At 43.7% G+C, this 71,466-nt stretch overlaps 3 protein-coding genes across 4 annotated transcripts; 1 reads left to right on the forward strand and 2 right to left on the reverse strand.

Annotated features, from left to right (window-relative positions):
• Positions 1–2,354: 2,354 nt before the first annotated feature.
• On the reverse strand, positions 2,355–25,899 carry DNAJB14 (DnaJ heat shock protein family (Hsp40) member B14). 2 transcript variants are annotated; one of them, XM_063135938.1, is made up of 8 exons: positions 25,461–25,899; positions 17,805–17,979; positions 14,220–14,365; positions 11,665–11,847; positions 9,645–9,739; positions 8,542–8,651; positions 7,105–7,277; positions 2,355–4,823 (listed from the first exon to the last, which is right to left on the reverse strand). In XM_063135938.1, the coding sequence occupies exons 1-8, from the start codon at positions 25,591–25,593 to the stop codon at positions 4,699–4,701; spliced, it is 1,140 nt and encodes a 379-aa protein (XP_062992008.1). In that variant the 5' UTR covers positions 25,594–25,899; the 3' UTR covers positions 2,355–4,698. The 2 variants fall into 2 exon arrangements, with proteins under 2 accessions (XP_062992008.1, XP_062992009.1); XM_063135939.1 differs by lacking the exon at positions 17,805–17,979 and having other exon boundaries at positions 25,461–25,564.
• Positions 25,900–28,255: 2,356 nt separating this feature from the next.
• LOC134405125 (histone H2A.Z) lies at positions 28,256–32,230 on the reverse strand. Its single transcript, XM_063136272.1, has 5 exons — positions 32,068–32,230; positions 30,988–31,065; positions 29,839–29,952; positions 28,795–28,924; positions 28,256–28,710 (listed from the first exon to the last, which is right to left on the reverse strand). The coding sequence occupies exons 1-5, from the start codon at positions 32,068–32,070 to the stop codon at positions 28,649–28,651; spliced, it is 387 nt and encodes a 128-aa protein (XP_062992342.1). The 5' UTR covers positions 32,071–32,230; the 3' UTR covers positions 28,256–28,648.
• Positions 32,231–40,945: 8,715 nt separating this feature from the next.
• Positions 40,946–52,483, forward strand: LOC134404909 (sel1-repeat-containing protein YbeT-like). Its single transcript, XM_063135885.1, has 5 exons — positions 40,946–41,108; positions 45,681–45,822; positions 47,283–47,328; positions 50,416–50,502; positions 51,881–52,483. The coding sequence occupies exons 1-5, from the start codon at positions 40,983–40,985 to the stop codon at positions 51,972–51,974; spliced, it is 495 nt and encodes a 164-aa protein (XP_062991955.1). The 5' UTR covers positions 40,946–40,982; the 3' UTR covers positions 51,975–52,483.
• Positions 52,484–71,466: the final 18,983 nt, after the last annotated feature.

Below are 71,466 nucleotides of genomic sequence, written 5' to 3' on the forward strand. Positions count from 1 at the left end.
CCTTAGGGCTACTTTCAAGTAAATCTAAAGACATCAAGGGATCAGCTCGTAGCTCTGAGAATCCGTAGTGTGAGAGGGTAGTATTACAATTAGCGTACTTTAATCATGAAGAGGAGCTATTAACTATATCATCACAAACTCATGACTACAATTTTAGGAAAAGCATATGCTATGAAGACTGCTCATGTTTTCAGTTAGTATTGTTTGCTTTTCACTTACAGGTCTTAGAGCAAAATACCCCCAAAGGGTGTTTCCTAAAAGTTTAAGGGAAACTTACATGTAAACATAATAAAAGAAAGAATGATACCTCAACTCTAGAAACAGATCTCTCAAAGAGGACTTTACAATGCAAGCAATACGTACAACCTTCCAACCCTCATTTTCATTATAAGAATATAGTATTTAGTATACCAAGCCCCTGCTCATACAGAGGAATTAACCAATTAAACTAATATTGCAAATTTAAAAGTTTATATTTCATTGGTATAAACATTCTACAAGTTTTCTGCACACAAATTCAGTTTTCATAGAGACAACTAGCATCTTTAAGTTCATATATGGACTTCTAAACTTTATACATGGAGAACATGTTCCACAAATGTCAATGGGCCTTACTTCAACATTATGGCTTGGACTGAAAGAGGCACATTTGGATTCCATTTGTACAACAGGAATTTCCTACCACTCCTTCTCCACTACAGCCTCCTCCACTCAGCCACTCCTGAAGGTTGGGGGACCTTCTCAAAAAGTCTGAGTCATTGCTGAGTGAGCTGCAGCAGGAGAGGCTATCATCTTATATAAGTCTTTTTCTAGTGCAAGAGCATCTTTGGATCCAAGCCTGTGGTTTTACAATGGCAGTATTAGCTGCTGAAGTTGAGCCTTTTCTATGTGAAATAGTTTTGAGTATTGCTATTGCCCACAGAATGACCTTTTTACCTACGCTCAGTGAATATAGGTTAAACCGCAGTTTTTCAAAGCTACCTTTCCTTGGCATTGCTAGGGTGACCTTCACTTTATTCCCGTGAAGACTATTGTGCCTGGTCAGAGCCCCACTGAAACACAGAGCATGCCTATGCCATGCCCAACATTCCCAGGGTAGCTGCGTATGGCAGGGGGGAACAGTGTTACTAGACAAGCTTGTTCTCCAACATCTGTTCTCACTGTGAAATCTACAGTTTCCAAAGAACCATATTCGAGGGCCAGGAATGTATTTTTACTTTGGGTCACCAATGGATTTTTCAGAGTTTGCTAAATAATTTGTGGAACATGGTTCTGCTAACTCAGGAAAAGCCTTTTACGGGAACCCATCCCTATGGCCAGGATCCTGTGCAGTTCCACTAAAAACAATAAGTAATTATGGATTCAATGAAACATCAAGTCCAACCAAGGTATCCTGCCCACCCACCCCAAAGTTATGGTTTATTCTGATAATGTACTTGAGCTTTTCCTATATACTATTTACTAGGAAAAGCTGAACACAGTGCAACGTGTTTACTTGGAACTAAATACAGGATCATCTTTAATTTGTTAAGCTATTCAAATTAGCATTTCTGAGATCCACGCAAGTCCCAAGCTTTTGAAAAACTGTACCTATAATGTTTGCATGGCTAGATAGTCAAAAGGCATCTCAGCTCCACATTTGAGTCACCAACCCTGGAAATGTCTGTCTCTACTTTGGTCCCATAAGAAAATGAGGCAAATTAAGGAGGGAGATTTCAGAGTATCTAAAATAAAAACACACACATTGATTTTGCAATTCTAGGCACAGTTGCACCGCCAGGGTTGTGGGGCATGTGACCCTCAAGCCCTCGGGGGCCTCCCTTACCCACACTCGTGGGCACTCCACCCATTCCCTGCCTGTGCTTTCTCTTTATGCTCTTTCTCCTAGCTGCATGCTTTCTCTCCCACCACTCTTGCCATGCTCTCTTCCCATGCACAGCACTCTCTTTCTTCACTCTTGCCCTTTCGCCCTGCCTTAGTGCTCTCTCTCTCTCTTTTCCTTTCCCTCCCCAGTGCTTGCTTTCTTCCCCTCACCATTAGCAACGGCACCTTTTCTTTCCTTTAAGTTTTAGAAAAGGTCAGGTGTGCTGCAAAGGAAGCTACAGCCATGGTTAGTATCCTCGGTTGCTGAATACCCCCAGACCCAGTAGGGGCCACCTACAGTTTCTCTTGAGAATGAAAATGCTAGGTGTAGTGTGCCTGATTTCTTCTATGGAGAAGTAAAGAACCCGAGGACTGCCAGGCAAAGGGAGGAAAGTGAACATCTGGGACAGGGAGGAGGAAGAGCAAGGAAAAGAATGGAGAGGGCACGCTGGTTTCGGGATCTTGCCTGGTTTTTTTAATTTTTTTTAAAAAAAGACCATCACCAACATGTGTAGTGACTGCATTTGGAGGCCCTCAAGGACCCTGGACCAATGCCTGGTAGTCTGGCGCTAGTGGTGCCTCTGTCTAAGATTGGGTCATCTTCAAAATAAACTAAACTCATGGGGTTCACCTGTATGAATCAGAAAATGCAGAGTATAGGAAACTGGTGTTGGTTATTACTTAGCATGTTAATATAGCTAAAACAGACAGATGGAATCTCGCATGCATAGATGCTCAGGTTCTGCTGCATGACTCCTCTTTGAAGGGGAGAATGCAAGAAAAACAAATACTGAATTCAATTTCCAACTTTTCTTTTCTTTGAAACTCATCTTTGAACTTGACTTTAAAACAGATTATGAAGACCTAGGGAAACACCCTCCCCACTAATACTACTTGTGCAACGCAGAAGCCAGTCTTGTTCTAGAATTCTTTCTAACCTGCAACACATTACAGAAATATTTTACAAATGTTTACTGAAAAACAGAGCAGCAGTTATGAAAAGGCCCTCATGTGCTTGCAGGAACCCTACATAGGCTTTGTTCCGTATCAATCAGCAATGCTCTAAGTTCATGTGGTGCTCTGAACCAAGGCCAATGAATTTAAGAACCACTTACTCAACATTTAAGCCATTTCTAAAACTGAACACTATATGCATCAGACCACCGTGAATTTCTTCACTAAACCACTCCACCCATCCACCCACCCAAACTGCTGTGATACTGTATGTCAGTTAATAGTGGCATTTTAATGATACAAGCTGAAATAATTTGCAGATTCGTCTAAAAGTATTTTCTAAGATAAACCACACTGGCTCCCCTTAAAGAGAATGTATGGAACATCAAAAAGAAACATTTTTTCTGTTGCAGTATTAGATGTGCAGCAGCTTACAAACATTTGCTAAAGCCAGAACAAGCATTCATTTCTCAGGTACCGCCTCCTGTTTAGTTTCTCTGAAACTGCATATAAAATTTACATTAGCAAAAGTGACTTTATGCATTTTTCATATATGATCTCTTAGAATTAGATCACTTCTATTTCATCATACTCAAGGCTCCTCTTTACAAAATCTACCCTGCACACATCTGGATTGAAACGTCGCTCTGTGACTTCTTAGCTCATGTTGCTGGGCAAAACCACACAGCTCCAAACACAGCTGTTAGCAGCAATTTACAGACAAGCTAAACTTAAAAGGGTTCAAAGGCACAAGGATGAACTTTAGGAGCAACTTTCTTGATCAACTTCTGATACCCACATGTGAATCAGCATTGTAAATTAACAAAACAGCGAGGTTCCCAAGTAATTATTTCTTAAAAATTAATTACTACTCTGCGTCTCTGTCAGCGACTATGAATGGATATTAAGCATGCTTGTGGATCAGGACATAAATCAAGGAATTCCACACTTCCATTTCTAAAGGATGTGTGTGAGAGTCCAACCCATGGTGAACCAAATTTTTAAAATAATTGAGAAGGGAGTTGTACAGCAGCAGCACTTGCTTACTTACACCTTGCTTTCTTCCAAAATACCAGAACTGCAGAAAGTTATTCAGCAACCCATGTACTAAATGGCTTATCTGTACATTTCCCTCTCATTTTTTAGGCCATATTTTCACTCAGCATGAAACTGTCTTGTACAGGTCTCAGTTTTCTCACCGCTTAGAAATGGAGTCATAAGACTACAACACGAAGGCTGATACTCTGGCATCAGACTGCTTTATCCAAGCATTTCATCATAAATTAACATGGCCAATAACTTATAAAAAAATACCAAGTTTCTTCAAGCTAGAAGATTTTATGCAAAGAGATAAGATGTTTACTTTTTTCTTTCAATTCCACATACTTGACATGAAAAAGGAACGATGTAGTCATTATTACTACTTACTCCATCCATGAGACTAAAAGTTTTAATGCATCTATATGCCTTTGAGATTTCCTTAACATTTTTATATACACAGAAGTGTTCTTTTTCCACACATATTTACATGGCAAGGATTTTTGAAGGCGAACCACTATGTCTACATCTCTACAAGTACTGCTAGCTCATCTGAGCTGCTTCTTCCTTGTAGAAAATTTCACAGAAGCTTTGGGAATAAAATTTAAAGGACAATTCAATGATGGAAACCAACTGTGTCATATATTTCAGACTAAGTAAAGAGGCTATTAAACGATATTGGAACTTCAGGGTATGGTTTTTGGGAACGGCTACACAGTAGAGTTTTACATCCCTCTTTCTTTTCAGCTGTCATGACAGAATAGTATTTTCTCAGTTTACAGATTTTTTCTTTTTATACATATAGAGAGCATGTACTTCAGGCTGTACATGTCAAAATCGAGCTCATCCTCCTCGATAGATACTGGTCAATCGTTCTAGTTCTTTACAGTTGTCCATGGGGATGGCTTCTGCTTTCCTTCGAAGACGGTCATCCCGGTAAACTTTTGCTGCATATAGTAAATCCGTTTCTTTAAAAACAAGAATCAAGAATCAGAAAGGCAGAGCTGGCAATAGCTAACAAATGTCATCTCATTTTTCTATATTATATCAAAACTAAAACAAAATCATTTAGATCCAAATTTACATTAGCAAAACATTTAAGTCCCCTTCTTCCCCTGGAGGAACGTACTTTCCATTAAAGGAAGGGAAACTTTGGAACCAACCCAATATCCTTGTGTTTTCTTCTGTTGGATCTCCACTAAAATAGCAAAAGGCACCAATCCAAAATCATGGAGCATGGCGTCTTTGCTTCCACCCCAACCTTTTACACACTGCTTCCATGGTGCCCAACCATTTATCCACACAGATATACTCTTCTCTCAGGCATTCAAGAGAATGTGTGAGGGCTTGAAGTATGTACTGGCATGCTGGCCACACACCACACTCAGTTCAGACCTTGCTGAGCTCAACTAGCATGGTCTGAACAGGAGTTCACGTTTGCTTGAATTTGAGTAGAACTCTCATGCAAACACACATCTTTGTCAGGGTTGCTGGGTGTCATCCACACACTGGTAACACCGCGCTCCAAATCCTCAATGACTTCACTCAACAGTTTAATGCCAATATTAAACAGCATGGGGAAGGGGGGAAAGATAGCACCCTGCAGGTCCATAAAGCAGAAATTCCCCAGCACCACCTTCTGGAAATTGCTGTCCTGGTATGAATGGAAACACTGAAGAGTAGTGCTGCCCACATACAATTCAGACGGCTTATCCAGAATGAAATCATGGCCAATCATACTGAAAGCAACTGAGAAGTCCAGGAGAATCAAGAGTCATACTCTCCTGTTATCCCACAAGGCAAACAAGTCCATTTTGGTGCCAAACAAAGGCCTAAACCCCAACTGAAATGGATCTAGAAAACCAGTTTCATCCCAAAGTGCCTGGAGTTGTCCCAGCAACCACATGGTCAGACACCTTGCTCAGGAAGGGGATATTAGCCACTGGCCTTAGTTGCTGAAATCTTCTGGGTCCAAAAAAGATTTCCCTCCCCCAGCCCCAGGAATGACAGCACTACTACCTCCTTTAAGGAGGCTGGGGCTGTCCTCTATTTGCAAGAAATTTACTACCTGGTCATCCTTTCCCTATTAGGTCTAATAAGCCAAAAGGTGCACGCCTCCAAGTGGTTGGTTGAACTTAGCCAAGCACCATGTCCATAGGTCCTAAAACCTGGAATCCAAGTCATGGCATAAATGAGCATATGCAAGCAATTTTGTCCTCAAGATGTCTTGTGCACTACTGAGGGTTCCACTAAATCTCCCACTGTCCAGAATGCAGAAGTTCTTGAACCACTCGGAAGAGCTCCTCCAGTTGACATGGTTAGGATGCAATGGTGGGGAGAAAAATGGCTTCTTTATCACTATCACTATTACAGAGTAGGCTCAATTATGAGCACTTATCTTAATGACTTGTCAAGACATTTCCTTTATTTGCATTCTAGTTGTTTCCCAACCTGCTTCATCCCCTCCCCCCTCAGTTGTATACCAAGGAGCCAAACTGCCTCTGCTCAGCTGCAGAGGATCACTGGAAGGTATGTCAGCCACCTGAGTCATGTCTGCATACAACAGAGCAGCCAGGGATTAGCCCTCTGGAATCCATCAGAGTCCATTAGCCTCTGGGGGCGATCCATTCTAAGAGGTCCTCCACCCTTGCAAAGTCACTGCACGTCTAAATTCTGTTATGCCATTTACAGACTACAATATCATTTCTATAACAGATTTCAAGGATCCAAAACATTTTGCCAGCATTACCTTAGTAACCCTATATGGTAGGCCGATATTATTATTCCTATGCAAGAAATGAGGGAGGGGGAGGCAGAGTGAGGCTAGGAGTAAAATGGCTTGCCTACAGCCACAAACAGTTGAGATCAGATTTAACTGGGAACTTTGCAGGTCACATTATTATTGGTTACACCAGTTCTCACTGCGTTAAATGATATTGGTAGAAATACTGGCATAGGGGAGTGATGGAGGAAGCAAGAATTGCTCCAAATAAGAAAACCTCCATGCAAATTTGGACAAATTTTGCCCCTCCACGTCCCCCTCCCCTGAAGCAACCCAATCCTCCAGAGAGGCTTTTAAAGGGATGAGGGTGGCTGCTGGTGGGTGGGGAACAGCGAACTTTCTTTCTGTAAACTTCCTTAAGTTAACTTATCTTAGGATCCAAGCCAGTATTTCTTCTATCTGGAGTAATGCACTATTTCAGTTGTTACACCTATATTTGAACACTATTAAACACCAGTTCAACTTACTCTGCTGTCTTTCCTTCCAACAGTTATTTCGAATGTTCGACACATAGTCCTCTTCCACACTCTTTTCAATCTTCTGCAAATTTGCACCTTTGTATTCATTTTTAAAGTCCTTGTTGACATAGTAAGCAACATCCAAGTTTTCTGTCCGCATCTGAATGGTCTGCCCTGACGCCCTGCAAAGAGATTACATATGGATTGTCAGACTGGGTGAATATCCCAAATTCTACCATTAGTAAAGAAAAGTAACAAGGGTTTCAAATTTGTTTCAATATAAATAAAATGTCCTGGGAAAGGCTCTATGTGAGTATTAATTTAAGAGATGGTATACAGCTGTAACAAAACAACAACAACAAACCTTTACAGCTCTGGTTGCTGTAAATATTTTTTTGTTCTCCTTTCCCAAATCCAGTTTCCTTTAAACATTTGCTTTAAAATGTTTTACCCTTAAGAGTGCCGTAAAATAACCTTAAATACATAAAAATTAAATTTAAAAAGTAGCTATACTTTAACTAAAAAACACCTCTGCAGGGCTAGACAGAAACCACAAACTGAACTGTACTCAAGAAAGCTTCTCAAGCCATTTAAAAAGCTAATAGCCTTCTCCTTGCAGCACTGGTGCTTGATTTTCTGTAAATCCTTTACCTTCCATGTAGCTGGGTTTGCTAAAACCTGTTTGGAACTTGTCATAATGAAATGCTAAGCATTCTGTTAAATTGAATTGTCCCTGTTAAATAGGAGGCCCCATCTTGAATATTCTGGTTACCGTTTAAGTAATATTCTTGCCAACAATGGAGAGTTATAGACTAAAGTAGTTCTTAACCATTTATTCACTATTTCATCTTCTAAGCAAAACTTTAGTAGTTGCGAACCAAGCTGATTCATCACTCCTGCAGATCCAGTGATCCACAATTACAGTCTCAAGTTATTTCATGCCTTGAGGCCAACTAAACTGTCATGAGCTGCCACACAATCACAACATACAACTGGAATCTAGCTATTATTGTGGCAACATCTGGCAATTATTACTATGTACCATACTCTAATACATACTCTACATGCAGGGCAATGTTGGGGGTTGTAGGACTTTTTCCTGTCTAAACGTTCATAGGATTGCACCTTAATAAAAGTAACTACTAGGAGGAAAGCCATTTCCTTGAAATGATCCAAACATGCTTAAACAAAACTTTGTTTCTCTACTTTCATCACCCAGATTTCCACCTACAAAAAAATCAAACTGTGAATCACTTCCTTTGTTTTGCATTCTTTCCTGTTCACAAACCTGGATGGTTTACAGACACAGGATGGACAATTATATTATCTCCAACTTGATACAAACAAGAAGAAAATCTTTATAATTTGCAAGTGTTGAAAAAAATGCAGAATCAGCAGACCCATTTTAAAATGTCCCATGTTCATTAGACAAATATCACTACTTACGTTCTTGGATATAAAGAATAAGGAGGATTAGACACCATCAACTGGCTCAGCAAAGATACAAGGATCAGCACAATAATTGGCATCAACTGAATAAACATAGAGAAACCACCCTGCAAAATGAAAGATCAATCAGACAGAAAAATCAGGGAGAACTTGGTTTTTTAAGCTGAATTTCGTCCACCAGGCAAGGAAAAATTGCACCAAAACCACCTCTAGCAGATTCCTGTCCAGTCATTTCTTAAAAGCTTCTGAAGGAGATTGTGCAACTTAACCAGGGTGTTGCATAATTGTGCCTGGCACACACCGTAGCTCACCATGGTTTAAATAACCCATGTGTCATGTGAACCAGGTCAAACCCTGGGTAGGGCAACAAACCCATGGTTATTTAAACTATGTCTTAGTGTTACATGCGAACTAGGTTTATGAATACAGCTGCCATCTCTTCAACTTTACAGCAATTATCCTTAGATCACTATGCATGTGAAATAGAATCTTACCCATTGACTGGGGTGAGGGGATTGTTAAGACATGTAACTTTAAGAGTTACAGTGTTTTTCAAAATCAGTTGGTCCGATCAGAAATTTCAAAGCTTGAAACTGACCCCAAATACTGCTCTTTGGAAACATGCCCCAAGCATAGACAAGTACAAGAGTTTCACTACTATATCCTAATTCATATGGCCCATACTCAGGCTGCAATGCCATTAGGGTAGCCAGGAGCAAAAGAGGGCAGGGCTCTGTAGAAGAGGGAATTTCAGCAGGTGTAGCTCGGCATACAATCTACTTATGCCAAAATTTTCTCTTTTACACAACTATTAAAAGTGCAGAACCCCAGTCCTCTTTTGCATCTGGCCACCCTAAACGCTATGCATATTTAAATGGAAGTAAGCCACAATGGATACAGTTGGGCTTACCTCTGGAAAAAAAACATGCACAGGATAGAACTATTAAGAGTATTAGCAACAAATAGTGTTAGTATTTTAACTGTTATTCTTTGTTTTGATTTACTATACAGGACAAAACCCAACCTTTTTACTTTTACGCTAAAGAAAAATATTTCATAAAAGATAATCCTGCATAAAAATCTGCTGAGGACAAACATACATCACCCCTCTCCTCTTCTCTTTCATGTCCACTATGACGATGCTGATTATGGTGACTGTAGCCAGACCGTCCATTAGAAAAGGAATGTACACTACCTACAGTGGGAGGAAGTATTCAAAAGACCATATTGAGGGGTGGGGAAAATGCAAGATGAAAGTAGTGAAGTGCTCAGCTGTTCTCATATCGAGGCAGCATCACAGACAATGCAAACAAAATGGTTCCCTTCCATGAACAGCACATAACACTTGGAGGCAACTTTTAGTGGACCACTGGTTGTTTGTGGGCAAGATAAGCTTTCAAATTTATTTATTACATTTATATACTGCCCCATAGCTGAAGCTCTCTGGGTGGTTTACAAAAGTTAAAAACAGTAAACATTAAAAATATACAAAATGTTAAACCATCAAAAACAACAGTATAAAAACAATAGTATCCATTTAAAATTTCACAAGCCTGTTCTTTCAGATCTGTGAAAGGCAAATGAAGTTCCAAAGGACGCAAAAGGCTGCATTAAATAGTTCATGGAAATTATGCTCTCATCCTATTGGAGCCTTATCATTACTATCCTATGTTGGTAAGCAATTACTACAGCGTTTATCTGGTGTCAAGCCTGCTAGGTTCTATTCTCATCATCATCAATCAACATCATCTTCAATTTTATTTCTATACCACCCAATAGCTGCAGCTCTCTAGATGGTTCACAACAATTCACAAAAAATACCAACAAAAATACAAATACAACTACTTTGGGACAAGGATCCAGAAGAGATTTGGGACTGGCAAGTGAATGGCAGAGATAATATTGAGAAGCGGTTTCCAATCTGGTGCCTGCCAGTTGTATGAGATTACAACTCCCATCACCCATGACTAATAGCAATGCTGGCTGGGGGTTATGTGAGTTGTAGTCCAAAACATCTGAAAGTCACCTGTTGGGGAAGGCAGATTTATTTATTTATAATATTTATATACCGCTCCCCATTGAAAAATTTCAGAGCGGTGTACAAGATCAAATGAAAATAAAAACAGAATAAAAGTTAAAACAAAATTTAAAAGACGCAAAAACAGATTCAAGGCTGCATATTAAGGAAAGGCTTCTTGGAATAAAGATGTTTTCAGGAGGCGCCGAAAGGAGTACAAGGTTGGCGCCTGCCTGACCTCCAGAGGCAGGGAATTCCACAGGAGGGGCGCCACCACGCTGAAGGCTCTTCCCCTGGTGGATTCCAATCGGAGAATGGATCTAGGTGGAACCACCAGGAGCAGACCCTCGGATGACCTCAGTGACCTGGCAGGTTGGTAAGGGAGAAGGCATCCTCTCAGGTATCCTGGTCCCAAGTTGTTTAGGGCTTTGTATACAAGTACAAGAACCTTAAACCTGGCCCGACAGCGAATAGGCAGCCAGTGCAGTTCCCTCAGCAGATGAGTTACATGCTGGAAAGGGGCAGCTCCAGACAACAGCCGAGCTGCGGCATTCTGCACTAGCTCCAGCTTCCGGAGCAGCCCCACATAGAGCGCGTTGCAGTAATCCAATATTGAGGTTACCAATGCCTGTACCACCGTGGCCAAGCTTTCCCTGTCCAGGAGAGGCCGTAGTTGGCGAACCAACCGAAGATGGTAAAAGGCACTCCGAGCCGTGGCGGCTACTTGAGCCTCCAATGACAGAAATGGGTCTAAGAGTACCCCCAAACTACAAACCTATTCTTTCAGAGGCAGTGCAACCCCATCCAGAACAGGCAATGAGCCTGTCTCAACAACTCGGGAACCACTCACCCACAGGGCTTCCGTCTTGCCAGGATTCAGTCTGTTTATTGGCCCTCATCCAGCCCATTACTGAGTCTAGGCACTGGTCCAGGACCTGCACAGCCTCACCTGATTCAGTTGTCACAGGGAGATAGAGCTGCGTGTCATCAGCATATTGATGGCATTTAGCTCCAAATCCCCTAATGACCGCTCCAAATGGCTGTCAGATGGGAGTGATGAATTGAGGCTCAGTGAAGAACACCTTGTTTCAGTGGGTAAATACCTGTTGGAAACGCCCCTCCAAAGAACATGTTGAAGAGGTCTTCTGGAGTAATATCTGCTTCACACCCCCTGTGGAAGTTAAATCTACCATTGCCAGGATGACTGCATGGCTCTTCACTGCCTGTGAGATCATACTGCTTTCGCTTTTCTGGATTGCTTAACACAGCATATGCGTTTCCAATCTCTGAAAAGCAGAGGGGAAAAATTATCTTAGACATCTATTGAAGCAGCAAGTGTGAAGTGCATGACATGCCACACTTACAGTAATTCACAGGTCAGAGATGCATCCATACTGCATGACCTGCATTGCACTTTTCTATACAACACAGAGACATCACCAGACCTGGAATCAACAATGGTGTATAGTGGATGTTGCATGCTACATTTTTAAAAGGGACCATTTTGTTTTCCTCCATTTCTGCCCTTCAACAACATCTGGGAACAAATTAGACATTGCTATGGTAACAAGGTCAACTGGTATCACAACACAGTGAATATTCAGTAACATACAAACTCATTAGTTGATCTAATTGGTGTCTTGCCTCGGCTGATTTATAAAAAACAGTTAATTTTAATAGTAGATCCTCCTGCCATATCACAAACTGCTGTTTGAAGCTACTTTAGAAACAGCACGCAGGGCTGTTATTCACGGTTCATAAGCCTGAAGTCCCCTGGGGACCCACTAGCATGCCAGGGTCAGAAAGTCTGTGACCTTGGCAATGATCAGGGAGGGAGCAGGTATGTTAGACTGTAAGGAAAATCAGCAGTAGATTTTTGGGAAAATGTCTGCATTCTCTAACTACGAACGGCAACAGCAAGGGTTTCTTCCATTTCCCTTCCTGGTAATCCAACTGGTGAGATGTGGCTGCACCATTTTAGTCTATGTGTGCAAAGCTGATTCCCCTATGCAGTCTCTTTCATTCCCTGTCCGAGTAATGTTCTGCTCCTGGAACTCAGTAGAATCAGCTTAGAACCATTGGAACTCCATCCTTCACCCTGAAAAGACATTTTTTCTAAATACTTCCCAGTCAACAAGCTCCAGCGCAGCTTCATTCCAAATGGGAGAAGAATTTTTTTTAAAGTTTGCTTTGTAAATTAGCTCACTGAGCAGGCCATGTCAACGCCTCCTTTTACTTCCCTCAGCTATTTGGTATAGCTGAAGATTCACTCTGTATCTTCACCTCTGCAGTCTTTCTCCATTCCCTAGATCCAGTTGTAACTGCCTTCTCCCTCTCATTCCCACTTTCCACACCCAGAAGAGGACACACACACCCGGCATTTTGCACCCACTCTTTTTCGTTGCCCCCTAAGGCTGATTACAAAACAATTATTATTATTATTATTATTATTATTATTATTATTATTATTATTATTATTTTATATAGCACCATCAATGTACATGGTGCTGTACAGAGTAAAACAGTAAATAGCAAGACCCTGCCGCGTAGGCTTACATTCTAATAAAATCATAATAAAACAATAAGGAGGGGAAGAGAATGCAAACAGGCACAGGGTAGGGTAAACAGGCACAGGGTAGGGTAAAACTAACAGTATAAAGTCAGAACAAAATCAAGTTTTAAAAGCTTTAGGAAAAAGAAAAGTTTTTAGCTGAGCTTTAAAAGCTGCGGTTGAACAAAACAAACAAAAATGGGTTGTGAAGGAGAGCTGCGGCAGGGGATGAAAACACACACCACACGAAGTGGATTTCTTTGGGAGCGAGGATTTGAAAAGAGACGCTTGCTGTGCTGGGGCTTGCAAGGGAAGTGGGGGGGGAGTTTAATTTTCAATCAGAGACTTGCAGAAGACTCAGGCTTATAGGAAACAATGCCATTTGCAATGTTAGCACTTCTTGATTCCGTGGCAGCCTTCACTTATTTGATGGAACAGCACTTTGCATGTGTTTAGAGGCACATTTCCAATATTTCTTGCTGGCTAATGGAAATGAGTTTTGGCTACAAGCACAGACATAATTTGTAGATCCCTGGGCATGTGGCTCTACAGTGGGTTTCCAGGCCATGTTTTTCAGTGGCATAGGAAGTATTGAAATCACTGTACAAGAAACTGGTAAGACCCTGTTGATAGCTACATGTACGGTTTCTTTCAGAAATTTAACTCTTTTTTTAAAAAGATAAATAATATCTAGCTTATGGTTTGTTTTTGCATGCCAAGGAAGGCTTTCCAACTTATGTGCAAGGATCTGAGTGCACTGTGCTGGAACCAAACTGTTATGACTGGAAGGCAAACAGCCACCAGTACTACTTTGTGCAAGTGCTACTGAATGAGCTTGTGCAGTGCTAGAACAGGTAGGTTCTACAGCAATTCTTTTGCTTCTGTTTGCACAAGTGGAAGAACATAGATAAATGTAATTACATTTTTTTCACATGGTGTAGAATAGCTCTTTGGAGAGAAGACACCATTAGAAGGCAAAAGGGCAACTTTCGATCCAACCCACTGTTGAAAAGATGTGCATTATTAACACAACCACTTGGGCAGCAGGGATACACCACTGTTGCCCTGAGACATTTTTCTCCTCTAGAGTGACATATAAAATATTACTTTTAAAAGCATCTGTTGCTCCTGGTGCATGGTTTTTGTCTGGATGAAACTTCAGAGCAAGCTTTCGATAAGCTTTCTTCAAGTCTTCTTCACCAGCATCTTTGGACACTCCAAGGACTTCATAGTAATTTTTACATTTTTTTATACTGCAGAAAAGCAAGAGGTAATTGGTCAAACGCAGAACTTTGATGTAATGCAAAACAATCAAACCTCAGAACAACTTGAAAAGCACGTTAATTTTACATGATTTTCAAGCTTACAAATAGCTTATGTAATTTTCAAGTTACATCTTACACTGCTTCAGCACAGCAGTCTCAGTCTGTGCTGTATTTCAGTCTTCATGCTTATTTTACATGTTATGTTACTGTATATACACACGAAAGAGAGACTTCTCTTATGTTAGCAGAACTCTTAACAAAATCTGTATTACTGAAATGTGAGTGACAGTACATAAAATATTCATTTACTTTTTAAGACTAGAATTTATTTAGAGAGCAGTAGTGGAGAAAATGATGACTATTCCCCATGTTTCTTTTGCAAGAACTGAAAAAGTATGTCTATGTTGATCATTTATTTTTTTTGTAGAAAAAATGAAAACTATGGAATTCCAAAAATAATATTAGTTACTTGAAATGCTTAAGTGGACAGCATTCTGATCCTTTGTCCTGTTAGCATTTCCATGTTCACAGTGGCAAAGGTCAATATTAGGTCAATGATGTAAGAAGGAAGAAAGAGGTGGCTTCAAACTCCAGGGACTACAACGGGAAAACTCCAGGAACAGAAAGCACAATTGTACTTCACAAGAATGGACCAGAAAAAGTTGGTAGTTCACAAGCAATGCTCTCATGTCTTCTTCCCAAATCAAAGGGCACTTCTGATCTTATTGCAATATAATCTAAGAAGTTTTTGGCTGACTCATGGAAGGATTCTTTATTTAGAATTACCTAGCAGCAGATGTTAGTTATTACAACAAATTAAATCACGGAGCTCTCCTCAACCAAGGCACTTAATTATTCTTTGAGTGATGTGTATTAATAAGAGGCAAACTATTTACATGAACTGTTGCCTAAATGAATTACAGATACACATCATTCTAAGAAGCAATAACCGAAAAACCTCTGTTAGGTAAATTGCAAGGCTAAGAAAACTAATCCAATGGATCCAAAAATGTGTAACATTTCAAACCAAGTCTGATTTTTTTGTAACACCACCAGCAAGGAGCTGTATGATACCTGCTAGGCTAACAGATTTATAGACTGGGTTCATACAACATGATAACCCATGATGGTTTATTGTCCAGAACAACTAATGATGGGTTAGCATGTTGGCTGTGGGATGTCTTCCCAGCCTCACTTTAGCTCCCTCTTTGAAGGCAAATTGAGAGACCTTTTGGAGGAACAGGTTAATCGGAACCAGCACAATACTAACACAGGAAGGTAGTGTAGTAGTCCTACCTCACATTGACAGCCATGAAAGTGATCAAGCCACCATTTTCTTTCTATTTAAGGGGCAAAATCCAACTAATCCCCTCCACCAATAGATGGCATCAGTCAGCAGAACAGGGAGGATGTGATTTTTCAGTGATTCTCCCTCCCTCATTTAGCTACCCCCATCCACAACTGCTCCAGAGGGTTTGAAGGACTCTCCAGAGCAGGATGTGCATGGGTAGGGGGAAAGGGGGAATTACTGGAAATTGAACCCCTTCCCATTTTGCTGATTGAAACCTTTCATTGGCAGAGGGAAGTAGGTGGATTCTACCCATGAGCTTAAGTGCAATTGTAGATATTCCTGGGATACCACTATTACAGCAAGACAGAGATATCCCTTTCACTTATAAGCAGCTATTGCTAGTTGGGTTGCAAATTAAGTTTAGCTCACGCGAGAAGACAATCTTCTCACCAGATGTTTTTTGCTCAACAAAATTAGCAGCCTTCTGCTCAGCTTCTTTTGCTGTACCTGCAGTTTCACCCAACACTTATGCAATCAGTAAAGAGTTATTGCATGTTGCACTGGTCCCAGTTGAGCCAAACTGTCACTGAGCAACACTGTGTTGAAGAGCTACAATAATCTGCTGGTGAGCACTCTCTCGTGTATAGGATAGGGAAGGGAAAAAACACCAGACAAGGGCGCTTGTTTATATTTCTGCCTATCAAAACATATTATTAGACTCTATCCTGGCAATAATATGCTAAATCGAGCCACTTGACAATTTGATCTGCTCCACAATTACCTCTATGTTTTTTAACACTTGTTCAGACATTCAGGGTAAAGATGTACATGCAATCTAAGTGTTGCGGAAGTTGCTTTGATACACATTTGTTGCCCTGAAAACAAATGAGAGCCAGTGTGGTGCAGTGCTTAGAGTGTCAAGACTAGAATGGTGGAAATCAAGGTTAAAATTCCCATTCGGCCATGAAGCTCACCGGGAGACTGTGCCATATAACCTACCCCACAGAGTTGTTGTAAAGTTAAATGGGAATGAAGAAAACCCTTAGGAACATAGGCAGTTGCCTTATACTGAGTCAGCCCATGGGTCCCCAGGGTTTCAGGCAGGAGTTTTTTTCTGCCCTACCTGGAGATGCTGGGGATTGAACCTGAGACCCTCTGCATGCAAAGCAGATGCTCTACCACTGGCCCCTCCCTTTTCCACCTCTGAACGCAGCAAGCATGTGACTAGGCCATTTCCAAGCCTCCCTCCCAACCTGGCAACTCTCATCAGCCCCAGCCAACAGGGCCAAAGGTCAGCAATGCAGCTGAAAGTTGTAGTCCAAAGCCATTGGTGGGCAGCAGTTTGGGAAAGGCACCTTTAGAATGTCTATCCTGATCCATACAGAAATTTCAGGACATTCTAGGGTGCTAATGCAGTATATTTTTAATTACCTTTTTTAAAATGTAAAGGGACTCCAAGGCTAGTCAGAATCAATAAGACCGATGCTTCAGATTAGGCTATATTTTCCTATTCTATAAACAATTATAATGTCATAATCTAATTGCAGGAAAGACATACTGAGCTGATTGTGAAAGGAATAGAAGTTAAGCATATATTAGTATGCATAAAATCAAAAGAAGTAGAACAGAATATTTTCAGACGCAATATTATAATAGAATATGAAAAACTCTTCAACGTGTGGCTATTTCAACAGATTAACACCTGGTTCGCATGTAATGGCAACCCATCAATGCACGTGCCTACAGAGTGCCCACCTCTTCCGTGTTTACTCAGTAAGCCATGATCGGCTCCTGCTGAGCACAATGTCCTAACCCAAACCACTGGATTATTTAGGCCCTAAACAATCCAGCAGTCTGTGTTTGGACGTCACACTCAGCACGAGTTGATTGTGGGTGGCTGAGCTGCCCATGGGTTATGGAGTAAAAGCAGACGAGACAGGCACTGCTCATCCCCTACAACTCATCAGTTTGTAGGTGCCAAACCCTATTGCAAGGAGCGGCACAATGTTCTCAGTTAGAACAGCATTCTCAAGTACAGAATCACACTGGTCACACTTGAATGGGTACTTCTTCAACTAGACTCCTGGGCTGTATTATCAATACTATCAAAGAAGTGATCAGTTTATAAAGCAATACCTTTGTACTCCTTCCACTTGATCTTTGGTGTAGGGTTTCCCACTTTCACCAGTAGCAGATGCACTGCTGTCCTTCATGCTATTAGGTTTACTTTGATCACTGCCACTTGCTTGCTTTCGACAGTAAGTGCCACTCCCCGCAGTACTCCCATTCTTCATAATAGCTTCGAGTAACACTACAGAGAAAAAGGGTATAAGCTATATAAGCAAAGATATTGTGGATAAAACAGAAGTATGACAGATAGGCTCCAACATTGTAATCCAAATCTTTAGACTGTTCTAGGTACACCATTTTTAAGGGGCACTTGACTCATGTCAATTTCCCAACATACCTCAGGAAACAAAATTTAGTTTTAGATTCTCCCATCATGACAAAAATAAATATCTAGAGTTTCCAACCCCCCTCTCCACACACCCCACATTCACAGAGATTACAGGTCTAGCTAGAAAGCGCATCAGATATGAAACTGACCATGTTCCCAGACACATAGTACCACCATGCTTCTGGGTGATCCAGATATTGAATTATTGTTTGACCAAGTTATTTGTTTTTATCCCATATCCCAAGAAAAGCCTAAACAGTTACAAGGCTTTAAAAAAATGAAATTGAACACAGAGTATCTATTCTCACTCCTACATTTGCCGTTAGTTGATGCCATGATGCAACTAAAAAAAAAACCCAGGCTAACACCTACACAAGCGCCTTTCTTCCTGGTTTGACAAAGTATTTGACAGTATTTGAGCAACCAACTGGCTGGTGTCCCAACCTTAAAATTCCCAACTAATGTAATTGTGAACCTATATAATTAACATAAATTGATATTCAATTAAAACTTAAATTAGTAAAAAAAAGAGAAAGATTACGGATGTAATATTAAACACAATTATTATGGAACAAGCCTGACTGAAGTCAGTGGGTTTAATTTCTTAGTAAATATGCTTAGGATTACTGTAATTCTCTTTTGATCAAAGCAAGGAATCCCACACATTTCTATCCTCTGCTTTGGTACAGAAGAGTAAATCATCAGTATTGGCATGCAATAATAATTTTTTAAAAATCAGTAATTATTTTTAATCACTTTATTTATTCTTTTAGCCCTTAACAAAACGGGGCAGAACATTTCAGGAATACTGCTAAGAAAGATGTCAGAAAAATGATGCATACAAGATGCAAATACACTTACTCAGTTGGAACTGGCTACATCAGAAAGGAAAGAATACAGTCTTTGATGGATTAAGATCAATCCATTTTATGACATTTCATTACTAATCAATACCTGTAGGAACATCATACTTATTGATATTTGTCCAAGACACTGAAGAACTGCAAAACTAGGGTAGTTTTTAATTAGGCCAACATTAACTGTTAAAATAATGCTCACTTTTGGAACTCATAGGGCTTCAAACAATATAAGGTGAGTGAAGATAGAAGGAGCATCACATATACTGCAGGCAGAACCTGGGGTTACCAACTTTTGTTTCTTTATTAGCTATTTCTATCAAACAGTAGTTTGATTAAGAAAATCAAGCTATAGTGCTTCTCATTAAACTATGAAAAGGTTTACCTACTGATTTCTACACATAAAACTGCTTTTAAACTTACAAGCTGGGCTTTTTTCTGGTCTGTTTGCAATCCTAATAGGAAGAAGTATTAGGAATTTAATTCCAACATGGCAACATATAAGAATGGCGAAGAACAGCTCAGAAACAAAACAAGGCAACAAATTCACTACAGGATTCAAATCATAGTTAGCAAAAACCTTTTCATATTTCCGGTAATGATCTAAAAGTCAAAACATCCAGTAGTGGTGGCCACCAATTTGGATGGCTTTAAAAGGAGGTTGGAGTTGGCCACTGTGTGAACAGAGCACTTTACTAGATGGACCCTAGGTCCGATCCAGCATGGCTCTTATGTTCTTAATAAATTTTTATTAATTCCACCATGAGATATATATTATTTACATGTATATAAAGCACATAGATTAGTTTCAATACTGTCTTTAATATACCTTAGTAATACAGACATATCCATCACTGTGTTAAAGAACTGGAACAACTAGTTACAATGGCACAGTAAAGTACAATAGTCTTTCTGTAATGAATTCAAATCTATAAGTGGACAACTTGATAAAGATAAATTTTACTCTTGTAAAATCATTGAAATATAAAGTCTTTGAAATGCTTCTATAATCAAGAGCTTATTACATTGCACACTGCTGGTCGATCTACTCTCTAGCTTGCATGTAATTGCTATCATATTATAGAACAATTTTATGACTTTGCTAAAACAGGCCCTCTCAAATTATGCCACCAGACATGTCTATATTATTTATTTATTTATTTATTATTTATTTATATAGCACCATCAATGTACAATGTATATAAGAGCCTATACAGTTCTATGTTCCTGGCTTGGAACTATCATGTAAATACACTGAATATATCTATCCTCAAAATGTCTAGATAAACAGAATGCTTGATGTGACATTATTATTATTATTATTATTATTATTTATTTATTTATATAGCACCATCAACGTACATGGTGCATAATTCCACAATGACCACTTCTGTGTCCAACAAGTGAGGCAGGGGTGGGACGACACATAGCACAATTACAACTTCTCACGTGTGTAAAACCAATTCAAATTCAGAACTAAAAAATAAAAGTTTGTTTAAAAGCCTGGAAAATAAAAGTCTTCACCTAACCACAGAAACATGTTTTGGATGACAACTTCTATCATCCTTAACCACTGGCTATATCATCTGATGCTGATAGGCGCTGCAGTCCCAAACATCTGGAGGTCACCACACTAGAGAAGGCAGATAGAGAAGGCTCCACTGGACCTTGATCTCTCCTTCTTCTTTTGATGCACCTGCTCTGGCAGGAGAACTTAATATTTGTATCTAAATACTTGGTATTTATTTTTATCTAACACTTGGAGAAGCCCAAGGCCTAATGTGGCTATTGCCCTTTCTACACCTAAAGATTATCCCAGGAAAATGCAGGGATTGTCCCCGCCTGCTCCCGGGATCCCCTGTGTGTCATTTGCGTGTCATTGGCATGCATAAGGATGATCCAGGGACGATGGGGTGGGTGGGAGGAAAGGCAGGTGTAGAAACAGTCTATATGTGCTCTTGAATTTAAAGAGGTGGATGGCTCTAATCAATAGATTCAAGATACAAGATAGTTCCTGTAAAAGGAAAACAGATAGACTGCGCTGAGCAGAAGACCAATGGGTTATGTAGTTAGCCTGATATCAGCGAATACAAAATCTGAATGTCAAAGAACCTTGGCTGGCCACCTGGAGGCCAAGGGAGGGGTGAAACTAAGGTCAGAAGGATAATCCTGTATAGCATTGATATGCACCAAGTCTGCATCACAAAGGTCCTGGCCGAGCCACCTGGAGGGGGAGGAAGGGCAGACAGTGGTTAAAAAAAAAAAGTGGCAAACCTTGGTGCCAATAAGAAAGGGGGGGGGGGGCAAATGAAAGGCAGGAAAACATATTTATAACTGAGAACCCGCCCCAACCCTCCAGTTCTGATCTTTTGGAGAAAGGATGCGGAGTATGCTATGCCTGTTTCAAGTTACTCTTCATTGTTTTCCCCATGTATTTACCCTATCCTTAATCTTAATAAAGCCTTCCGCATTTTACAATTTGTATGTCCTCTTTGTCGGCTCACAGAAAATCGTGCTCAGTCTTACAGTTCCAAGCTGGGAACCTGGGACTGTAGGCTCTTGAAATCAGCGGATTCTGTGGACTTATCTGCAAAGCTAAAATGCTGTCCCATTTACCCCAGCACTATTATCAGCACGATGTCATCTAGCAACTAAAGAAAGGCTTAAAAGTGAAGTCTTTATTGACACTTGGATTTTAATCTGCAGCAGTGCTGTGATCATGTTCCACATGTATCACAAAGACCCAGTTCCAGGGCCTACTGCTACTTGCACTACTGCTGCTAAATCCACTGAAGTAAACAGTAGCTTGAACAAGAGCAATTCCCTACAGACTAAAATAATTGAGTAGCATAAAGCCTTTTGGTTGGCTTAAAATAGATGCTTTCAAAAGAAAACATAAATATACACACTGTTCATTTATATTCTTTAGGTAAATCCCAACCGAGAAATTTAAAACCTAACCTGCTTCTTCTCAGGTTTTTAGTAATAGAGCCCAATTTAAACTTGATACCAGGTGAATGAGAAGAACTTACCCATGTGGCATTCATGACCAGCATCTTGTTTAAACTGGACCTTCTGCTGTTATGTGTGCCATGTTCACACAAATAGCAGTGCCCGCTTGGAGTTTTAGCATTCTGACACTGCACATGCCGGTGAAGTGACCTGGTTTATATGAAGTACTGGAAACAAGGAATGCCACAGGGTTTATTTTTCCTAAATGTTTAAATCAGACCTTACTAGCATCTATGAATAATTCAGAGCTTTGCTGGGTACACCTTCAATTATGGATTAAACTGAAGAAATTTTTCAGCTAAACATTACTTGTGACTTTTAAATATTTTCATCTTTATTAATAATAAAAAGTCTGGAACAGCTGCAGGTCTGGCTATACTGCTATTCACAAGGGACTTAATTTAACAGGCCATCCATAGGTATTACTGGAGCCTCAAGGAGAACATTTGCAGAACAATTTTTAAGTAGCAAGATGTACTAGCCCAGAGCAATCAAGGTACATGTTCCTTGGAGAACTTAATACCCACATAAACTTTAGAAACATGTTGCATTCACAATGGATTTCTAGGGTGAATACGGTGGTCAGGAATATGACTAGCTATTTGATATGACATATATCTGGCTTAGCAGATAAAAGACAGCTGTTTGTGCCTTCAGAGCAAGTGGACCAAGCACGATAGTATTTCTTCACGTATCAGCCTTGACTAGGCTGAAGTGAGTCTGTAAACTGAGTGTTCCAAGGACCGGCTGATGTTAAGAAATATTTTTTTAAGTAAATAAATGTTTAAAGCTAAAAGGGTAAGAGACTAAAGTGATGGGAATGAGAAAAATTCAAAACGCTGGCTAATAGGTGGAAGGATGGCAGATGAACTATCCTGCTCTGTGGTGGTGGATTAGAGAGCCCTTTGCTTTGCCTGAATTATGTGTTGCTTGTGGGTCCCCCCTCCACACACACATTTGCACTTCAGACATGCCGGCAACACCCCACAGTCCAAACAGACTTCCTACCTTCTGCGAACATTTCAAGAAGTAGTTTGAAACCGGCTTGAAGAAAAGGGAAATTGTGCAGAGCATACAGAGAGGAAATAATTAGGGGAATAGTGAAGCAAGGAAATGGAAAATGGGAGAGGCATTCAGCACAGCAGATTAAGTACTGTGTGCATTTCCACATCATAGTATGGAATTTGATGCTGGGCTGATTCAGCATTCAGAGAATTTAATTGTAACATTAAAAGAAGTAATCCTCCAGTCCTTAAGAATGGAAAAGTATGCTTAATGTATGAGGGCAAGGGGTGAGGTGGAGGCTAGGCAGAATTTCCAGTGCCCACAGCATCACAGGAAAGAGCCATGTACAGACTGGTTGATAAAAGTAAAATAAACAGTTATCTTCTGGGCAAAATCTAGATGAGGCTTTCCCAATCTGGTGCCCTTCAGATGCTTTGGACTTCAGTTCCTATCAGCCCCAGTCACCATGGCCAATGGTCAGGAATGCTGCGAGCTGTAGTCCAAAACATCTGAAGGTCATCAGGTTGGAGAAGGTTGATCTAGACTATACTCTGGCAATTTAAACAAAAAACAACAACACCCACACCTCCCAAAACATAGAGCATGCACACCTTAAGTTCATGGATATTTTGAAAACCTAGTGCCTAACTATTGCAACTAAACTGTTCTCTCTCCAGCAAACCACAAACTCATGAACAAAGTGGAAATCTCTTAACATTTCTCTTTGCCTCATGGCCCAATAATTACAGAAGTTATGGCAGCTGAAACAAACTAAGGCTGCAAAACTATGCACACCTACTTTGGAGTAAGTTCCACTGAACTCTCTGTATAACTAGTTTGTTTCCTGTGTAGATAAGATCAAGTTTAAACAATTTCAACAGGTATAACTCACACATTTCAAGTGTTCCTTTAAGAAGACTGCAAATTTTGGGGAGTTTGTAAATAACAATGCAGGAGAGGGTGCCAAACACTGGAGAACCAGTCTGGTGTAGTGGGCAAAGGGTGGGACAGGGTTCAAATCCCCACTCAGCTGTGAAGCTCACTAGGTGACTTTGGGCCACTCTGTAAATCTTAACCTAATCTACATCACAGGGCTGTTGTGAGGATAAAAAGGAAAGAAGGAGGTTCATGTGCATCACCTTGGGCTCCCTGAAGGAAAAAGCTTATAAATGTAATGAATAAATAAATAGTTCCCTGAATATGCTCCACAGTTAGCTCAGCCACTATGTTGAACAGGAAAGAAAGGGAAGGTTGTTACAACAGTAATGCATTTTACACTCCTAAAGAGTGTAAACCCTAAACATGTTTATATTGAAGCAAGTCCAACTAAGTGCAATGGAAGCTGCTCCCCAGTAAATCTAGTAAGTGTGGTTAGAATTACACCACTACTAGTTATCCTACAGATGTTATGAAACATGATGACAGAGTTTCAGTTCAAATGTTGCTTTTATCGTGAACTCACTATCAGCTTTAGGCAAGTGACTCTGAGCCTAGCTCCCCTTGCAACAGAGGAATAAAAATAGTGGCCTTCCTTATAGAATTGTTGTAACTGAAGTAATGCTTGTGTTGAATTTTGAAAATTAACTATATAAATAAATACTATCACCATCAGGGATCCCATCCCCCCCGCCCATTAGCTTAATTCTCTCCAGTGTGTCAGAAGCGAGGATAAGAGGCAGAGGTGATATTCTGCACAATCTCTGTGGATGCCGTGGTGGGGAGACAGGGTCCTGTGATGCTATCAAATAGTGCCAGTTTCAGCTTCTACTTATTTCTTAGCCCTATCACTTTGGGGCAGCCTTCTAGAGCTTCAACTATATATAAATGCAGCATATAAATGAAATAAATAATAATAATACCCCAACCTAGTATCATCTAAAGCTCAATTGAAAACTTTTCTTTTTTCTACAACTTTTAGAACTTGACTTTGTTCTTTGTTCTTACTTTCACACTGTTAGTTTTATTGTCCCCTGTGCCTATCTGGTGCATTCTCTTCCCTTTCTTATTGTTTTATTATGATTTTATTAGAATGTAAGCCTATGTGGCAGGGTGTTGCTGTTTTGATTCTTTTACTCTGTACAGCACCCTGTACATTGATGGTTTTATATAAATATATAAATAACCACCATCTAGATGAGTTGGACTACAACTCCCACAATCCCACAGCAAGTACCTAGCTGTGGAATTATGGCAGTCGTAGTCCAATACCTGGCGTTGCTCTAGGGGCAATTCACCCTACTACCAGCCAGAGAGAGAGTATGAGTACACTCGCACTGGGACCCTCTGATACTGACCCCAATTACTGTTACTATTTTAAGACCTCCGTTGTCCAGTGCGAAGGGAGGCCATGATATCCTAGGGACGTGATGCTCTGAAAGGAAAGGGGCCCCGCCGAAACAGAAAGGAGCTCGGCGGCCCCCGCGCATTCCTCGACCCCCTCCGGCAGCCTGCCGTGCTCACCTTTGGCGGTCTCGGTCGGGTAGAGCTTCTGGGCCTTGTTGAGGAAGCGCAGCGCCCGCTCTCGGTTGCCCGCCTCCAGGGCCTCCCGGGCGATTTCGATGCATTTCTCCGCCTCGTCGCGGTTGCCTTCCATGGGCTTCTCCTTCCGCCGCCTCCGCCCGCCGCAGCGCAGAGAAAAAGGGCCTGACGGGGCCAGAGCGGCGGGGCCAGCCGGACGGGCGCTGAGGAGAGCGGGCGCGGGCTGCGGCTGGATGAGCGGGAGGGCGCCGGCTTCGCTTGCGCGGGCTGTGGCTCACTCCGTGCCGGACAGGCCGCTGCCAGCGGCGACCCTTCGCTGCATCGTCCTCCCCTTCTCCAGTTAGCGACGCTAGGCTGGAGCCGCTGCTTGAGACACGGAGCCGGCCGGGCCTAAGACCGGCTACGCCGCCGCCGCCGCCGCTCCTCCTCCCGCTTCCGGGGACAGCCTGTGCAACCGGTCGCGGGGCTCGCTTTGCGCACGCGCCCTGCCAAAACGAGCACTTGCCTCAAAATGGCACGGCATGGCCGGCTGCTGGCTTCCCGATTTCACAGCCCAGCCGCCTCCACCACATTTTATCCGCAGCAGCATAACTCCCTTTTGCCAGCTTGTAAAGATTATTCTATTCTGCTGGGCATTTTGCTCAAACGATACATTTCAATTAAGCGTGCTATCGCCTATAGCCCTATACGGTTTCATGGTGCAATTTTATTTTAAACTGATTTGCAAGCCGCCTTTAACCAAAGTACTTTGGATTGTACTAGTAATTGGCCGCTGGACCCAATTCCCGCCACACACTGACTGCAGGTGAGCTTAAAGATGAGGTGGCTACGTCTGTTTGTGTGCCATTTCTAGGCAGCCCAGCTGGGAAGATTTAGCAAGCAGTGGGTAGGAGGTAGTGGTGCTTCTAAATGTATACCTGCATGCCTTCTCCATATAGCGTAATGTTATTGGTACGTTTCATTCCTATACCACCAAATAGCCAAAGCGTTCTGGGGTGGTTTTTTTAAAAAAGGTTACTGGGTGTAGCTAGATTCCTCAAAGTAAGCTCCCTGCTCCTTACAAGCAGCCTTGGCTGTAGTGGTTCATCCTTCCCATCACAGGGCCCAATCCTCCCCCGTGGCACCCAGACAGTGCATCTCTTCCCCCCAACCCCCCCCTCCCCAAGCATATGGTCTCTTAAGGTGATGGCATATTAAAGTTCCCCTGATGCTTCTGTGCTAAAGGGACTACCTGAATCTGATGAAGTGAATGAAATTCATGGTGCAATAAATTTGTCTAAGAACTCTAGCAGGGGGCTTTGTTTTTAACCTACTGAAAAGTAGGCTTATATTTGACTCACTTGAGCTCCTTACAGATGAGTCTCCACCCAGCTCTTAAGTCTCAAAAGGTGAGAAATTCCACGGCAATACATGCACATGCAGCAGGCATATGCAGAGTAGGTACCAGCTTTGAGTACGATGTAGCAAGGTAAAGAGGAAGCATTCCATAGTAATTTCAATTTAGGTTACAAAAGCTTTTTGTCACTTGAAAAAGATGTCATATTTCAGGAATTAAATTGTAAATTTCCTTATTTTTTAAAATATATACCAACAGGAACATACATGACAGCATTTTTCAAGTGACAAGTCTTGTTTCTATTACTGAAACGCAGTTTATTTAGCTCCAACGTCATGTTTTTCTAATAGCTGAACAGTACACTCCACAGCTCAACATCACCTATTTTTTTCCAAAGCATATCCCAGCTATTTTTCCTTCTATAAATATGAGAATTATTCTCATTAAGTGCTAACATAGGGCAGGGAGAGCTTTGCTTTGCTAGTATAGTCCCTCAACTGTAGATCACCCAGAGACCTTTCATTATTGACCAACTAACAGAAATAGATTTGTAGATTGTACAGATTTACCAGCTATAGGTTAATGAACCATGGAATGTATAGCACTGGTAGACCAGAGAAACTAGCTTTCCCGTGACTAAATGTTCTTATAAGATAAGTAAGCCCATCATGTCAAAGGAAGGTCTACCTTCTATGAAAAACACAGGCAAGAATCTTTACTCCCTAAATCTGAACCACTATCTTCAAACTTTCCATTGGACCTCTTCTTAATCCCTCACAACAGAAGAAACCCATTTAAGTTAACATGACAAAATGCAAGCTCTGCAAGGAAAACTTAACAAAATAAATTCATACAATTTGAGTGAGATGGGGGTTAAACTCTGAATAATCTTGAAAATTTAAGCAGAAACACAAAGTGGTTAAGGTAATTTTAGTTTGATATTTGTTGCACTTAATAGATGTTTTTTCTCAGTGCTCGATTACAAACCAACATGCTCACGCTGTGGCAGCTGAGGTACAGCCATACTTATTGGCAGCCTTTGGTCACACAGAAACTGAGTACTTGCAAGAATGTTGTTGTGTTTGCTGGACTGTCTTGGTACATTAATTGCAGCTCTACTTTTTAAAACATCCATAGAAGCACTTAAACTTATTTTACAGCAGGGAATGTAAGTACCCTAAATAAAAAAGACAATTAGAACAAATATCCTGTTTGTATTAAAATCAGCTCAAGAACCTGGACCCAACTAACCACATTCACTTAGTAAGCAAGTTAAACATGGCTCAGGCAACATGTTTATTGCTTAACCATAGCAGAAAGTTCATAACAATATAACATTTATTGACTTCATTCACCAGAGTGGAAATAAGCACACAAAACGCAATGCTGTTTCTGCTTCTTTTTAAAATGGTTTAACTACAAAAGACTGACATCAGCAGAGTTTTATATTTAAAGCTGTTTATTTCATAAAGGTATTAATGGCGCTAGTGTCAAGAATCTTTTGTAGTTAAATATTATAGTGTACAATAACTGAATAAAGGAACTTGAAGCATAAAAAAATTGTAAATCAGCAACGATGTCAAGAATCTCATTAAAATCCAACAAATCTAAAAACAGTCTAGAACCACTACAGACAAAAGCTTCTCTGAAGCTATGTAACACTTAAATAAGGTTAAGACTTCAATGTAGAATTTTGGTTTGTTAGAAAGCTCGATGGGTTCCAGCTTCAAGGTTACAGAAAAGGCAAAATTGTGTTTCACAGATGCAGTCCACTGGAAATCCACCAACACTGGACAACTGAGCATTTAAGAGTCCTAAATTAACAAGGAATCCTTTAAACTGTTTTCTGTTGACCTTTCTTTCCAATGAGAGATTTATGAATGTGCGGAATTACACCTAAGAAAAAGAAGAAAGTTTTATCAGTTTGCAAGGCACCAAAAGCATTAACAATGGTTATGGCAGACTGTAATTGGCACATACCTCCACCAGCAATTGTTGCTTTGATTAGGGAATCCAGTTCCTCATCACCTCTTATGGCAAGCTGCAAGTGGCGGGGAGTGATTCGCTTCACCTTCAAGTCTTTGGATGCATTTCCTGCTAGCTCAAGAACCTGTAACATTTATTTATTTTTTACAGTTCAATAGATCAGACAAGTGCAAAGCAGTTAATCCCCACCCAGTAACAAAAGTGACTTATATGCAAAGCACGTGCCCTACCACTAAACTACAACTCTTGTCAACCTTGTCTTTAAACAAATTAGCACATAAAATCTCATTTCCCTTATTTGAGCTATTTAATGGTTTATGGATTTTTTTTAAAAAAATGTTGCAAGTTTAGGAGGTAGAATACAAATCTAATAATTTGTTTAGTCCTATTTTGCCTGTTTTAATTGCCAGTCTTAATCATTTATGGGGATTTTACTGCCTAGTAGTATCACATTAATGGAAGTAAAATGTAAGTTACATGCAAAAGCTAACACACTGGCTGCGTTCAAACGACACTTCAGGCAACAGAGGAGGGAACAGGCAACACACAGTACCTTATTTCAGAGGTACTCCCCACACACATGGTGCCCCTCCCCCCTGTCCCAGGCTGAAAGTCCCGGCGTCCTTCCGGGCATCTGGTGCTCCTCTCTACCTCCTCCTGGCTGTATCCCATCATGCACTGCAAGTTCTGCTGGCTGTTCAGGAGCAGCGGGGTGCTTTCAGACGCTCCTGCCACAGAACTCTATGACCTTCCGGAACAGTGCACTCAACAGGGAAGATTACACAACGGAGCCCGCCACACAACATCTTAATCAACGGGTCTCCGGATAAGCAACGGAGCAGCCCATTGTTCCCTCCCGTTAATTCCAGAAAATAAAGTACTATGAGTTGTGTGCCTGTTGTGTTTCCCCCACCCCCAGATGATACAATAATCAACACAACAGACACTGCTTCTTCACCCACCCCCCTCCTCAGTTGGTTATCGTGTCGTCCGAACCCAGCCAGAGTGGAATCGTTTCTCCCCCATTCAAGTTCCTACCTCAGCTGTAAGGTACTCCAGGATAGCAGCACTATATACAGCAGCTGTTGCCCCCACACGTCCATGACTGGTAGTCCTTGATTTAAGATGCCGGTGAATACGGCCAACAGGGAACTACATACACAGAAAAAAGAATCAAGGTATGAATAAATACTGTATAATATCCAAGGCACTCTTAAAAATATAGAAGAAACCAGCCCTGGATATTTCAGGGAATGGGGATTTAACCTGTGCTGAATGGTGTTATGCTCTGTCTGAAGACTCAGGCCCACAGTTTCAGTGTACTCTTGGACTTTGGTCCTGAAACTGGATGCTTAGGTCACAGTGGTGGCCAGAACAGCATTTGAGGGGTGAGCCTAGTGTGCCAACTGCAACTGTTCCTAGAGACATTTGATCTGGCCACAATTAAACTTGCCTTAGTTTCATCCCATTTGGACTACCGTAACACATTCTATGTGCGCCTGCCTTTGAAAACTGTTTGGAAACTTCAGCTGGTTCAGAATGTTGAAGCCAGATTGTTGACTGGTTCCAGTTAGAAGGATCATGGACTCCCTTGTTAAAACCATTTCACTGCTACTGGTCTGTTTCTGGGGAGAATTCAAACCGTTGGTTATGATCTATAAAGCCCTATATGGCTTGGGACCAGGATAGCTTCTCTCATATTTATTTCAAGACAGCACCTTCAGAGAGGGCCTTTCCAGTGGCCATTCCCAGACTATGGAACTTCTTCCCAAGGGAAGCTAAGACTTTTCTCTCTCTCTCTGATGTCCTTCTGGCAGCAGGCAGAGACCATTTTATATAAGAATGCCTTTGGCGTATAAGTAGGTCCGCTGGGTTGGGGGATGTTTTAATTCTTTATTTTTTCCTGTAATTATGTTTTAATTGTATTCAAATACATTGTTTTATTGCTTTAATCAATTTTAATTGTGTAATCTGTTTTGAGTGCTTTTTTGGTAGAAAGGTGGGGTATAAATCAAATAAATAATAATTTCTGTAATTCAGGTATCATTGAAACTCATCTGTACTTCTGCTAGCATATCCAGCAATCAGAGAATGAAGTGGTAGAGATGCCTCTTTCCCCCTTCCTAGAAATCAACATATAAGATTATGCCCCTAACAAGGCACCCTGAATCTCCCAAACATGCCTACCTGTAAGCCAGCTCTCTGTGAACGGGATACTGTCTTGGTCTTCGTCTTTCCGGAGTCCTTCCCAGCTTTGCCACCAGCCTAATGCATTGGGGAGAGGGAGAGAAGAGGACACTGTCAGTTAGCAATAGCATCCTTAATACTATCTGCTCTTCAGTGGGCAGTCAGGCTTGGGCCTCAGCATTGAAGTAGGAGGCATTGCCCAGCTCCACCCCCCACCCCCGCAACTCCTCACATAATGGCAAGTGATGAGGCAGGGCAAATAGACCCACTGGGGTCAACACTGCTTGCCATACTCTTGTTTATGAACCGGGACAGCTGGCTGGGCATGCACATGGTTACAGATGCTTTTTTTTTTAACATGCTCATCCCGAAGTAAACCTGTTTAGTATCAAGGCATTAGACACAAGTTCCATTTGCGGCCATGACGTTGGCATGATCTAAGAGACTTTAAAATATGAAACTGCACATGCTCGAAGTATGGGTGGCAAACAGTCGCTTGTTTGCTCCAGCGTATCAGCAACGTAGAACCAGTTGTAAAGCATGGAGTGGGGGAAGGGGAGAAAGGAAGGAGAAATTTTAATTGCACACTTCACAACGGAAGTAGTAAGGCCGTTAAGTCCAGGGCCTGAAATCACCTGGCTGCACCGCTTGCGCGCTCTTCCCTCGGCACGTACAGAAGCGAGAAGCAACCGCGACTAAACTCCCCATCGTTGACGATTCAAACCCGGAGTCTCGGAGGCGCACGCATGCGCACCCATCATCGCCTCGCAGGTTCTATGCAGCACCGCCAGCCGACTGGAGGCGCGTGCGCCGTCCGCCTCCAAGAGCCGGCTAGGAAGCGCATGCGCCTCGGCAGCTCTCTTGCCGCCCCGACCGCCGCAATCGTGCGCGCGGGAGACCGCGCCCCTTCCTTCCCCATCGGGGCTCGTGCCCAATACGAAGAACGTTGGCACCACGAGACCCACGTTCGCCTCAGCGGCTCACGTAGCCCTAACGGCCGCCAGGCGCTCTTGAGCTGAGGCGCGAGCGCACTCAGCGCCCGCCAGCAGCCCGGCCGGCCTTGCCCGCGGGGTTTCTTACCATTTTTGAATGAGGCCTCGCTTCACTCCCGGAAGGAGAAACGTGGAAGGCGGTTCGGAAACGCTAGCGCCACTCAAGAAAGACCTCTTTTATTTTACGTCGCTGCCGCCAGTTCAAAACTGCGTCCACTCCCGCCTTCCACGAGTCCTTTATACCCGACTCTAACGTCCCTACATCCGGGAAATCGGATCGCGAAGCTAGCCAATCGCCGCGAGGGGGAGGGTCTCCCTGCGCTCCGAGAGGACCAATAGGAAGTAGGGACGGGGATCGGACTCTTCGGAGAAACTCGTGCCGAGCCGCCCTTTTGAGCTCCGCCCACATTTAAAGCGATACGCCCACTTGAAACGCTGTTCTCGTCTAAAGCGGGACGAATTGGCGGTGAAGGGCTAGGTCTCCGACCTGTCCCCAGCCCCCGGAGCCCGCCTTTATCTCATCGCCTTTTCTCCCGCCATCGATATATACCAAAATAGATATCTTCCCGCACCCCCTCTCTCACACGACAGAGACGCCTTTTAAGCATTTCAAGCGATTACACCAAAAAGCAGAATTTCAGGGGAAGAAATATATTTTCAAAAGAAAGCCTTATTAGAAAACAGATCATTATCCTTTTAAACGGTGCAAACAGCTTCGGCTATTGGGCGGTACAGAAATGCAATAATAAATAAAAGAAAGCAACTTGCTACTGAAAAGATGCCCAACCCTTGTTTTAGGAAACAACACAAAAGGGTTTTCCTTCCTGCCATGGCACCCCCTGCAATATTTTGAATAATTGTGTGTAGCATTCGTAAATATGAGTAAAAAACGTATTTGAGTAAACAAATATTGCGTGTAGGATTTGTAAATTTGCGGTACCGTTTCCCTGACAAGAAAAGCTATCCCTAACCCGGTGACTTCCAGAGGTTTTCGACTTCAGCTCCTATCAGCCCCAGACAGCATAGCCAATGGCCAGGAATGCTGGGAGTTGTAGTCTAAAGCTACATGGTTTAGATGCACTGTAGCCTTCTGGTGTCTCTGAAAAACTTATCCCCCCCCCCCTCAAGTTGTATCTCAGCTAATCACGGTTCTTGATATTTTTATGAATTGTTCCTGGATGTTATTGTACATTGATGTGATAATTTTGTTATGGCTTTCAGCCAAATAAAGCTATCTTATCTACCAATATGCAAGCTGAGCATCGCAAAGGTAAATATTCCTGTTGCAAGTTGTGGTGTCTGGTAAGAGATCAGCAAACAGTTGTGAGAGGTGGCTAAGAAAGATGCATCCTAAAGATTTATTTATTTATTTATTTATTACATTTATATACCGCCCCACAGCCGAAGCTCTCTGGGCGGTTTATAACAGTTAAAAGTCCTAGTTTAAAGTAGGGATCTGCTCCGCTTCTAATCGGACCGGCGAATTAGAAGCGGAGCGGGGGGCTTCGCCTGCCCTTAAGGCGGAGGCGAAGAGGACTGGGGGGCCGGCGGAGCGTGGCGAAGAGGATCGAGGTGAAAGCGGATCCTTCGCCTCGATCCGGAGCTCCGCCGGAAAGGTAAGTGGGGTTTACCGGGCCCTGCCACTGTCGCTGTCGCCCATGCGGCGACAGCGGCAGGGCCCAGTAACCCCCCCGCCCTTCTGTCCTTCACCTGCCTGAGCCCGCGGTTCAACCAGGAAGTCTGGGCCGCTTGCGCCCTCTCCCGGCCTTACCTGGCGCCACTCCCCTCCACTGCGGAGCTCCGATTCGGAGCTGGAGCTCCGTGGCGAAGAAGAGGAGCGGAGTATGGGCGGAGCGGAGCGGAGTATGGGTGGAGCGGCGCGGAGCGGAGCGAGCCGACCCGAAATTTTCAGATCGGCCCGCAGGGCGGAGTGGGGGGTCTGTGCACACCCCTAGTTTAAAGTCTCCCAGCATTTGTCCCTTGAAGAACTGTATTCTTTTATACACAGACACACCCTAAGTCTCACTTTCCATTCCTGAAGGGAAATTGACCATTCAAGTGACCACCCATTTATGAATGACTATTACTCATTCACAGCTCAATGGATGTCAAAGCTCACACCTATAGTTCTGTTTTTAGTACCAAGTCCCAGAACTGGAATGTCAGCAAACCTCTGAACATTTGTAGAGAGCTTTTCATTTGTGGGAACATGATGCAGATTAAATAGGGGTGACCAGACTTCAGGCTTGTGAAGGCTACTATTTTTAAAAACAAATATCTATATCACTGAGATCCACCAACAGGAGCCTGTTTCAAAATCATGACTGGGAAAGAGAGAGAGCATATTTAAAATTCAGGTCTTTTGTCATTGCTATTGGTAAAAGACTTGGGAGTCAGAAATACTTATGGATCTACTTCAAATGATCCAGAGATCTACCAAGGTGTCTAGATAAACCTTCTTTGCCCCAAACTGGTTTGTGCCCCAGTACCACTCTTAAGAAGTTAAGGAATGGCATGGTCTATTGCTTCCTGATCAGAAAGTAAAACAGACTAGTATGTTTGTTCCACAGCCCTCAGGCAGTTTTGATCACCTCTTTGTTCTGTCCACTTATCTTCTCTTTCTGTTCCCTCCTTCCTCTTTCTCAAAGCCTTCAGTGGACTAATCCTACTACCCCCACCCCCACTCAATTTCAATGTACATCCAGCTTTGAGCTTCAACTTTAGGTTCAGAATAGACAATAATATTATACATGTCAAGAGTTAAGTCCCAGTGAATTTAATAGCATAGGATTGCAGCCTTCTCTTCATGATGGCTCAGACGTGGTCTCCAGAAGGAGTAGCCCACTAGGGCTGGCCCACGGCCTTTTGCTGCCTGAGGCAGAGCCGGTCCAGTTAGTTTGGGACCAAAGGCAGAAAATCCCACAGGCACCTCTCGCTTTCCCCAGCCGTAAAAATACATAGCTCAGAATTTGCTGCCCTTTCATGACACCCCAAGTCAGGTGCTTAAAGCAGCCAACTCACTCTGCCAAATGATAGGGCCAGCTCTGAATACTTTTCAAAAGTGCACTATATGATAACATCCCTCAATAATAAAGGCATTCTGGGAAATTCTGCATGCTTCTTCTGACCAGCAGTCACCCCTCCTTCTGCCAAAAGATACCACGGCCACAGCTAGACCTAAGGTTTATCCTGGGATCATCCAGGGTTCGCCCCTGCCTGAGCACTGGTTCCCCTGTGTGTCACCTAGATGAACAGGTTTGACCCCTGGACGATCCAGGGATAAACCTTAGGTCTAGCTATGGCCCACATCATGTCAACCCATTGTATCTTACCACCCCATATGCAATTTGTTCAAGTTTCTTGCATTTTCCTGTCATGTGGATGTGGTGGAGAAACACAAACAATGATCTGTTTATTACATTCTGTTTTGGCCCAGAATCCATTCTCCTGGTGTTACCACTCTAGCAGCTGTGTTCATTTGTAAAGTATATATGCTAACGCAGCTTATTCTTTCTTATCTCTGCTCCATCATATTATTTTCTGGATTAAATTCAGTGCATCACAATACTGTTAATAAGTAACTAAACTCTCACAGTCCTAGGTCTTGCAATTCAATTGTTGCAAACTTTAAATTACAGCCTAGTGAACATTTTCCTTGCTTTATGTGATGGTTCCCAACAATTCTCCAGCAGAAGTACCTATTAATTGATGGTAGAAATCACTGGACTTTAGGTTACGAGCATCCATTTCTGATGGCAGTATTAAAACACTTTGATCTAAACAGAAATATAATCTTTCCAGAACTTTTAGGATAGGGGATGCTAAAACGAAAACAACAATTGCACATAAACTATCAGCGCAGGTTGATAAGTATCAAAACATTTTATTTAATACATTTGTAGCCCATCTTTCTTTTATCACGGTACTCACAGTGGAATGGTTGGGTCCCTGGGTGTATCCCACCCAGGTATTGATTAGCTCCAGATTTTGTTAGCTTCAGCAAGGTGGCTCCATCAAGTACACTCATCTTAGACCTTCGAAAAACTTTTAGTTCAACTGAACTGCAGGGAGTCTGTCATTTGAGACTGGTGGAGGCTCGTGGCTCCGCTCTTGGTGGAGCTGTGAATCCATTCTGAGTTTTGGTCAGAACCAGACAGAATTCTAAGGAGCTATCCAAAGTGCTGAACTCATTCAGGGGGCGGGGGGTGGGGATAGGGTTCTGCACCTTGGATATCTCCTTTAGAGTTCTCTTAAGGAAGCATAATGATAATAAAAAATTCTTTATTACTAAGAATTGACTAAGAATGCTGGGAGTTGTAGGACTTTTTTCCTGTTTAAACACGCATAGAATTCATAGAATCATAGAACAGTTGATTTGGAAGGGGCCTATATAAGGCCATCAAGTCCAACTCCCTGCTCAATGCAGGAATCCACATTAAAGCCAGTGTGGTGTAGTGGCTAAGGTGGCTGCCAGCCTAATCTTATGCAAGCTGGGCGGGCAGCCCAAGGCTGACAGGAACGCCAGGGAGAGGGTCCGGATCATGAGTGAGGTACGGCCAGGGCCCTTGGTGGCCGGGTGGGAGGCCGCTCGCCTGGTGCGAGCCCAGGCCCTGGCCTAATCTCATGCGAGCTGAGCGGGCGGCCCAAGGCTGACAGGAACCCTGGGGAGAGAGGGACAACTGCTCCTCCTCCCCTGACCTCCCTGCCCCCAGGTCTGCCAGATGGCGCTGTAATGCCCAGGTCTGTATGTTACGCCAGGTACTACTACTACTACTACTATTACTACTAATAATAATAATAATAGCAGCATACCCGACAGGTGCCTGCTGCCTCCAGCTGCCTCTTGAAGAACACTAGTGTGGGAGAGCCCATGACCTCCCCCAGGTAACTGGTTCCATTGTCGTACTACTCTAACAGTCAGGAAGTTTTTCCTTGATGTCCAGCCAGAATCTGGCTTCCTGTAATTGCTCCCTAAGTTAGTTAAATATAAAGAAGAAAATAAATATCAACCGTACCACAGTTTTAAAGTCACCATATCCATTGTTTCACAAAACCACACTTTGTTTCAGAAAAAAAAATCCCCCTAAAAGCCAAAAATACAGTGACTATCTTTTTTGGAGCCAGTGTGATGTGGTGGTTAGAGTGTTAGACTGGGGCCACAGCTAGACCTAAGGTTTATCCTGGGATCATCCAGGGTTCGCCCCTGCCTGAGCACTGGATCCCCTGTGTGTCACCTAGATGAACAGGTTTGACCCCTGGATGATCCAGGGATAAACCTTAGGTCTAGCTATGGCCTGGGACTTGGGAGACCTGGATTCTTGTCCCTATTCAGCCATGAAACTCACTGGGTGATTTTGAGCCAGTCACTGATTCTCAGCCTAATTGACTTCACTGGGTTGTCATGAGGATAAAATGGAGAGGATGAGGGATCACGTACACTGCCTTGGCTCCTTGGAGAGAAGACAGGAGTATAACTGTAACAACTCAACCATTTTTATACAGTTATCAAACTGCAATAGGTGGTGTTTAAGAACATATACCTTAGCAGTTCTGAGAGGAAATATTTGGAGCTCACTGGGGAAAATGAGGTGGAGACCCAATCCTACGTGCATGTTTACAGTGGTGCAGATAGGCAATTTTAAACTGCAGACATAGTTTTAGACTGCAGTCCCCCCTCCCTTTGATGGCCATGTGTATTTTTTCACTTGTGAAGCACGCAACTAACACTTCTCTTCTTTCTCCCCTTTATATTCCACACTCCATCAAATGGAAGTGGACAATGACCATGAAAGCTTATGCCAGAATAAATACGTTAGCCCTTAAAGTGACATAAGACTTAGCTAGACCTACCTGATAGTCTGCGACGGAGGAAGGAAGATCTTGCATTGCGATTAACATGAGATCCCTCCTCCGTTTACATGTGAGGCGCGACGACCTCAGGAAGAGAGGCGTCATGCCTGCCATTTTTTATTTTTAAAGGAAGAGGAGCGCACAAATGCTCATGCACAAAAGGTAGGTGCTTTTTTAAAAAATATATATTTTCATTTCCCCGCTCCCTCCACCCTACCCACAATGGGCTCAGCACTCCTGAGAAGCACTGCGCCCTGTGCGCGGCTCCCGGCTCCGCGCAAGTAATTGCGCGGAGCCAAGTCAAACCACAGCAATGGGCCACATGTTGCACGGTCTCAGCCCGAGACCATGGAAAAACTGGGCCCAAAGGGGAGTGCTCTATCCCAGGGCAAGGGAGGGATGATCTCTCTCTGATCCCGGGATCCCCTGTGCATCATATGGATGCACAGGGATGATCTCGGGGTTCGCCCCGTGATAAAGCCTGGTCTAGCTAAGGCCTTTTTTTTGGTTTTGCTGCACGAGTCTATCATGGCCACCCCACTGGAAATTGATACAAACAAATAATCTTAAATAATAAATACAGATATACACCCAAATGCGCACCTAGTTTAAAGTGCTGCATAATACTGAAGAGGTGATCATCATAATTGGATGCACATCTGATTTTCACCTGTAGTTCCTGATCAGCAAATGATAAGGTTGTGAGAACTTGTTTCGTCTTATCTAGATTAGAGCATAGATCTTTCCAGGTGGTCTTGTCTTACTGGGGTTAATTTCTGGAGAGAAACTAGCTAAAATCCACTTAATTTCTTTACAAACCATCTGGAAATTTTAATATTAAAAACAGTTGTGACCACATGATGGCAGCATAGTATAAAGAGACTAAATTATTTTCAATTAGAGCAATGGATGAAGAAATGGTTAAAGGATAACTGAGAGTGTAGAGTAATTACCAAATTTGAAAATGTTACAAGGTTATTCAATATTTATGTATTATGTTGGTTTTCTGTTATTGTATTGATGTATGAAGTTTTGGAAAGAATAAAAACTATTATATAAAAAAAAGACACTTCTTGATCCATTCTAAACACTGTCAGAACAAGGATGGGCAGAAGATGGATAAGGATCTATTGTTAGACACATGATTTACTGCAGATTGGCATGGTTTTTGGACTGACAGTTGTTTAATAATAACAACAAAACAACTTTTTCTACCTACATTAGGCTGCTGAAAAGAAGAAAGTATGGCATGACACGAGCGGACTTTTGTATGAAAGGACTGTGAGCTCAGTTCAGTTTTCGTACTGAAAAGAAATTCCAAGGTTCAGAATATACTCAGAGATACATTGTTCCTTATTTCTAAGTGTGTGTCTTTTGCTCCTGGTTTTGGTTGGTGGATTTTGGTGTTCTAGGAAAAAACAAAGTAGATCCAAGAAGTCTGAAAGCTGCCTACTTCAGGACTTTGGGCTTCTCTACACTAGGCCTTTATCCTGCGATTAAGTTTGTGGGTCCTTTACATGATGTCATCAACCTCCAGGGCTTCTCCCATGCTTTGTGACAATTTCTGTGGCTTTATTTGTAACAGGGGAAATGCAATAGTTTAAAATGGCAATTGAATCACTCTGTGTAATTATGGAGTTGGACTATAGCTTGTGTAGGGAAGCCTGTAGTCCTGAAGGATGCAGCTTTCAGATTTCACACCTTGACCATCTCCTTTAAAGTTCTGGCTGGCTCTGACTGAAACTTGGAGCAGATTCATTGCCCCATTGGCATTGGAGTGACCAGCCTCCACTGACAGCAGGGATGGGAGTGCAAGGAATGATTTTAATTAGGTTACCCCTTTATGTTGCATTCTAGATCTGAGTCCCCCTCTTCTGTGACACTGTAGTTAGGGCAAGGGCAGGGAACCTGTGGCCCTCCAGATGTGGTTGGACTACAACTCCCACCACAAAACCATTGCTCCTAAAACAAGTTCCCAACTCCTAGTCTAGCCTTACCCAACTACAACTCCCATTGGCCATGCTGGTTAGAGTGTTGGCCTGGGACTTGGAAGCTCACTGGGTGACTGAGCCAGTCACTCACTCTCAGCCTAACCTACCCAATAGGGTTGTTGTGAGGATAAAATGGAAAAGAGAATTATGTGAGCTGCCTTGGGTTCCTCGAAAGAGGAAAGAAGATGGGATATAAATGTAATAATAAAAATATAAATGTAATAATTAGTTTCATTGCCTTCATGGTGGATTGTAGAACATCTAGCCCTGTGGAATTTCAATAATGGAAGCTGGGAATTATGGTCTTTGAAAGTGACATACAATAATTAATTTGATTGTGGCAATGTAATTAGAAGCCTTTTGCATCCATACACAGAGAGTACCAAAATAGTATACCTAGGTTGCCATTAAAAAGAAGAAGTTTAATTTAAGATCTTGCTTTTACAGTGGCAGAGGGAAAGCTGTAAATCTATTTAAAATGGTGCACATCTCTCCTCTCTCTTCCTTCATTGATAAGGATATTTGCTTGAATTTAATAGAGTTTAGCTCTTATTTGCTTAGCAATAGTTTAATCGCTAGCAAGATATCCAAAATTATAAACTAGGCCTGAATGGTAGGGAATAAACCAAAAACATATAAGGTTTAAAAGACATTTTAAAAAAAGTTAATAGCTAATAGGCATGTGTTGGCTGAGCGAATTCAGAGTGAAGTTGAGAAACTTCATGTTCAACTTTTGCTTTGAAAAATGTGGAGTGTTAAGTTCTTCAGAGGTAAAGTTCTCTCCCCCCACTCCCAAGCAGGATTGCTGAGTTTCTGCCCCATCCCCATCATTTCATGTATATATTTGGGAAAATGGAACCTGTTGGATTTCTGTCTATCACACAGTCAAAGCATAGGAGCCTTGCCTGGAAGGGGGGGGGGGAAGCCATGAACCTATGTAGAAGGAAAGCCTTCTTTTCCCTGTGCTTCCATGAGCAGTACATTTTCCTTCTCACTAGCCCATAAATCAGAGGTAGACGCAATGTCAAATACTGCCAACAGAAGAAAAGATTTGGGGCCAGATACGACTGTGAATGGGAGTTGGAGGAGGGGGATGAGGCAGGCTGTGCTGTGCTGGAGTAAAAAGCTGGCTAGCAAGAAGCATGCAAGAGCAAGGAAGAACATGAAATCTGTGATGGCACAGCGGAAGCAGGCAAGAAGAAACCAGGCAGGTCATGAGCAAGTCTGCGAGGCGAATCTCCCCCCGAGGATTAAGAAACCCTCTCCAACCAAGTGGAGTAAATGGGAGGTGAGTGACCAGAGCTGGGATTTGGGGTGGTTATTTATTTTATGGATCATTTATCTGTTCAAAGGCACCTGATATGAATTGCTGTTCTTCTTCTCATTATTTTTTATTATGTCATGACTGTGATAGCATTTGGTGCATACAAAAGGTTCAGGTGCCAGCCACCCAGCCATGTCCTCCGCCAGGATATTCCATTCCGTCCTGCCCCCAGGTCTCCACCTCCCCCACCCCCAAGAGTAAGTCAGCATTTCATGCCCACTGAGTATGTTCAGTCCTTAGTTTTCTCTCCCTGACCCTAATGCTTTTAAGGGTTTTCCCCCCCCCCCCCACTTAAAAATGTTTCGTACTTTTGCAAGCCTTGCTGATACCTCCTTGTGCATGGATGGTGTTGTCTAACTATAGAAAAATCCACGCTCTGAGAATGAGTTTGCTGTTAATATATAGGATGATAGTAGCAGAGGCATTTTATCTCTGTCATTACGGCTGTGCCATCACGTAGCATTTTCTTTTATAAAGCTGTTGATTCTAGTTGTTTAGTTGGTCCCTGTTAACCATCCAGCATTAGAAGGGGAAATATTTATCTCCATGCATGCTGTGGAAAACTTCACTTACTGATTTTGGCACTTGTTATTAAAGGCACAAGAGTGCACCAGATCTAGATGGTAGCCAGCCCTATTAATCCTTATGAGAAATCCTTGTGTCTTTGAGAACCTTTCATATTGTACAGCATAACTATCCATGCATGTTTCTCCCCCTGCCCCAACTTTTGAAGTCTGGCTTATTTTATTATTATTTTTTGTATTTGAAAGCACTTTTCAAGCCTTCTCACAATAATAGGGTGGCTACCCAACCAGAATTTTACTGGCCCAGACAGAATGTCATTCTTTTTCTATAACTGAAGCTAGAAAGCTGGGTGGGGGGGATGGGGGGGGGAAGACCCCAGGCAGTAAGTCATTGATGCTGTTGGTGTACATGTGTGTGCAGCCATCGCATGTACTTCTGCATTAAGGCACCATATGGAAGTGGCAGCTAACTTTGTAGCACAGTGCACATGCATGCAGTGTGGAGGCTGTGAAGGCAAATGCACGCACATCACTGAGAACCCCTCAACTTTAAAAAGTGAACAATGGGGATGGATGGCACCTTTCCCCCACCTTGATAATATGTATACCAAGCTTCAGGAATCTAGGGCCAGATCAACACCAAGCAGGATATAAAACTTTGAAAGCAGATTGAAAATGGTATATGGAATGTGTTATGGGCCCAAACTGGACACTCACACACCCACACCCTTTAATTAGTATAGATTTATACAATTTGAGCATAAGTGGAGGCTCACAGTACCCCAACAGATACTGCTCCTCCATTAGGCTTTTAATGGGGGGGGGGCACTAGACCTGTAGGATTCTTGTGGAGAGCAACTCAGCTCTCTGTCTATCTCTTTCAGACTCACTCCAAAACTACAGGCTTGCCCTTTGGTTTCCTGTCTACACAGCAATCTCTGGGTTTTACTAATGGATGTAGAAATTGCAGGTGACTCCACTTTGGCATCTGTTGGAGGCAAGAGAGGGGATCCCAGGAGCAGGGAGGGATGATCCCTCCCTTTCCCTGGGATATTGCCCTATCCTTCTATCCCGACTTTCCCCATGGTCCCGGAATGATGCCGAGACCGCGGGACATGTGACCGGGCATCCCGTTTTCATCCCGGCTCCTTGCAAGTAAACGTGAGGAGCCGGGAACTGGGCATGGGGCACGGAGCTCTGCAAGTGCTCCATGCCCATCGGGGGTGGGGTGGGGAGCAGGGTCAGGGCTTCTTTTCTCCCCCCCCCCATGTTTTTTTTTAAAAAAACTTACCTTTGTATTGGAGCAATGGTGCGCTCCAGCTCCTGTTTCTTTTTTTAAAAAAGGCAGGCGCGATGTCCTCTTCCTCCTGGGACGTCACGCGTCATGTGTACATGAGGGGGACAATCTTGCAATCACCATATCATAAGATCATTGCCCCTCCATCCCCATCATCTAGCCATGCCCTTAGTGGCTCTGGTAAGTCCACAGATGATGTGAGAGGAACATCAGCTCCTGATTGCTCTAGAGATGCTTCTGATGGTTCTACTGTTGTTGAGCAACTCTGGGAGGAACACCTTCTCAGTTGATTGACATGATGATACTACCCTGGCCCATCTGTACTCAGGACCTTGTATGACAGTGACTTCAATAATAGTGGCAGGAATCACTCTTGGTCCAAAACCAGAGATCCTAGAAAAAACCAGTTTTTGTGGTGCAATGAACGAAGGGTAGGTGTTGACAGAGCGGCACCCACAGTACGTTTTTGTTTGTCTTGCAAGTCTTGGGCCATCTTAGCTCCCAATAAGACACATCACCTAAATAATATTATGGGCTAATCCACAATCTTTTGTCATATGATCAGAGATATTGCCTCATGGCAACCCACACTGATTGCTCTACTCACAGAAATCTTAAGAGGCAAAAATCACTAGAGCTGAAAGGGACCCTAAGCAAGATTATTCAGACCAACCTCAATCTCATCACACTATTTTATATTAATATTTATTTATTTTTCAATTACTATCCATCTGACCTTCTAATTAACATGAGGGAAAAAAGACAATAGCTTTCTTTGAACTTCATGTGGAATGAATGCACTTAAAGATAACGAACAACTTTAAGGACGAAATCAACAGTAATAACTCCAAATGTTCTGTTTTTCTAAAGCCTCATTTGAGGTGGCACCAATTGCTTAGAACAGAACGATCCATTTCCCTTTCTAATGGCTTGCCATTGAAGATGACCATGTGTAGTATGATAAAAGCACCGTTTCTCATGCTTAACAAGGCATAGGCGGGCTTTATTTAGTGAGAGGCTGTCTGATGGCGCTATTGTGGAAGGGGGAGATTTCTTTGGTGCCATACTGTTTGCCTTACATAAATTGTTTGCCACTGCCTGCAACTATGCTGATAAGCTGGGCCATCAGTGACCTATACAAAAGAAGACATGGCTCACCATTAATTTATCACACAGAGAAAAGATTGGGTTATTGGCTATAACCCAATCCAACACAGATCCCAAAAACAAAAGCCAAATAAACCTAAAGTAACTAGTGGTGAACCGGTGAACCTGCAGCACTCTAGATGTTGTTAGATTCCAGCTCCTGTAAGCCCCAGCTAGTATGGGCATGGGTCAGGGATAATGGGACTGTAATCCCACAACAACTGGAGGACTATAGGTTCCCCACCACTGATTGAGAGGAACATTGTAAGGTCGCTTACTTCTGATGAACTCATGATGCCCAGTTAAGCTCTGGTCACATGCAACAAAGTGTGGCTCACAAGATGAAAATCTCACTCCTCTCTTCGGCAAAAAATGTATGCAGTGGGGCCTTGGATTGATCCAAGTGGAGTGTTCCAGATGTGCATTTAGATCTTCAATGGCTTCCAGTGTGTCAAGGTGCTGGTCTCAGCCTATAAAGCTATAAATGGCTTGAAACTAGGGAGACGTCTAGGGGCTGTCTTGTTCTATATTAAGCTGTCCCCAATTTTAAGATCTGCTTCAAAGGCTCTCTGAGTCCCCTTGGAGTTGCTCCTCCTCTTCACCATTGCAACCTATTTGTTGACTTGCCTCTTGTGCTGGCCCAGACAATGGTGGTGGTGAGAAGGAGTAGTAGTAGATTATTATTATTATTATTAGTATTATTATTATTATTATTATTTATTTATTTATTTATATAGCACCATCAGTGTACATGGTGCTGTACAGAGTAAAACAGTAAATAGCAAGACCCTGCCGCATAGGCTTACAATGTCACTACCTCTTGCTCACTGGCAAGCAAGGGGTAGCAATGATGAGAAATAAGATGAGGAGCAATTGGTGACAATGGCAGTTAGAGGGTTGGGGCCACTGAGGGTGTCTTGCCTGAGGGCCCTCAAAAACCTGGAGTCAGCACTGTGTCTGATTTATGATGGGAATATTTGGTAATGGTGCCTCCTGTTAGAAAGGCAATCAGCAGAGCAAAAACAAAAAGGCAAAACAGAATGAGCGTTTACCAGTCCCACATGCACACAGGGCTTTCCTATAATAATGAGGGGGTGACCATACCTTTCTTTAGTGTAGAAAAGATAAAACAGGTTTACTCACAAACGTTCTTGCATAAAAGTGCAGGCATAGCATAGAGTTTAAAAAAACCAGTTTCTTCAGTCCACTTTGCATTCCGTTACACTGTCAGCAGCGAGAGTGCAAACATAAGTGCTCCCAACAATGGTGGAGGTCAGAGAGAGAGAGACACAGAGAGAGAGAGAGTTGGGGGAAAGAAAGGGAGGAGCAAAAGGAAGAAATCACTTGAAACCATGTTGTAGGCTGTAGAGATCGCAAGACTAGCTATGGTCAAAATTCTCTCTTCCAGTAATTTGCAGATGAAGATGCACTATTCCCAACTATTATTATTATTATTATTATTATTATTATTATTATTATTATTATTATTATTATTAAAAGGTAGATGGGTTATTGGTGTAAAAAATCATAAGGACTAGCTACCTCAATTCTTTTCTTCTTCCTTTCCAGTTGCTGGCTATCATTGGCTCCATCTTTCTTCTTCTTTACATCATGCTGTGTTATGAGAACTTTCATTTCCATGTGGCCCATATGTATGCTCACCTTGGGTACCCAAATGCACAGCACATTGTAGGACAGAGATACCTGAAAGGTAACATCGAACTTCAGCTGTTATCGTTTAATGTGAATGCCCTTTAAGCAGTCTGACTGTGCACAGGATCACAGCCGTAAATTTGTGAAAAGGGACATTGCAATCCAATTAGATTAACACAGATCAAGATGTGATTGAACTGTACACTCTTTTCATATCTAAGGACATTCCTAGAGGACTTGAATGTCGAAGGTCATTAGTTAAAATCTTCAGTGTTTCCTGGTTGCAGGATCTATAAGGCTATCAATGGCTACTAGTCCTGATGGTTGTGTGCTATCTCCAGTAGTCCAGGCAATAAGCCTGTGTGCACCAGTTGCTGGGGAACATGGGTGGGGGGGTGCTGTTGCACCATGTTCTGCTTGTTCATCCCTGGCCGATGGCTGGTTGGCCACTGTGTGAACAGAGTGCTGGACTAGATGGACCCTTGGTCTGATCCAGCATGGCTCTTCTTATGTTTTTATGTTCTTACGTTGACCACATTAATTGATGGGTGAGCTAGTGGGTTCATCCTGGTTTCCCCTCCACATATTTGGAATACATATGGAGGGAAAATGAGTGAATAAAACAATAGTCTGTAACAGTTGCTACTATTGGATATTCCAAAGAAAGTTTTCACCTTAATCTCTTGAATCCACTGTAAACCTTCAGTAAACCAAGAATTAGTAATCTTCCAAACATCAAATGCACGGGATGGTGATGTGAATGTGTGCTCATCACTTATATCTGGGATGGAAAATCTATTTTAGCCCAGGGGCCAGATTGCCTCCTGGGACCAATCAGGTGGGCCAGATGATGTTAAGAGGGTGGGGCCCTGATCCCAAAGCCCCACCCTCCCCTTGCATTATCCGCCCCCACCTTACCGATTTTTTTCTTCCTTTGTGCAGAGACAGGCATGGAGCTCTGTGCCTCTCTCTGCATGGAGAAAGGGACCTGGCTGGTGCCTGGAGCAACCGCTTCCCCAAGCACAGCGGCTAGGTCAGGTGCCTCCTTTGTATGTCACTTGCTGACTCAGTTGGGGCAGCAAATGGCACATGAAGGGAAAGGAACTCAGCCGGCGCATGAGTGTGCCACTTTCACTCCCAGTTGGAATCCCCTTGTTATTCCAGATCAGAGATATGAAGAAGATTTCTCTCCCTCCCTCCTTCCCAAGCCCCCGGTAGCCTCCAGGCTAGAAGGTGGGCCTTGGGGAGGGGCAGGTGCCCATAGGGGAAGACCAGTCCTCTGTGAGCTGGAAGTGGAACCTTTGCAGGCCAAATTAGGCCCTAACCCATTCCTGCTGTGTCTGGATCCCTACAAAATGCCCCCCCCCAAATTTAGTGCTTATTATTTGAGACATTAGGGTGTGCCTGGGCACACCCAGCACACCCTTTGAGCATGCCTATCTTAAAAACACAGGAGCAAGGGGCAGTTTAAAAAAAAGTTGGCAACCTAATCTGATTGTGACTTTGTCTTGTTACTAGGAGCTGGTGTTGAAAAGAACGAAGAGAAAGCCATGCAGTGGTTCAGGTGAGAAGTGCACAATGATTAATTGGATTAGCAATATATTAAACTTCCCCTCCCGCCCTAGCAATCCACAATACTTATTTGGAGAGTTCTTGAAACGGTAACAGGAAGAGCAGGGCCAGCCCTACCATTAGGCAGAAATTGGGTGTCAAAAAAGGGCAACAAATTGTTACTTACTTACTTTGTTATTATTGTATTTTTCTACTGCAGCGATGGGGAGAGGTGTTCATTTATTTTATTTTATTTTATTTCAAATATTTCTCAGCCAAGGCAGAAGCACTCCCAAGGTGGATTACAGCATGGAATGTTCTCTCCCACATAACAAAATAATCTGGCTGGCTTTGAATACTATGAAACTTGGGAAGGTGAATAGGTGACCATTTGCTGCTCTGTCCCAGGCAGCAAAATATCTTGCCCTGGCCCTGAGGAAGAATAAATTAACAGTTCCCTGGTATTTTGCATCAAAATCCCTCCGGTTCTTTAAAAGGGCACGCTGAGAGATCCAAGTGTTCTAGTCCAATTCAGAGGTGCATTCAAGGCAGGACTTTGGAGCAGGTGTCCAGGGGCCTCAAACGCAGCATGTCTGCCTGAAGTAATACACTTTGCCATCTAAAGAAGGAGGGGAGCTATGACTATTAAATCCAGAGTTTAAAATTACCTAATTGCACCACTGTCTAAAACAAGAAACTCTCGCTACTGCAACGACCAAATGCAAAGGAAGACATGGCTCCTGTACTTTTCACCGTTCTGTGGATATGGAGTAATTTTGGCAAGTGCATCTTGTGGAGGAGAGGTAAGATAGGGTGACCATATGAAAAGGAGGACAGGGCTCCTGTATCTTTAACAGTTGTATTGAAACGGGAATTTCAGCAGGTGTCATTTGTATGTATGGAGAACCTGGTGAAATTTCATCTTCATCACACCAGTTAAAGCTGCAAGTGCCCTGCCCGCTTTTAAATCTGGTCATTCTATTATAGCTCCTGCAGCTTTAACTGTTGTGATGAAGAAGGAATTTCACCAGGTTCTCCATATATACAAATGACACCTGCTGAAATTCCCTTTTCTATGCAACTGTTAAAGATACAGAAGCCCTGTCCTCCTTTTCATATGGTCACCCTAGGTAAAAAATGGTTGCACCTCCTGAAATTCCTTCTTCCTTGGTCACTCTCCCTCTCCTAAAACTCCACAAGCAGAAAAGTCTAATTTATCTGGGAGGGCTAAGGTGTCCCGACACATGTACTAAATGTTTATGTATTAAGCACCTTTATGCAAAAGTAATGGATTAGAATAATGTGTTGCCATCTGGAGAGAGAATCAGAGGCCCAGATGGCTTAAGGGCTTGTGATTTTTAGTTCTATGCTTAATTCATCTCGTACGGGCATGGTGATCCAGCTATAAGACAGCTGTAGGGGCACCAATTAGACCCCAAATTTTAGGGACAATAGCCCCCCTTTCTGAGTTTCAGTTCAAACCTGGTTATTTTATTTTATTATTAGCATTTATTTATTTATTTATTTATTTATTTATTTATTTATTTATTTACTGCCTAATAGCTGAAGCTCTTACTGATATTTTTTATCTCACCCTTCCTCCAAAAAGCAAAGGACGTGAACAAGGTTCTACTCTTTCCATTTTACCTTCTCAAAATCCAGGTGAATTAAATTAGACTGACAGTTGGTGGCTATTCCAGTGAGCTTCATGTAAAGAGATCAAAAAAGGGAAAACACATTTTAATAAAATCTGCATGTGCTAATCTATATACACAGATGCAGATTTAAAAATCAATAGCATCTGGTGGTTCTGATTTCTGTGGGTGTGTGAATCCATTCTGAGAACCAGCCAGAACTCTAAAGGAGCTATCCATGGTGCTAAACAACTTTTGGGGAATAGAGCTCAGCAACTTGGTTCTGACCAAAATCCAGAATGGATTCACAGCCCCACCGAAATCAGAGCAACCGGCCTCCACTGTTAATTTTTTTTACTATGATTTCAGTAAAAATACAATACATCCCACCCCAGTGGGGGAGGCTGTGTCCAGGTGACTTTGTGTGCTTTTCCCATCTGTTGCCCAGGTGCTAACTGATTCCTGCTTCTCTCCCTTCTTGTGGGTCATTATCCTTAAAATAGACTTGGATCCTCAGAGGATGACTAAAAATGGAGGACTGTCCTGTGGCAGCTTTTAAAATCTCTAAATCTGGATCTATACATTTAAATTGGCATATGCACATTTTATGCAAATCGGCATCCTTTTTTGTTCTCATTTTTGGCCATTCACAAGTGGCCTGCCCATTGATCATTGATGAGTCACTGTCTCTGTGGGGATCTAAAACGTGTGAACAGCACAGAGAAGTGGACAGGTTCTCCTGCGGTAGACACCTTCTATGTTGTGGACGGTGATCAGGACAGTGACAGGGATGGGAGGTGATGAGAGGGAGCATGCTCATCCCTGTCAGGTTTTTAAGCCCTCCTATTGAAATATAAGGCAACAGAGACTTGCTATGCAATCCACAAAGTCTTTATTTAGTAACAACAACAACACCTCTTCACACATGTAGTGACTGTGAAGCTTAGGAGCTATCCTCCAAGCCTAATTAGCCAAACAAAGCAAGGCAGTTGACTATCAACTAACTGGAGGGTTTCCTGCTCTGCCCAACAGGCATTTGCTGGACTCCTTCTTCAGGGGAGCTCCTCTTGACCCAACTTCTGATGTGCAGCTAGTCTGGCAGACTTCAGACTCTCCTCTCAACTCCACTCGCTTGACCCAGCTGCAGATCTGTCAATTCCGGTGCTTCCCACCTTCCGACAAAGGCTCAGTTCCCAAGGGAGGGGGAAGACAGTATCTGAACCTGGGCCTCCTGTTCAATAAGCTTCTGGGAAGATTCACTGACTCCTGGAGAGTCTTGGTGAATTTCCTCCCCTTCTCTCTGTCTTTGCTGAGCTTCTTCTAGTTCTGTCACTGAATCTGACTTAGCATCTGAAACCAAACAAGGGAGCCTGGACCCCATCTTGACAATCCCCTACTTGCCTTGATTTTGGGGATTTCAGAATGTCTGAACAGGGCTTTTCCTTCATCTTCTTTCTGTCTTTCAGACAAGCGGCAGAGAAAGGCCACCCACACTCCTCTTTTAACTTGGCTGTGGGAAAGCTGAAGAATATGACTGCTATGCTTGAAGAAGGGTGAATGTTTTCTTCTTTCTGCTCCTATGCTGTACTTCTCTCATAAACAGACAGCCAAAGTAGGGTGTAATGTCTAGTGGAGTTGGATCAGGATGTCAACTTCCTACTGGAGGCTCACAGGCTGACTGGAGGGTTATTATTAATTAATTAATTAATTAATTAATTAATTATATTTTTATACTTCCCAATAGCCGAAGCTCTCTGGGCGGGTTATTGTGAAGATATGTTGGGATAACCCCATCTATACACTACCTTGAGATAACTTGAGAGTGGGGTACAGATGTGAAAAATAAGAAATGGTCTCAATGTTTCTCTGATACTGGGATAGGGCACCATCTTATCTTTTGTCTCAGGCAGCAAAATGTCTTGGGATGGCCCTAACAACTGAGCGGCAGCCAGTCACATATGATGCCAGGGCTGGCCCAAGACACAACAAAATGGCAACCACTCCCCACAATTCCATATATACACATGCTGACTGGTCTGGAAACAGAATCTTACTTCAACACTGGCAACAGGACAGCATTGTTTTACTACACCTGAGGGCAGCAGGCTACTTTAGAGGGCTCAGTCCTCCAACAACTTGGCACTCCCTAACCCCTCCTGCCTGAGGTGACCACCTTATTCTGCTTAACAGTAGGGCTGGCCCTGTATGATGTATTTTGCAAACACATATTTGTTCCATTCACACTTTACATATTTTGAAAGTTGTGTGATTAAAATTGCTTCTGGATTATTCAAATGAGAGGCACATATTGCTAATACATATATATTGCTAAATATAAATATATATTGCTAAATAATAACACACACACACACACACACACACTGCAATGTGGCACTAAGCCTCATGTATGAAGAGGCTAAAAATGTCAGTCTTGATGATTCAGACTGCTGCCCTTTTTCTCTGAAGGTTAAATGATGCATCTCAAAGTACCGTAGTTGAGTATATTCAGCAGATGTGAGGGGAGCAACTTGATAAAAGAATGGGGAAGGAATAAGCCAGTAGCTGGTTCCAGTATTAGACATTATGTGTGCACAGATGGATGCCTTTACAAATGCCTGGAGAGTAAAGAATCGTGGCTCAGTGAGGGCCTTGGCTCAGTGGTAGAGCATATGTTTTGCATGCAAAAGGTCCCAGGTGTGATTCCTGATGAAACCAAACAGGGCAAGAAAATCTCCTACCTCAGAAGGCCTGGAGAGCTATTGCCGCCAGTCAGTGTCAACAATACTGGGCTAGACGGACCAATGGTTTGACTCAGTAGAAGGCAGCTTCCTATGTTCCTAAGCTACGTAAAGATGAAACTGCCTTCTCTGCCTGCCATGTGTTCTCATTCTTTTCTGCCAACGCATCTGATGACGACTGCATATCTTCCAGGGATGTGGAAAAACTCCTGGATGTGGCTGCTGGTCATGGGCTCCAAGAAGCCCAGAATCTTCTGGAGAACATCAGGAATCGACATCTACCTTGAGAGACCAGGGCTATAGAGGGTGCATAGCCTCCAAGCATATTTGCTTGCTTTTGTCCTTCTGTATTTCTGTTACTTGGTTTTGGAAACACGATTTCTGCCTTATACTTGGCAGAGTTAATTGGCATGATTTACCATATGGTGCAGGAAGTAACGCAATTATATCCAGCCGTATCTCCATTCATGACAATATGATGCACCAAACATCGGTATTAAAGACAGACCTCCACATTGGCTTAGGATTTAAGACCGCTGTTTGAGCAATAGAACTTATTTATGCATTGCAATAGTTGGCTGTGACAGGAGTAAACATGGTGTATCTTTACCATGCAATCTATAATGGAAATTACCTCCATTTAGCATTCACTATGGCTTAACAGCTGCACTTTCACAATACATGAAACTAATTACATTGAACAGAGGCTGCCTCCATGGTATCCTCATTTTCAAGCTACCAAGGGAATAATTATATTGAACAGAAGGCACAGTTCCTAGCCCTAGATCTATGAAATTTCTGTGGGTAATAAATGCTTGTTTCATGAGACATTTCAGTCTGCTTTCTCTCTCTCTCATATATTTGTCATGATTACTCGCTAACATTATTTATTGTACAGCAAGGAGGCCTTTTACAAGGGTGCTCTGGATGGTTGTTGCTAGAGACGGGTTTTGCAGTTCCCATGAGCACCTAGGACCAGGAATAGGATTACAGGGTCTGAGGCTTATAGTAGATTCCAGTTACAAAGGGCTCCCATTTTATAGCAGTTTTTAATCAAAGATATAAAACACAGTCTAACTTATAAAACTGTGATTCCTGGCTTTCCCCCTCCTTTCACTTGTCTGCACTGTTCTGATGTGCAAGTTTGAATGTTTTTGGAGAACCCCTGAAATCCAAGTGAACCCCTAAAATCCAACTTCTTGTTGTCGTCATCATCATCATCTTATGTGAGAATGATAACTAATGGAGGTTTGGGTGGAATATATGATATTACAGGAATCACTGTAGTGATTCCTGTTGTTAAGGCCGATGAGTAAGTTGAGCATTCCACCATTATATTTATTTAGCGGGGGGGGGGGAGGGGAACCTAGGACCCTAAAATGAAAAATATTTCAGGAATCTTTCTGAAACGCGGGGTACTGCCAGAAAGAAATGCTGGCTTTACATTCCCTGCGCGTTTCAGGGAGATTCCTGAAATATTGAGGTCTGGGTGGGAGTTTAAAGGAGAAAAAGGGAGAGAAACTCTGTCCGTCACAATCTGCTTTGTTTTCCTCAGAGGTGGCGACTTTTTTTTTGCGCACTCGTAGCGCAAAAGGGGAAGCCTCCCGGTGGAATCCAAAAACAGGATTAAATTCCCCTATCCATCCGATTGATGGAATGGCCTTTCTTTTTTCAAAAGACCGTTCCATCAATTTTTAATTAATTTTTAAAATCCCCATGTTTCTCAATGGGGAATCTGATAAGCTCACGCATGCGCGTGAGCATCAGAATCCCCAGAGGGAAACGGAGAGCAGGGAGAGCGCGACGGGCCAGGTAAGTGGGGTTAGGGGAGCTTGCCTGGAGCCGCTGCTGCATTCGTGCAGCGGCGGGCCCAGGCGTAGCGGGGGGGGGGAAATCGGGGGGGGAGAAGTCGCCCCCCACCCCCCGGTTTCACCTTGTCCGTCGGCTGCAGCCCGGGGTTTCAATTGAGCGCCCGGCTGCACCCGAAAGCAAGCCGGGCGCTCACTTGAAACCCCGGGCTGCAGTCGACTTGGGCGGAGGGGGGGGAGGAGAGGGGCCCCCGCGTCGCTGGGGTGGGGGTGCGGGGGGACCTTCCCTAGCCTCGCCGCAGCTCGAACTGCGGCGGCGAGGGCAGGGAAGAGCCGCGCCGCTGGTGTGTGTGTGTGTGTGTGTGTGTGTGAGAGAGAGAGAGAGAGAGATTGATTCCCTGGTCTCCGCTGCTGCCAACCGCGGCAGCGGCCGGAGGCTAGGGAGTCAATCACTCACTCACTCACTCACACACACACGCAGCCGACTTGGGCGGGGGAGAGGGGGAAGAAGAGGAAGGACTTCCCTTACCTTCCTCTTGCTGCTCTGGTGGGGAAATGGGCTTCCCCGACGGAAACGGAAGTGACGGCACTTCTGTTTCCGGCAGGGAAGCCCATTTCCCCACCAGAGCAGCAAGAGGAAGGTAAGGGAAGTCCTTCTTCTCCCACGGCGCGCGCGCGCGCGCGCGCGCGTGTGTGTGTGTGGGGGGGGGGGGTGTGGGGGAGTGTTGGGGGTGTTGTGTGTGTGTGGGTGGGTGTGTGGGGTGTGTGTGGGGGGTGGAGTGTGTGTGTGGGGTGTGTGTGGGGTGTGTGGGGGGGTGGGGAGGTGTGTGGGGGGTGTGTGTGGGTGGAGGTGTGTGTGGGGTGGGGTGGGGTGTGGGGGGGTGGATGTGTGGGTGTGTGTGGGGGATGTGGGGGGGTGGTGTGTGTGGTGTGTGTGGGTGGAGGTGTGTGTGTGGGTGGGTGGTGCGTGTGTGTGTGGAGTGTGTGTGTGGGTGTGGGGTGTGTGGGGGTGGTGTGTGTGGGTGGGGTGTGGGGGTGTGGGGGTGGGGTGTGTGGGTGGGTGTGGGTGTGTGGGGTGTGGGTGTGTGTGTGGGGTGGGGTGGGGTGTGGGGGGGTGGATGTGTGGGTGTGGGTGGGGGATGTGGGGGGGGGTGTGTGTGGTGTGTGTGGGTGGAGGTGTGTGGGTGGGTGGGTGAGGTGTGTGTGGAGTGTGTGTGTGGGTGGGGGGTGTGGGTGGGTGGTGTGTGTGGGGTGTGTGTGTGGGGTGTGTGTGTGGGTGGGGTGTGTGTGTGTGGGTGGGGGTGGGGGTGGGGTGTGGGGGTGGGGTGTGTGGGGTGTGTGGGTGTGTGGGGTGTGGGTGTGTGTGGGTGTGTGGGATGTGGGTGTGTGTGTGTGTGTGGGGTGTGTGTGGGGTGGGGTGGGGTGTGGGGGGGTGGATGTGTGGGTGTGGGTGGGGGATGTGGGGGGTGGGTGTGTGGTGTGTGTGGGTGGAGGTGTGTGTGTGGGTGTGTGGGGTGTGGGTGTGTGTGGAGTGTGTGTGTGGGTGGGGGGTGTGGAGAACCTGGTGAAATCCCCTCTTCGTCACAACAGTTAAAGCTGCAGGAACCCTGCCATCTTGACCAGATACAAAAGAGGCAAGGCTCCTGCGACTTTAAATGTTGTGTTGAAGAGAGAATTTCACCAGGTGCTACATGCATACAAATGACACCTGCTGAAATTCCCTTTTCTATGCAACTATTAAGCAAACAGGAGCCCTGTACTCTTTTGCATATGGCCTCCCTAGCCACATGAAAAGGAAGACAGGGCTCCTGCATTTTTAACAGTTGCCTAGAAAAGGGGATTTCAGCAGGTGTCATTTGTATATATGGAGAACCTGGTGAAATTCCCTCTTCGTCACAACAGTTAAAGCTGCAGGAACCCTGCCATCTTGACCAGATACAAAAGAGGCAAGGCTCCTGTGACTTTAAACATTGTGATGAAGAGAGAATTTCACCAGGTGCTACATGCATACAAATGACACCTGCTGAAATTCCCTTTTCTAGGCAATGCACTCTGCCCATGTTCATAGAATCGTAGAATAGCAGAGTTGAAAAGGGGGCCTATGAGGGCATCTAGTCCATCCCACTTCTTAATGCAGGAATTTAGCTGGCAGTTAGGGAGAACTTCCTCCCTCCAGTTATCGTTGCATGTTTGGCTCACATCAGCCACAGGCAATGCACTCTGCCCATGTTCATAGAATCGTAGAATAGCAGAGTTGAAAAGGGGGCCTATGAGGGCATCTAGTCCATCCCACTTCTTAATGCAGGAATTTAGCTGGCAGTTAGGGAGAACTTCCTCCCTCCAGTTATCGTTGCATGTTTGGCTCATATCAGCCACAGGCAATGCACTCTGCCCATGTTCATAGAATCGTAGAATAGCAGAGTTGAAAAGGGGGCCTATGAGGGCATCTAGTCCATCCCACTTCTTAATGCAGGAATTTAGCTGGCAGTTAGGGAGAACTTCCTCCCTCCAGTTATCGTTGCATGTTTGGCTCACATCAGCCACAGGCAATGCACTCTGCCCATGTTCATAGAATCGTAGAATAGCAGAGTTGAAAAGGGGGCCTATGAGGGCATCTAGTCCATCCCACTTCTTAATGCAGGAATTTAGCTGGCAGTTAGGGAGAACTTCCTCCCTCCAGTTATCGTTGCATGTTTGGCTCACATCAGCCACAGGCAATGCACTCTGCCCATGTTCATAGAATCGTAGAATAGCAGAGTTGAAAAGGGGGCCTATGAGGGCATCTAGTCCATCCTACTTCTTAATGCAGGAATTTAGCTGGCAGTTAGGGAGAACTTCCTCCCTCCAGTTATCGTTGCATGTTTGGCTCACATCAGCCACAGGCAATGCACTCTGCCCATGTTCATAGAATCGTAGAATAGCAGAGTTGAAAAGGGGGCCTATGAGGGCATCTAGTCCATCCCACTTCTTAATGCAGGAATTTAGCTGGCAGTTAGGGAGAACTTCCTCCCTCCAGTTATCGTTGCATGTTTGGCTCACATCAGCCACAGGCAATGCACTCTGCCCATGTTCATAGAATCGTAGAATAGCAGAGTTGAAAAGGGGGCCTATGAGGGCATCTAGTCCATCCCACTTCTTAATGCAGGAATTTAGCTGGCAGTTAGGGAGAACTTCCTCCCTCCAGTTATCGTTGCATGTTTGGCTCACATCAGCCACAGGCAATGCACTCTGCCCATGTTCATAGAATCGTAGAATAGCAGAGTTGAAAAGGGGGCCTATGAGGGCATCTAGTCCATCCCACTTCTTAATGCAGGAATTTAGCTGGCAGTTAGGGAGAACTTCCTCCCTCCAGTTATCGTTGCATGTTTGGCTCACATCAGCCACAGGCAATGCACTCTGCCCATGTTCATAGAATCGTAGAATAGCAGAGTTGAAAAGGGGGCCTATGAGGGCATCTAGTCCATCCCACTTCTTAATGCAGGAATTTAGCTGGCAGTTAGGGAGAACTTCCTCCCTCCAGTTATCGTTGCATGTTTGGCTCACATCAGCCACAGGCAATGCACTCTGCCCATGTTCATAGAATCGTAGAATAGCAGAGTTGAAAAGGGGGCCTATGAGGGCATCTAGTCCATCCCACTTCTTAATGCAGGAATTTAGCTGGCAGTTAGGGAGAACTTCCTCCCTCCAGTTATCGTTGCATGTTTGGCTCACATCAGCCACAGGCAATGCACTCTGCCCATGTTCATAGAATCGTAGAATAGCAGAGTTGAAAAGGGGGCCTATGAGGGCATCTAGTCCATCCCACTTCTTAATGCAGGAATTTAGCTGGCAGTTAGGGAGAACTTCCTCCCTCCAGTTATCGTTGCATGTTTGGCTCACATCAGCCACAGGCAATGCACTCTGCCCATGTTCATAGAATCGTAGAATAGCAGAGTTGAAAAGGGGGCCTATGAGGGCATCTAGTCCATCCCACTTCTTAATGCAGGAATTTAGCTGGCAGTTAGGGAGAACTTCCTCCCTCCAGTTATCGTTGCATGTTTGGCTCACATCAGCCACAGGCAATGCACTCTGCCCATGTTCATAGAATCGTAGAATAGCAGAGTTGAAAAGGGGGCCTATGAGGGCATCTAGTCCATCCCACTTCTTAATGCAGGAATCCACCTGGGATTCATCACAACATTTAAAGTCACAGGAGCCTTGCCTCTTTTGTGTCTGGTCAAGAGGGCAGGGCTCCTGCAGCTTTAAATGTTGTGATGAAGAGAGAATTTCACCAGGAGGTGCATGCATACAAATGACACCTGCTGAAATTCCCTTTTCTATGCAACTGTAAAAGAGGCAGGAGCCTTGTACTCCTTTGCATATGGTCACAAGGTGGGGCTGGTGACTCCGATGTCAGTGGGTCTATGAATCCGTGGTATATGCATAGGATTGTAGGATTTTATGTCTAACCTTGCATAGGATTGTAGGATTTATGTACCCACAGATTCATAGCCCCACCGACATTGGAGTCACCAGCCCCCTGCCCCTGTGACCATATGAAAAGGAGCACAGGGCTCCTGTATCTTTAACAGTTGCATAGAAAAGGGAATTTCAGCAGAGGGGAACCTGGTGAAGTTCCCTCTTCATCACACCAGTTAAAGGTGCAGGAGAAAAATATATTTTTTACTTAATTAACATTAAAGAATGCACAATGGTTGTGCATTCTTTAATGTTAATTAAGTAAAAAATATAAATTTTTTACAGTTATATTTATAAATATAAATTTCAGCAGATATCATTTGTATATATGGAGAACCTGGTGAAATTTCCTCTTCATCACAACAGTGAAAGCTGCAGGAGCCTTGCCCTCTTTTAAATGGAGTCACTCTAGTACAGCTCCTGCAGATTTCACTGCTGTGATGAAGAGGGAATTTCACCAGGTGCTGCATGAATACAAGTGACACCTGCTGAAATTCCCTTTTCTATGCAACTGTAAAAGATACAGGAGCCCTGTACTCCTTTGCATATGGTCACAAGGTGGGGCTGGTGACTCCGATGTCAGTGGCTCTATGAATCCGTAGGTATATGCATAGAATTGTAGGATTTTATGTCTAACCTTGCATAGGATTGTAGGATTTATGTACCCATGGATTCACTGACATCGGAGTCACCAGCCCCCTGCCCGTGACCATATGAAAAGGAGCACAGGGCTCCTGTATCTTTAACAGTTGCATAGAAAAGAGAATTTCAGCAGTTGTCATTTGTATATATGGAGAACCTGGTGAAATCCCCTCTTCATCACAACAGTGCAAGCTGCAGAAGCCGTGACCTCTTTTGTATCTGATTACTCTAGTATAGCTCTTGCAGCGTGCACTGTTCTGATGAAAAGGGAATTTCACCAGGTGTCATTTGTATATATGGAGAACCTGGTGAAATCTCCTTTTCATCACAACAGTGAAAGCTGCAGGAGCTATACTAAAGTAACCGCATTTAAAAGAGGGAAGGGCTCATTATCCTTTACAAAAAGCCATGAAATTCAATGAACAAAAAACCTACGGTTTATAAAACAATGTTAAGGCCCTACACTTTTCCACCAAGCACCAAAAAGCGGGGAAATTGGGAGTTAAGGCTCGCCAGCCTTAACGCCACATCCTCCCTAAGGAGGCAGAAAGTACCAGTGAAATTCTCATTCTGCCAAAGCAGATAAACCATGAGGACAGGATGGAGAATAGGATATGCAGAGGTGACTGTGGGGTTGTGGAAAACTGATGACGAACAACTTAGAGCCACCTACTTCTTTTTTTGTTTAGAGCAGCCCTTCCCCAACCTGGTGCCCTCCAAAGATGTTGGACTGCGACGACGGAGCAGGTAAGAAACCCCACCCCCTCCTGCCTGGCTCTGCTGCCAGGTAAGCCCCAACCCACTTACGTGTTCCATCGTCACTGGGCCTGGACTTGAACTGAGCACCCTGGTCCATCCAGAACCTCAATTCAAGCCTGGGCCTGGGGACGATGGAGCAGGTAAGCAACCCCCTCCTGCCTTGCCCCTTACCTAGACCCACTGCCACTGCTGTGCAAACTGCAGCAACGGCTCCAGGCAAGCCCCCACCCCAGCCCACCCCACTTACCTGCTCCGTTGTCGCTGGGCGCCGGCTTGAATCGAGTGCCCTGGTCCACCCGGAAGCAAGTCTGCACCTGCAGCCTTGCTTCTGGGTGGACTCAGGGGCTCAATTCAAGCATGGGTCAGGCCATGACGGAGAAGGCAAGTTGTGGGGTGCGACAGTTTGTGCAGTGGCAGCTCCAGGTAAGGGGCCAGGCAGAAGGGGGGTTGGCTGGAGCTGCTGCACTTAGTGCAGCGGTGGCAGCAGGTCCAGGTAAGGGGCCAGGTGTGTGTGTGGGGTTCTTACCTGCTCCGTCGTCACCTGGCCCAGGCTTGAATTGAGCCCCTGGGTCCACCCAGAAGCAAGGCTGCAAGTGTGGCCTTGCTTCTGGGTGCACCAGGGCACTCTGTTCAAGGCCGGGCCCAACGACGACAGAGCAGGTAAGCAGGGTGAGGTGGGGGGGGGGCTTGCCTGGAGGCGCCGCCCTACGTTCCCCATCCTGCTGTCCCAGCATTCCTGACCATGGGACATACTGACTTGCAATGATCAATCGTTGCAGTCCAACACCTTTGGAGGGCACCAGGTTGGGGAAGGGCTGCTCTAAACAAAAAAAGAAGTAGGTGGCTCTAAGTTGTTCGTCATCAGTTTTCCACAACCCCACAGTCACCTCTGCATATCCTATTCTCCATCCTATCCTCATGGTTTATCTGCTTTGGCAGAATGAGAATTTCACTGGTACTTTCTGCCTCCTTAGGGAGGATGTGGCGTTAAGGCTGGCGAGCCTTAACTCCCAATTTCCCCGCTTTTTGGTGCTTGGTGGAAAAGTGTAGGGCCTTAACATTGTTTTATAAACCGTAGGTTTTTTGTTCATTGAATAATATTGCAGAGCTCCTATAAATGATGTCATTTAATTTAAGATTAAGATTTAAGGGTTCTTCAAAACAGTAAAAAAATGCATGAAGCTATTAGAAGGATGGGGGAAAATCTAATAACAAGAGTAAGGTAACTCAAAAGCTTGCTTACTTCTTTGTGACTCTCTTTAGTTGGTCCTAATAAAAGAGTGTCTTTCCCTGTAGCAAACACTAGGCGTCTGTAGTGCACTGCCTGAAGTCTTTGGAGGAGACAAAGTTGCTGCTGTAGATCACAACAGGCTATACATGTCAAATATTGTAATTGAAACCCAGGGCAGATTTACACTGCAATCCTATGCATGTCTACTCAGAAGAAAGGCCCATTGAGTTCAATGGGATGTAAACTCAGGTCAGTGTGTGTATATAGGGTTGCAACTTCAATGAATTCATTGCTCCTACAAATCCCGGCTTCACCACAACTGAAGCTGCGAACAACTTTTCTCATCTGCTACAATGTACCGGTAGTGAACGTTGTTTAGATTGGATTGAAAGTGGAAATGAGCCATTTTTAAACCAAATACACATCCTTGCCAATATAGATTTGTGCAGTCAATACAGATATTTATTATTGAAATAGAATATGCAACATATGCTTTGTTTGTGTTAATCGGTTTAAGCAGCAGTTTAATCAACTGAAGATTGATGTGAAGATCATTTTTAAAATTATGAATGACGTGTTTATCCTGCCCCCTTCAAGGGAATTCAGGGCAGTAAACATACATAGTCCCTGCTTTTATTCTCAGGAGAACCCTGCAAGGTTGGTGAAGCTAAGAGACTCTGGCCTTAGCTAGACCTAAGGGTTATCCCATGCAAATGGAGGGGTCGTCCCTGCCTGCTCCCAGGATCCCCTGTGTGTCACTTGGATGCACAGGGATGATCCTGGGACAATCCCGGGATATAGGCCTGGTCTAGCCATGGCCATTGACTTCCTTGAGGTTACTCAGTAAACTTTGTGGCTGAGCAGATACCTGAGCTTTCTTCTCCCCATCAAGAGTCAAACCCAGACATAGGCAACCTGGTACCCTCCAAATGTTTTGGACTACAATTGGCAAAATAGGGTTTGAATCTGGGATCTTCTACATGCAAAACATGTGCTCTCCCTTGAGCTACCAGTCCTCCACGTGTCTTCAACATGGGTCTTCAAGACAGTTGACAACAAGTAAATGAAACAGATTTGCCCTCTAGATGCATTGGACTACAACCCCCATCATTCCCAGCATGGGTATGTGGCAGAAGTGGAAAAAAGGGAGAGGGTGATGATATGGCAAAGCTCTCAGTTTTGCAGTTAGTAGTTTGTATTTTAGGGCACAATCCTATGCATGTTTAGACAGAAAAATCTGACAACTCCCAGCATTCCCCAGCCAATATGGCTAAGCTGGGGAATGATGGGAGTTGTAGGACTTTTTCTGTCTAAACAAGCATAGGATTGTGCCCTTAATTGGTTAACAGCCCTGGCAAAAACGTAAGTCAGAGCAGCTTAATAGCTTGGTCTAAAAAGCACCAAGAATAGGCCCCTACCATGATTAGGAAGTGGCTGTACCATCTCACATCTACTCCCACTCGGCACAATCGTATACATGTCTACTCATCCATAAGTCCCAATTAGTTCAATGACGCTCCCATGTATAGGATTGCAGCCTCAGTCTCCTAATCCTGACAGCATCTTGGCTTGGAAAAATACAACTCTATTGAGTCCAAGGTTGGAGAAATCCTGATTTAATGAGATCAGTCTCTTGGGTATTTTCTGCCTAGGTCAGATAAAACGAGTTTCAATAACTCTGGAAGGAACACACTCTTGACTTTTCCAGGTCTCAGTGATTGCTTTTCCTGTCCTCCCAGGGTTACTGAGTAGAACAATTAAAAGTGCATTGTACTGGATTGGCCCAGGAGGATGGAGCAGTACAGAGGCCAAGACTTTGGCTGAATTCCTAATACCCATCAGCAACTGATGCCATTAATTTAAGTAACAACCTGGAGCCAAATGTGAATCCCAAATAGATCTGAGGTTAGTAGAAAATGTTTGCATGTGGGTGTTTTTTTTTCAACCATAATTCTTCCCTTGCCTTCTTTCACATCTTTAGGGTGACCATTGTCAGTGTATTCACTCTAAATAAAAAAGGATCTTACAGACCTGAATGGTAAAGGTTAACCAAGCTCCTGAAATGAAGGGAGCAAATTGCACCAGCCAGGGTGTGCTGATTAGCAGCACCTGGGAAGTTGTAGGTCAGGCTGGAAACCCCGTGTATATATTCTGTAAATAATGTTCATATTGTTATTGGGTAGTTGATGAAGTCGGTGGTGGTGGATGGTTGTTAGAAATTATATTTGTGATTAATTAGACCAGCAGACTCTGTGTCTTTCTTCGGACTGGAAGAAGGGAAGCGCGTACTCTGACAACCATATGGAAAGGAGGATAGGGCTCCTGCATCTTTAACAGTTGTATGGAAATGCAATTTCAGCAGGTGTCGTTTGTATGCATACAGCACCTGGTGAAATTCCCTCTTTATCACAACAGTTAAAGCTGCAGGAGCTATACTAGAATGACGAGATACAAAAGAGGGCAGGGCTCTTGCAACTTATATGCATTTTTAAAAAACAACAACAAAAAAAACCCTTTATATATTCACCCTCCCTCTCTGCCCTGGAAATTAGGTATCTGTCTCCTTGGTTATAATAGGGTGGCCACTTATGAATCACCGAAAAAAGAGGACGAAAGAGGATACAGATTTGCATACATTTTGGTTATGTTAATTTACATGTACAAAGGCAGATTTGGAAATCATTATTGTAATACTGGAGCTTACACTTATTTTTATTATTTATTTACTCCCCATTCAAGAATTTTGGAGCAGTGGACAAATAGAATAAAAAAACCACAGAATAACAACACATTTAAAGTACAGTTTTAAAAGAAACAAAGTGCAAATAAAACCGTGTCTGTTCGTTGAGGGAAGGCTTCCTGGAACAATGACGTTTTCAAGAGGCACCGAAAGGAATATGAAGTTGGTGCTTGCCTAACCTCCAAAGGCAGGTAATTCCATAGGAGGGGGCCACCACACTGAAATCTCTTCTCCTGGTGGACTCCAATCGGAGGATGGGTCTATGTGGAACCACCAGGAGCATGCCCTCGGATGACCTCAGAAACCAGGCAGGTTGATAAGGGAGAAGGTGCTCTCTCAGGTATCCTAGTCCCAAGTTGTTTAGGACTTTGTACACTAGTACAAGAACACTTGCCTTCATAGTGAACATGAGGAAAGATGTCTGGTTCCTGAGCAACAAATTAATTACTGTTGCCCATGTATTGAGGTATAATCTGACTGTATGAACACAGGCTACTATGGAAGAGGGTGTCAGGGAGGAATTGTAAGTTAAGAAGCAAACTTGACTGGGTGGTTGATAGCTGTTTCTTTCATGGTACATTTGCATTGGCATTTCTACTTCATCTACCAATAGCCATGCATGTTGCCTTGTTTAAAGAGGGTGCCACTGCATATCCATTGTTGAGATGCCAATGGCACATCATTTCCCCAACTCTCAAACTGCCTTTATTCCCCCTTTTTCCTGGAAATTGTCATGGCCAAGGCTGGTTCGCAGATTCTCAAGGCCCTTGTGAGTCTCCATCAGTGACTTAAACCCACTGAGTGATGGAACATGACCCTTATTCACATTGATACTCACCTGGGCAGCATAGGGGAGGCTTCCATGGCTTCTGAGCTCTTCGTGGACATGGAAGCTGTGATTGACCTCACTGCTGGTGCTGGAAGATCCTGGGCAAGTCACTAGGGGCTCCTCTAAATGAGCGATTTATTGCACACTCGTGATTGGTCACTCACAAAAGTTTGCAGGTCTTTTATATGATATTGTCAATGACCAGGACGTCTCCCACGGTATCCCCTGGAATTCCGCCATGAAAAGAACCACTTTAAAAGTATTAACGTTCTGAAAAAAGTGGGATCTCCCACCATTAGATGGTGCTGTCTCATTGAAGTGAATGGAGAGGAAGTATTCAATTCAATTAGGGTGACCATATAGAAAGGAGGACAGGGCTCCTGTATCTTTGACAGTTGTATAGAAAAGGGAATTTCAGCAGGTGTCATTTGTATGTATGCAGGAGCCTGGTCCCTCTTCATCGCAACAGTTAAAGCTGCAAGGGCCCTGCCCTCTTTTGTACCTGATATGCAGTGTGATAAAATAAAAACCTTTGTCTTTCTTCAAACCCCAAGAAATAGAGTTGAACTTCTTGATGGATTGTACTTCAGCAATTGCGCATTGATATCTGTCTTTGAAATTCCTTTGTTCAAGGAACAGCCACCTTAAGGTCATTGACAGAGTGCCCTGGGTGGTTAAAATGTTCCCCAACTAGATTTTGAATAGTGGCATTCCTAATGTTAGATTTCTATCCATTTATTCTTCTGCATAGAGAATGGCCTGTTTGTCCTATGTATAATGGCAGTAGGGCATTGCTGGCAAATGAATGGCATATATCACACTGAAAATCACAAATGGCAGCTGTTAAGCTAATTATCATTGTGTGGGCCCTTTGTATTTCAATTCTCTTTGACCTCGTTGTTTACATCTCCTCTCCAGCATACAAACGCACACATACACACACCGTCACATATATGTGCCAACTTGAGATTAACACTTCATGTCCCTGAGAAGTAGACAGTGACCACAACAGTTTATGCCAGAATAAATCTGTTAGTCTTTTAGGTGACACGAGATTCTTTGATATGTGTGTGTGTGCTGCAACGGACTAAGATCACTACCCCTCTAAAAATCATTGTGAGTCACAAAAGGAGTGCCTGGAAAGATTCCTGGAGACTGAACATAAGAACATAAGACGTGCCCTGCTGGATCAGAACAAGGGTTCATCTAGTCGATCATTCTGTTTGCACAGTGACCACCTGCTGTCAACCAGGAACCCACAAGCAGGATACATGTGCAACAGTATCCTCCCACCTCTATTCCCAGCATCATACTACCTTTGATACTGGAAGTAGCACATAGCCATCAGGACTAGTAGCCATCAATAGCCTTTGATAGCCTTATCCTCTATGAATTTGTCCAATCCCCTTTTAAAGCCATCCAAAGTAGTGGCCATCACTATATCTTGTGGTAGCATGGCTGTAGCAGGGTTGTTTCTTGCTGTGCCACTGGGGTTGATAGATTGGGGTAATTTCTCATTATCATGAGTTCATTGATCCCATCTGTGTGGGCAGTGACATATTGGCATCACCGTTGGCACAGTCCCTAATTGGTGGGCTTTGGCAGTGTTTGCAGGAATGTCAAGGGCATGTCTGCCATTTTTGTGCTTTTTAAAAAGTTTCTGCATTGTCCATTTTCTCCTCCTCCTCCACAGTTAAGCAAGTATAAGATATGATAGCTGTTTCCCAGGCATAGAAGCAGCCTATGGGCTTCTTTAAACATGCAAGTTACAGCACGCTTGTGACTGGCCACTCACGGAAGTTAGCAGGTCATTTTGATGATGTTGTCAGCTTCCTGCATGGCTTCCACTCCTTCCCTCCATTATTCCATTTAAAAATAGACCTTGGAAAACCCAATTCTTCTGAAATGTGTCAGGATTTCCTGCCATGTGCAGTCGAAGTTGTGCTACAAAATGCCCACTAAAGGGCACTGTCCCATTGAACTACTGTATTTTCTGGCGTATAAGACTACTTTTTAACCCAGGAAAATCTTCTCAAAAGTTGGGGGTCGTCTTATACGCCCAGTATAAGATGACTTTTTAACCCAGGAAGATCTTCTCAAAAGTTGGGGGTCATCTTATACGCCCAGTCATCTTATACGCCGGAAAATACGGTAAATGAACTGGGAGGTTTTAAATTACAGGCCAAGCGGTTGCTGCTCTCTTCCTGTGTAATTCAGCTCATTTCAAATGGAGAAGAGAAGCAGGAAGCAGAGCCACGGTAAAGAAATAGTATTTCCGCTTAATCTAATGGGCTTCTGTATCTGCCTACAGTTTAATTGGTATAAATATCAGGGGCGTTGAATCTTAAGTCTGTTGTCAAATCTAACCCATTTGGGGTCCCAATCTGACCTTCCTGGGTGCCTCAGAAGACCATGCCCCCTTTCCTTAGCCCTAACCCCCTTTCTGCGGGGGGTGGGGTACTGATCATTTGGTGGATTCTTTTCATTCTAAAAGGTTGAAATGCCCCTGCCAAGGCTGAGTTACTGGCAGTAAAAGATTTAGGGTGCAATGCTATGCATATCTAGACAGGGAAAAGACCTTCAACTCCCAGCATTCCCCAGGGAATGCTGGGAGTTGTAGGACTTTTTCCTGTCTAAGCATGCATGGCATTGCACCCTAAAGCTAAAGCATGCTGCTATTTTTGGCCCCACGCTTTGCCTTCAGCACTGCCCCCTTTTTTCTTCAGTCCTGCCCTCCATTGAAATGTGCCCCCCCCCAAACTGAATTCGGCCCTCGAGCTGAAAGAAATTTGACCTCCACCCCCCCTCGGCATACGGGATTGCTCGCCCTGTTGCTTTAAGCACTTATCAGTGCCGGAAACACCAAAGAACGGTGATCTAACTTTATATTTCTTTGATGCTTTTGCGTGTACTTCAGGCATTGAAGGAAGCAAGGAAGACCAATTAAAGTAAAGGCAAACTATTGAAAGAGAATTGAGTTTGTCCTGACGGTTGCAAACAGAGCAGCCTGTTTGGGGGAGAATAATTATAACATTTGTCAGATGGAAACAGATGTTTTGCAAGGCCCAACGCCTTTGGAACATTTGGCATTCATACGATGCTGTCCAGAAAAAATGCCACGGGCAAGTATACACAGAAAACACGTCCGTCACATACGTATAGGGGCTTTGTTGGAGCCTCCATATGCTGATCCAGAGCAGCTGATGCTCGCAAGCTGCACAACAGCTGTGACCACCCTAGCACTGATATCAGCTAGCCAGTACATCGCAGCAAGATAAATGTTGGGTGGGGGGGCAGGGGCAGGGCCCACGTCACGGGTAGGCATAGTTGGGCTCTTGCTAAGGGCCCACCTTCCGACAGGGGCCCATTGACTAGAGCCACCTGGAATTGCTCCTCCTCTTCACCATTGCAATGTGCTTGTTCACCTGACTCTTGCTCTGGTCCAGACAATGGTGCTGTTGAGAAGGAATAGTAAGAGATGCCCCTGCCTTCTTGCTCCATGGCTCTCTGCCTGTCAAGCAAGCAAGTGATTGTAGTGATGGGAGAAAGGTTGAGGAGCAATAGCAGCTGGTCATGATGGTGGTGAGAAGGTAGGCTCAGTGAGGGAGAGGGCCTGTTGAGGGAGGCAGATCCAAAGTCCCTCACTAACCTGGAGTTGGCAGTGCAAGGACTAGATCTTGGGGTCAAAGCCTAGAGCCCTGCATTGAGCTCCCCAGTGAAATGACCTCTCAGGGAGTGACAGATGATGGGGCAGTGGCAAACAGATCTGGGATACTGGGCCCAGTGGAGTTAATGCTGCTCACTGCAGTATCCTTTACTTCTTAATTTTAGAGACATTTTATGGTCAGCAGGTGGATTGTACTTCATTGATCATGGTTTCTTGTATATGGGTATATGGTAACAAGTACATATCTATCTATCTATCTATCTGACAGTTTACACCTACCCACCCCCTTATATGTATATTCCTTTCTCCAGCAAAATATTACTTATTGCCAAGTAAATGTTTTTAGTATTAGGGGGTAGCAGAAGCAAACTTCATTTCATTTATGGTGCTATGGTTTAAGTGAGTTTAAAATGTGAAAATGTGCATGCTCAAGAGTATTGTTACCATTTTTGGATATCTAGTCCACTTTATTTTTGCTGACTCCAGTGAGAGTAAGATTGGCACACAAAGCCCGTAAGCAAACATAATAAATACTCCCCTCACCTTCTCAGCAAAGTTAATGCAGAACAATGCCTGTGTCAGAAGTCTTCTGAAGTTGCCGGTGATGCTAATGAACAAAACATTGACTAAGTGTCCAAAACCTGTCAATGCCTTGCACTCTAATTACTCTGGGAATTCTTTTAATGATCTACCGAGAAATGCCACACGAATAATACAACAGATTTATTCTTAAGCACAACACCGGGCACTTAGAAAACTTCCAACGTGTCACCTTCTGATTGCTGTGTCTGGTTGCAGGGCAATTAGTTGAAAGATCCATTCTTTCTGTTTATACAGTTTGCTTGGAATGTTTAATCATGTTATATAAAAGTGGGGGAGAATCTTCCCCCACCCCTCCTTTCAAGATCCTTTGTTTGGAAATATAGACTCTGCCTTGTGGTCGGCCATCCCTCCTTTATCTGTTTGTCCAGTAACAAAGTAGAAAAACTGGAAGATCTCACTGGTGATCTTAGGCCTCAGCTAGACCTATAAGTACAGCGCAATGGAAGGGTGAGGATCTTGCGATATTGTTATCGCGAGATCTCCGTCTCTGTTTACACGCAGCGTGCGACAACCTCGGAGAAACAGGATGTCACGCCCGCCATTTTGGATTTTTTTAAAAACAAGGAGTGCATGAGCACTCGTGTGCTGAAAGGTAAGTTTTTTTTTTTTTAAAAAAAAAATTAATTTCCCCACTCCCCCCACCCCACCCCCAATGGCTGCAAAGCTCCTGATGAGCTCTGCACCGCATGTGTGGTTTCCGACTCCTCGCAAGTAACTGCGAGGAGCCAGGACAAACTGTGATGGTGGGTCACACTTTCCGTGGTCTCGGGATCATCCTGAGACCACGGAAAAAACGCAAATAAAGGGTAGGGTGATATCCCGGGGAAAGGGAGGGATCACCCCTCCTTGCTCCAGGGATCCCCTGTGCGTCATGTGGATGTACAGGGATGATCCCGGGATGATCCCCAGGATATCACCCCGTCTAGCTATGGCCTGAGTGATAGAATAAAACCTTCCTCAATACTTTAGTTATATGGGTTTATCTTCATCCCTTTTAGTCAAGTTGAGTCACTTTCTCTAAGACTTAATCTAGATCTACACTACTGATTTATAACAGTATCAAAGTGCACAGATAACTCTTGGGGCACATGACACATTCCATAACATTCATAATGGTTTGACACAAGGTGTAGATTTGGCCTTAGACAGGTATTGGACACAGTTCTTTCAAACTGGTTTTACGTTGTTTTGAAATTAGTTCTAACTATTTAAAGGTTATCTTTCTGTGTGGGTTGTTATTGATATAGGCCTGCTATTTGTGTAAAAGAGAAAAAAGCCCCCCGTGCCCCACAAATGAACAAAAAGAATCATGGAGATACACACAATGTGTAATCTTGACCTCAACTACAGATCTTCCATGATGTTGTGCAGCAAAATGCCTGGACAATTTTTTTTTTTTTTTGGGTAGTGAAGAAACATGAGGGGCTGGGACAATTTATCATATACCAGTTGCTGAATCTCACACCTCTCAGCACTCCATGGCACTGAGTGATGAATGGGATTGTTTACTACTTTCCTCTTTGGACTCAAAGGAGATACGGAGTAGATTTTCTGCCAGCATTTTAGGAGGATTTGGCTTAATCCCAGAGTGCACGGAAGAAAGAAAGAAAGAAAGAAAGAAAGAAAGAAAGAAAGAAAGAAGTCCAAACGCGGCCTGCTTTATTGTAACCTTTACCAATTTTTGGATGAAAATCTCAAACAGATTTATTTCTGTTAAGCAAACACAACATTGATGATGAACCAAAAGTTATTAAACATCATTCTGTGGGCACAAGCCAAGCAAATGGGGCATCTAAAGAGTTATAAATAGTCCTGGGGCAGATACGCACGTCGGCCCCAGAGCGCATTTATGCGACCCCAGGGCACCCCGAAAACGATAGTCTGTACTTGCCTATAAAAAGAAACGAGGAAGAGACGACGATGATGACGCCGCCAACGCCACCCAGCTTCCTGCTCCCCGGCTGGCTCGGAGAGCTCTTTTTGAAGAAGGCGGGGTAGAGAGCTTTTTCCGCTCTCCACCCAGCTCTCCGTCCCGGCCCGGGAGCAGGAAGCTGGGTGGCGTCAGAGGCGTCATCGTCGTCGTCTCTTCCTCGTTTCTTTTTACAGGCAAGTACAGACTATCGTTTTCGGGGTGCCCTGGGGTCGCATAAATGCGCTCTGGGGCCGACGTGCGGATCCGCCCCTAGAAAAACTGAAATATTGTTTTCTCTCCAACAAATACCTGCATATAATTTCTTCTGTTTATGATGATCAGCCAGTGAGAGTGGTTGCTTGTGTAGCCAAAACAGTACCACCTACTCAGAAGAGGGAGGTATTTGCCAGCTTGGGAGAATGCTGAAGTTTGCAAAAGTACAAATGCAGATTAATTGTTGGAAATGTTGCTAAAAGGGCCAAAGTACTTCAAGCTGCATCCAGCACTGAATTTGGAGTGGGGGAATCAACGGCAATGTATTTTTAGGGCTTGGTCAAGATGACTTCGAAATCCTCTGCTACTTGACTCTAAGATTTCAGTGAGGGCAATTATCAGCGTGATGCCCCAAGGCGAAATCTCAGTGAATGGCCAGTAACATTCTGATAGTGATCCAGTCTGCACAACCCACAGGGCCTGATGTGGGCTATTTAAGGGCTCTATCACGCCTGCGTGTTTGCCCTCAAATTATCCACCTTCGTTTCCATAGCATGTGAAAACCTGATCACTTACACCATTGCGCTTTTACTTTCATTCATCTTTACACCTCTCCTCTCCTGCGAACAAGCGTATCGCTATGGTTCCATTGAGATGCACTCTCAGATCTCCTTTGTACCTCCCCCTACAGTTCATTGGTTGGTGGTAGTTGGACACCTTGCTCTGGATTGTGTAAATCCCATTGATTTCAACTGCATTTACATCCAATTCATACTAAAATCCCATGCATGCTTACCTTTGAGTAAACCCCATTGAACAGAGACAGACTTACTAAAATGGGGTTTACTTAAAGGTAAGCATGCATGGGATTTTAGTAGGAATTGGATGCAAATGCAGTTGAAATCAGTGGGATTTAC

The sequence above is a fragment of the Elgaria multicarinata genome, chromosome 10, assembly GCF_023053635.1.
Source record: "Elgaria multicarinata webbii isolate HBS135686 ecotype San Diego chromosome 10, rElgMul1.1.pri, whole genome shotgun sequence".
NCBI classification, from domain to species: domain Eukaryota; kingdom Metazoa; phylum Chordata; class Lepidosauria; order Squamata; family Anguidae; genus Elgaria; species Elgaria multicarinata.

Coding starts and splice junctions, on each gene's coding strand:
- LOC134405125 (XM_063136272.1), bottom strand. Junction 29,953..30,987: donor CACAGAGAGCTGGCTTACAG/GTAGGCATGTTT, acceptor CTGTGTATGTAG/TTCCCTGTTGGCCGTATTCA. Junction 28,711..28,794: donor AGCAACAATTGCTGGTGGAG/GTATGTGCCAAT, acceptor TCTTTTTCTTAG/GTGTAATTCCGCACATTCAT.
- DNAJB14 (XM_063135938.1), bottom strand. CDS start 25,593: ATGGAAGGCAACCGCGACGAGGCGGAGAAATGCATCGAAATCGCCCGG. Junction 11,848..14,219: donor AGCAACAGATGCTTTTAAAA/GTAATATTTTAT, acceptor TCTGCTTTTCAG/AGATTGGAAACGCATATGCT. Junction 7,278..8,541: donor TATTCTTTATATCCAAGAAC/GTAAGTAGTGAT, acceptor ATCTCTTTGCAG/GGCGTCAGGGCAGACCATTC.
- LOC134404909 (XM_063135885.1), top strand. CDS start 40,983: ATGAAATCTGTGATGGCACAGCGGAAGCAGGCAAGAAGAAACCAGGCA. Junction 41,109..45,680: donor CCAAGTGGAGTAAATGGGAG/GTGAGTGACCAG, acceptor CTTCCTTTCCAG/TTGCTGGCTATCATTGGCTC. Junction 50,503..51,880: donor ACTGCTATGCTTGAAGAAGG/GTGAATGTTTTC, acceptor CATATCTTCCAG/GGATGTGGAAAAACTCCTGG.